Genomic DNA, 64,430 nt, shown 5'->3' on the forward strand with positions numbered 1-64,430 from the left:
TTGGGAAGGAAATTTTTCTTTGGTATCAGAAGTGCAGCTATCTGAAATGGGATGTCAGAAGCAGCACTAGCAGAGATGAAGCAGAGGGCAGATGAGACGGCAAAACAAATAGAACTTATCTCATGGCTGCAGAAATATCGTACAAGCATTTGTCCCATAAATATCATTATCACGCCAGTGACATAAAACACACACACACATCCCCTTTTACCTACCTACCTCTGAATTCAGCCTTGAGTAAATTTAATCATCTAATTTTATCAAACAGCCAGGAAGCAAATCATTTGAACTAACAGTCACACCACTTCCACTCTTCACATCGATCACTCTTGAACAGCATTGTTGGATCACTCAGTTACTACCAGGCGTTTCACTACTCAGGGGCCAATAGAACGAAGAAAAGATAAGCAGGGAGCTTCATGTTAGTAAAAACCCCACCTGTGCACTGGGCTATTCACACGGTTAGTAGTAGTCTTGTCTGCTATGAAGTTGTGCTCTGCATCCTAGTGGATAAAAAGAGCAGCTGCTTATTTCAATGAAGACAGGAATAGGTGAATCTGAGAGAGACGCACAGTACTATCTGTTCAGGGAAGCCCCCCACAGAACAGGAAACATGCAGTAATAAAGAGATTATTTATTAGTTCAGAGAAGCAGCTCCGCTCTGCTGTGGATATACAGCTAGATTGTGTCAAGGGTTTCTGGGGATAAATGGATCTTAAGGCCAGAAGGGACCATTCCAATCATCTCATGCGGCCAATGACAGAAAACAGATCAGAGAATTCACCCGGTGATTCCTGCATCCAGCCCACAACTTCTGGGGGAGCTAGAGTGCATCTTTCAGAAAGTCATCCAGCTCTGGATTTAAAGATGCCACATGATGGAGAATCCACCATATACCCTAGAAAAGTTGTTCCAATGACTAATTACCCTCAGGGTTAAAAATAGGCTCCTTTTACAGGCCCCAATGTGGTAAGAGGCTCTGTGTGGCATAGGAGTCCATCAGCGTAATGGCCCTTTCAAGATTGGGTCCATACTTGTAGGCGGCCTGGTGAGGTCATCAGAGCCTTGGAAATGTTTGGGGGGCAAAGGGAAGGTGATCTTTGGGGCTCCCTAGCCTTACTCATCTTTGGAGCTCTCCAGTCCTCTTTCTGATCTGCTGCTGTAATCACAAGCGTGGTGACTTTAGGAGAGCCAGCAAAGTGAGTACAAAGGAGAAAGGACGAGAGAAGCTCACATACTTTCATAGCATTAAATCTCATTAGCAAAGGGGTTTGCAAACTGAAGCAACAAACAAATTCTTCTGTTGCAATTGGACTTTTATTAAAACACTTTATTTAACATTTGAAATGCCAACAGAACGAGAGAAGGTCAAGCTTTTCCTTGGTTCTTTTGGAAACAGCAAAGCTATCCCGCACATGGGAACACAGGATTTATAGGCTGCATTCAAGAGCCAAGGGAGAGACAAATAAAAATCCTTTGGTCAAGATGAGAAAATATAAAATCAACATCCTGGGAAGTTTAAATCCCAGGATTGCATCTGTACATGGCCTGGGGGTGCTCTCCAGTGTAGGGGGAGATAAACGTCCATTCTTATAACAACGAAAGAGACCTGCCAACAATGACAGGCCAAAATTAACTGCAGCTTTGACCCTTTTGAAACAAAAGCTCAGCTGCACTATGTACAATCACGCTGCTTGATCTGACAGCATGCAGTCATTTCACCTCCAGCTCACCAGCTCCCAGTGCAAGGCAGGCTCAGGTCACAAGGGAACTAACTTTTGGCAGTCTTGGATCTAGGCCCTAGTGAAATTTTGCTCACATTGCACCATGGAACCGTCAGACAATTTGACACAGGGTTGTCCCTGTTTCTCAGCTGAGACCTCAGGACTAGATAGCAGGGGGTGCGGCAGATCAGGACTGAAATCCATTCATAAAGCTGGTGGGGGAGAGGGCTTCATTTTAGGGATGAGGTGCATTGGTAGGGGAGCCCCACCCAAACTGGCAGATCAGGGGAGGGCTGCCGTTCAGGATGGCGGTATGCTAAGAGAGCTGTGTGAGAGCCCAGATTTGACCAGCAGGGGGTGCTACTGGTCACAGGAGAGGTAAAGCCGAGCCATGGCCCAGGACTGGAAGCTGTAGGCCTGCGCTGACATATGCTAGCAGACCTCTGCAGACCAAGCTTGCTCAGTTCCTGGCTCAGGCCTGAGAGAAGCAAATGCCTCTGCTTTCATTAGCCTTATACACAAACTTCCTTGGAAACCACCCCCAGAACATGGAATCCAGGGAGGGTTGGTCAGCGGACCACTTTCCCAGCAACGCCAGAGCCTCATTAGTCCTCAACAGAGCGCATTTGTAAGGGGCAACCCTCACGCCGGCCCTCTCTCCCGTTGGGACCCAACTCCCCCCCCCCCCCCAACCGCCCGAATCTGGTGAATGCAGAGAGCCAAAACGCAGCCAAGCAGCAATTATTCTGAACAGCAGGTGCCAGGCAGAGCAAACCCTGCTCCTCTGGGCCCTGCTGAGCTCTGACTGCACCTCTCTAATTTTATGAGGTGTTTGGCTACTTAAACGCCTCTTGCCCACGTCTTGGCAGTAAACGGTTGAAAGGTGTGTGAGGAGCTAGGAAAACACCCGGATTTATTCCCCGCAGCTGTGGGAGGCCGGGCCCTTCACCACTCACAAAGGCACTGTTCTAATGCTGCCATGCCATAATGGTTGGCTAGCTCCTTGCCCTGCTGTAAGACGATCACCTCTCTGCATTGCTGGTTGGCTCTGGCCAGCTCCAGCAACACGCCCTGCAATGCCGTAACGAGTTCAAAGTCCACTGAGACTGGGGTAACTTGGCCCAATAACCGCAAGAGGTCGTCTAGCCAACGTGACCGGAGAACTGTTTGGGGCAGCCAGGGAAAGAGCGGCACACAGCTGGCAAAGGCCTGCATCCCCAGGAACCACAGCTCACTGAGGTCCGCCCAGGCTGCCTCATAGGCTGGTGACACAGCCATGACCAGGCACTGGCTGGCGGGATCCACCCGGGCAGTGTGGGCCTGAGAAAGGAAACAGATAGCAGCTTCGAAGAAGTTCTTGGTTGGTGGCGTTCCCTGGAGACCTGAAAAAATGGGAAATGAATTAATTCACCAGGCCGGCCTTGGCAGGCTCCCAGGAGTCAGCTTGCTGCAGGGCTTTCTTCAGCAGGTGCAGAATAGGTGACAGGGGAGTTCCTTAATCCACGTCTTTCCAGCACCCCACAAGCGTACCCCATGTTCTTTGCTCCACGAGGTTTTGGTTTGTTCACTCAACACACCTTTCCAGTAACAGGGCTCCTGACCCCAAACTGGGCAGGTCACCCCTGCTGTGCAATCTCCCCCAAACCCAGTCCCATCCTATTGACAACAAAAATGCTCAGCTTCGTCACCAGGATCGCTTCTTACCTGGAGAAGTGTCAAGGATCCTGGCCATCATCAAGCCCAGCGTGGTAACGTTGGCTGCTAGAACAAGGCGATCTCTCCGGGGCAGCAGAGCAGGGAGAGACTTCAGCAGCGCATCCATCAGGGAGGAAAAGCATCGGTCTCGCCTAGAGAGAAAACCAACCCAGAGAGACGTGCGCTGAGTAGGGCCAGAAGTACCCAGAGGTGCCAGGCTTAACCCCGAGGCAGGGAAGTAACACTGTCATAGTGGGAAAGTCCCCATCCTAAACCCTGGAGTCGTGGGCAAACTGGATGCATGTTTTACAGCAAAGCTGGTGTCAGAAAGTGGCTGCAATCAGGACTCCGGAGGGCGGTGACAACTCTTTCTCTCAATGATATCCCAAACGATCACACTCCTGTTACAGGTCAAAAGGCAATTTCTCTCCATCCTGGCACCACAAACTGCACCTGGGACCCGAAGTGCCATCCGAGCTCTTTCTACCTCAGAAATACCCTGATCCTTGTCAATGATGTGTAAGGAAGAACAGACTCTGGCTTGCTCCCAGTGGCTGGGCCTGGTCTGCAGGGCTAACACGAGCCCACGCCTGTTGATGGCTGTTCTGATTCACACATGCAGAATGTAGAAACCTGAGTAATGAGGCACCCTTCTAAAAAATCCCTTTTGGACCAGATCTGCATTTTGAGGACCCAACTCCTGCCCAGAAGGGCTGGATTCAGCTTTCTCTAATGCAGCTCAAAGCACTGGGCGGTGTAAGGGAAATCCTAGCTCTACCACCATGCCTCCAGCCCGATCTGAGAGGGCAATTCAGTGCCATGGCACATGCAGTTCTGGCCTCTCTTCTGAGCCTGCCAGCGGGGAGCCAATTAGTGACATGTTGGCAACTAGCCTGAAACCCACCAAACTCCTCTCTCCTGGCACCTTCGTTCTTCTTACTAAAGATCTTAAAGCAAGCGGATTCCTGCAGTTCCGGGTTTGTTACCTGACCAAGTCTGGAGCAGTCACCACAAGGTTAAGGAAAACTCCACAGGTGGTTTGCAAACTGATTTCTATGCTGTCTGGAGGAGCAGAGATCTGGGGGTCAGAGGCCAACAACACCCACTGGTGCAGGAAATATTGACACAGCAATGCTGGAGCCCCCTCTGAGATAAGGATTTCCCGAGGTCGGTCCTCTGCCGTCAAATGGCACAAACCAGGTAGCAGAAATCTGGAGAGGGGATGGGGCGGGAAATACGGCAAAGGAGATGTAGTTAGCTGGTTACAGGCTGACATTTCAATCTGGTAAAAAGGAGTGCATGGGAGAATGGAACATAGGAATTATCAGACTGGATCAACCCACAGGCTATCTATTCCAGTGTCCTGTCTCCAATAGGATGCTTCAGAGTAACATGCAAGAAACCTCACAGCAGGCAGATGTGGGAAATCTGCTCCTAGGAAGGTCTTACCCTAACGTCTAACAGCTAAGCTCTGGTGCAGGAGGTTCTGTAAGCCTTCCAGAACTCTTTGCTGTATTAACCATTACCACTCTGGCTAGTCTCATTATCAGCATAATCAATCAATCTGTCCTGGAATCTTACAAAGGGAGTTCCAACTGCCTCTTGAACAGCAAACGAGGAATCCATGTATACCGCTGAACTACAGTCAAGCTGTGAAACACAAGGCTAGAAGCCTGGTGTGTGCACTGCGCTGCCATCCAGGAGACCACGGTTCAACTCCCTGTCCTGGCCCCTAGCAATCACAGATTGGCTAGAAGTACTGTCGAATTTACGGCATTCTGCCAGAACACAGCAGAAGGTCCCCCTCCCCGTGTGCGAGCTGAGCTCCGAGTGCTAGGATCACACTGGTAGAATTATTCAGCTCAGAAAGAAAAGGTGCTTTGAGGCTACAGTGGCATGCTCTGTACAAACCCTACGACTGAAGGAGTGAGGTTAACAAGAGTGAAAAATACAAAATTTGATCAGGCCCCTATGCTGTGAACAAGGGGACACTTGATATGAATGGCTGGTAAGTTTAGAACGGAATGCTAGTTCCCACTGAATGTAGTCAACTCGGGGAACACTATGTTGCAGGAGGGGATGAAATCAAATATTGTGGCAGGACTCCTAAAAACACATGAATGATGATCTACTGCAGTTCTGCTAAGACAAGAAGTGTCAGCTCTCATGCTCCAAGACACTGGCTGTTACCATGGGGCTCAAGAAGGGATTTCTCTAGCCACCTCATGCAGAGTTGCACAAGTATGTAGATGTATTATGGGTTTTTTCCTTCCTCAGGAAGGCTGTGGGCTGCTGCTGGAAGCAAGATACAGACTTGATGGCCCCCCGGTCTGATGTAATATATGTTTCTGTGCCAAGATGTAGGAGTAACTCAGGCAGTAGCATAACTGTGTCTATCCTGTGCTTGAGATACTCACCTTAGAGCGTCTCTGGGCCACACAGAGCCCTGAGGGCTGTCCAGTCCAGCTAGCTCCGCCGCATGCTGGGATGGGCTCCTGGCTTTGTCCCCCTCTTGGAAAAGCGTCTTTGCGTAATGAATGAGGAAAGGCAGGAGGTCGCAGATTTCCTGCTTGAGGGAGGAGGTCTCTTCAGCCAGCCAGGCGCCGAGGATTCGAACAGAGGCAAATATGAAAGGATCCTTCAACTTCTCCTCTCCCACCTGCCCAGAGAAGAAAACAGGCATGAGATGACGCAGCAGAGGAGAGGTCTCAGAGCAGAGGCTTTTCCCCATTTCAGCCTCCCCTATGAAGTGGGGTCAAAGGCAGGAAACTCTGGATGGCCCTTCCCCTCAGCACTGAGCAGTTTGTAAAGGCAGGAAAACACTGCAGGAAAAGCTGGGCTCTGCAGCTCACTCCAGTGAGGTAAACTGATAAACGCACTCCAGTGGGACATACGTCCTTTCAGTGTTAAGTCTTGACACTCCCCCGAAAGCTAGTGAACTGGGTCACCTTGCCCTTCAGCTACACAGGGAATGAAAATTACACTGGTCCCAGGTCCAGGACTTGCTGTATTCAGTCCTGGACCACAGCTGAGCCAGCACTGCTTGACCAATGGACCAGGGACAGGTTTCCAACCTCCTGGGATTTCTGATGCTAGAAAGCATTGATTCCTGATTCTGGCTGGTCTCTAGAGAGCATCTGACAAATATCTTTTTTCCTTTGCAGGGAAAATGGTGTCACCAACATGAGGATAATCACAGTGTTCATGATTCTGAACGTCTTGTGACCAGTCAGATCTGAAAACATCTTGAGAAGACCAGTACAGATGTTTCTGGAATCAGTGAGAACTGTTCCAAGCATCTGGGTGATGGGAACAGGGAGCAGAAAGGAGCACCTGGGGAGGGGATTGTGTCAGTCTGTGGATACAGCTGTTAAAACTACACAGAAGAAGACAGAAACGCATAGAGGCCAATGCAACCTCTCCCTGACTTCCATGGAAACAGGCATGGGCCGGTGTGCATTTGGGATCTCCCAAAACCCAGCAACTGCGAGATCTCCCAGTGACTGACCCCACAAGGCAGGCATCATGCCAGGGTGGGGGGCTATTTCCACTCATAGCTTTACCTGTCTCAGGTAGTGTATTACAGCCCCAAACGCCTCCTCCATGATCCTCACTAGTTGCATTTTCTGCGTCTCCCTCAGCCGTGGTTTCTCTTCTTTCATGCACTCCAGGATCCCCAGCTCAATAAGGGTGTAGCAGCCTGTTACCACCTCCTGCTTCCCATCCACGTCTGCCGGGTCCAGCTCCTCCAGGGACAGACGGACCTCCACACAAGCCAGGTTCACCAGCAGGGCCAGGAACTTGCTCCCGGCCCTCTCCGTTGGGATCCATTCTGAGCCACAGGCCTGTGTGAGGCAGGCAGCAAGCTTCAGTGCAGGGTCTCGCTGGGACTGGCTCAGTTTGCTGCTCAGGATGCTAACCAGGCCTCTGTAAAGGTTGCAGAGGCACTCGGAACCCTGTCGGTCCCGGGTGAGCAGCAGCATTGGAGATACAAAGTGAGGCAGAACATCACACAGCTGGAATTTGGTCATGTCTTCAGCCTGGTGGAATTCCTCACTGAGCTTGCTCAGCACAGCCATGAGGTCAGGGGCGGCTCTCTGCCAGCACTTAGTCTCTGCTGTGGCTAGAAGCCCCAGGAGCAGCTCAAGAGCGTGGTCACAGCCGTAACTGTGATTCACGTAAGCCTGGCACAGAGCTGACACGGTTCCCTGGGACACCAACTCTTTGGGGCCCCTGGGAGTGCCCATGACAGCGCCCAGACACTGGTAGACATCATCGATCATGGAACTCACGGACATATCGTCTGGATCAGATGGGGAAGCCAGGATGTTGTTGAAGGTCGGGATTTTGTTAAGGATCTGGGAATGGCTGGCTAACTCCGGATCAGTGCAGAAACATGCCAGCAGGGTGAGGCCAAGTCCTTGGAACATGTGCTCTGGACAGCCAGCTGGGGGCTCCCTGGATGCAAGAAGCCGGTTTGGGAACGTGAATCCAACTGCATCAAAGATCCGGCGACGGGTTCTGGAGTCGATGTCTCCCGCTCTGACCGCTTTGGTCACCTGCCAGACAAACCAGGGATCTGTGAGCAGCACAAGCGCCTGGGCAGAGGTCTTGCTAGGAGCTCTTTTTACAGGGCGGAGTAGTTCACAAGAGGCCCGAGGAACCCATTCATTTATACAGTGAAGTGGACCCCCAACCATCCAGCTGCCCCCAGATCTGCACAGCAGCCTGGGCACCTGGACAAAGGTACAGCTGTGAACACTCACAGCATCTTGCAGCTGAGCATCTCAGAGTGCTCTGCTAACACCAATTAACTCTCACAACTACCCCATGGGGACATGTTTTACCTCCATTTTACTAACAGGAAGGTCAAGGCATAGAGATTTGGAGGAACTTGCCCAAAGTCTCATTGCATGTCAGTGGCAGAACTGGAAATAGAACCCAGGAATTCTGACTCCCAGTCCCCTGCACTAACAATTCTCCCTGCAGGGACACCTAACCGATGGTGGCTGTTCCTACGTTTATTTCGGAAGTGGTTGCACTCTATTGTGCCAGCCGGAAATGGACTCTTACCAAGAGCAGGGCTGCAAACTGCTCACTGTCATGTTTTGCGTCTCTGAGCACACACAGGCACCGCTCCAGCGTTACATTCCTTGTGCTTTCACTGGCCTCGGAAGCAGCTCCTGAATGGGAAGTCATGATGCCAAGTCCACCTGTGAACACAGAAAGGCAGCGTTTACCAGACCAGAAAGCACTGGGATGGGACGGGGCTGCCAGTCCCAATGGAGAAATCCGGTATGATGGAGAGACGCTCTAAGTAAGAAGAACAGTCAGAAGGGAACGTGACAGAGATGTTTAAGATCACTGAGAACTAATCAGAGCCCCGTCATCACCCTGCCCCATAATCAGAGAACAAGAATTAAATTAATAACCAAAAAGATCTAAAAGAAAAAGAAAATGTTCCTGCCCATGAGCTCAGCCTGTAGAATTCCCCACCGCAGATGGTCAGCATCTCAAATACAGTGGCTGGATTTTAAAAGGAGCTGGATTATTTTATGGCCCATAATAAAATCTGTAGTTATGTAAGCTACCATAAGGGTAATCAAACATCAGGCTTCAGGGCATAAGCTGATGAATGTAGGAATCAGGAAGGAATCTGCATCATGGTAAAATTGGCCAGGTGTCATGGTTGTTACTTTGTGCATTTATTTGAAGAATCAAATATTAATCACTGCCAGATCAATGGACTGATTTGGACTACACGGTCTAGTCTTATTTAAATAAAGAGAGACGAAATTATTAAAAACCATTTCAAACTAAGGGATGCCAACTCTTGATCATTTCGAGTCAAATTTATTTCTAGTTTAAATTGCAGGGTAGCGCCTTTCTCAAATGCGTATTCCACGCAGGCTGCTGGCAGCTTTCTTTTGTTTGGATAATTACATACCAGCAAGCTTCCTTAATTCTAGCACGTATTCATGTGGCTGGGCTCAAGAATCTATCATCAGTATTTCCATTACAAACCACAGTTTCAGAGAAGTTTATTATTCGGCTATAAACATTTGTTCCAGCGTCAAACATGGTACAGTGCGTACAAATCCACCCATGAAAAAAGCTTTTAAACCAACTTTGGTTTAAAGTGTTGAGGCTATTTTAAAATTACAGAAGCACTAGACAAATAGAAAACAAGAGTGTGGACATTTTGTATGCGTGCTTCCACTGCTCAACAACAAAGTTTGTTTTTTCACAAGGATATTTTGCAGAGTTGGATTCTTTTTAGCATTTCACATCAAAACAGCCACGATATTTGGGGGATGAATTCTGTAATTGTACCCTAGTCACTCTGCATAAAGCTTTTTAAATAGCCATTTGGTATTATGGTGCCACAATAGGTAAAAACAGCACATACTAACATGAATGTGTATTTGCATATTACAGATATGCTTCCTGAGTCATAAATCTGCCTATTAGACTAAATGAAGGAGTCCTGAAACTACAAATTACTGGAAGCCCGACTATATTACAGTGTGGGGATGGGTGAGAGAGGGCTAGTTTTAGCTGTTACATTTCCAGAGCTCCTCTCTTTCTGGAACAATGCACATCACTTTATGAACTATTATATAGACAAGGATCACTCCATGCACCACAGAAATGCAACCACCTCTGGGATGGCAGGCAGCCAGCATTTCACAGCGCACAGCAATGCTATAGAACGGTGTCATAATAGTAGAAGAATCCAAACCAAGGGGGTGACATTGTGAGAAACCATAAAACAATAGCTTGTATTGAAATTAGACCAGCTCTACGGATCTTAATAAGCACAAGCAGCCAGGGCCTCCGCTTAGTGTCCTCCCAGAACAGTGGCACTCCCAGCTGCACAGAATCCCTTGGCTGATCCAGCAGAGATTCAGAGGGGAAGGCAGTGCAATGACACACCAACACCACGTCTGCAGCCCCCGGATCTCCTGCACCCTGTAAGTTTGGGCATCATGACCAAGGGCTTTATGCATTGCCATGTGGTGGCATTTCCCAGGGCACTATTAGTGGGCTTCTGGGAGTCAGTCGCCCTGTCAAAAGACTGGGGCACGATCCCCAAAGAAACAGTGACCAAGGTTGACTGCCTGGTGAGATGGGCTCCTGTCCTCCCTGGGGGTATCCTGCCTGCCCTCCCCGCCAAACACATCCCCCCATCCAGATGTGCCTGTCAACTCGCTTACATCCATGCCCCCCATTCACCCCACAGGCCCTGGCCAACCCCCCCCCCCTCCCAACAAGGAACCCTGGCCAGCCCCCAGGATCTGGTCTCAGAGGGGCTGACTCAGAGGCTCCCCCCAAAGTTCCCCTCATTCACAGCTATGACAGCTTGACCATGCTGCCCTCACATCAGCCGCCTGCGTCCGGGCCCTCACCTCACCACCTTCAGCCTCTCCCTCCAGCCAATCAGGGAGTCCCACGCCCCCGCTCTAGCCAATCGCGTGCTGGATTGTTAGGCGGCGGGTGTAGCAGCCGCCGCCATGCCGAATATGGGCAGAGTCCGGCGGTAGGTCACGCCCGCCACTCTCCGGAGGCAAGATGATCCCGCGAGGCCCTTCTCAAACCGGGAGGCTCCTACGGGGCAGAGGCGGCCAGGCCACGCTAGATACGCAGAAACCACCGCTCTCTGGCGTAGCCGCGCCTGTTTCCGCTTCCGGGTACCTGGGGGTTGCCTTTCCGGGTCAGAGGTGAACGAGTGCCCGCCCCCCGTCTGCTGCTGAGTGAAGCCGAGAGAAGGCGCCTCCGACCCCGCGCACGCCCAGTTCCTCGGGGCTCTCCCCTGACTACGGGGGCAGCCCCGGCCCCCATGGAAGCGGGGGTGGAGGCTGCGCGGCCCCCCGGCGAGAGGCGCTGGAGGCCTGAGCCCCCCCTGAGGTGAGGTCGCGGGGGCCGCGTCTGGGGCGCTTGGCCCCGCTGTCGGCGTCCCGCGCGCAGCCCCGGGCCCAGCGAGAGAGCCGCCCGTGGAGCTCCCCGGTCATGTGCCCGTGGTAGGTACCTGCTCGTTAGGAGAGCCGCGGTCCGCGTGCTCGGCGCTGCGCAGAGCCAGTGGCCGGGAGTTCCGCAGGCAGCAGCTGGCGGGTTGGGCTGGGGGCCGTTTCAGTTGGAGCTTGGCGGTGGGAGACAGACCAGACCGCGTGGCTGCGTTAGCCACCTCAGGGCGGCTTGGGCGCTTCTTGTAATCCGAGCGGAGCCCGAGCCGCCTCTGGGCCGCCTGGGTGCTAGCTGCGGGGAATCGTTGCCAGTCTGGACGCTGAATTTTGTATTTTTTTTTTTAGTCCGTGCCTGAAATTAACTCTTTCCAGGACAGACGACTAGTGTCAGTGTCAACTGATCAGCTCCCCAGAACTCTCATCTGGCTCCCCATTTTTTTCAGGAAACGACTTTCTCCTGTACAAATCCAAACTGGCTTTCGCATTGCTAAGAGTTAGCTGTGCTATCTAGAGCTGCATGCAGGCAAGAGGGGAAAAGAGCAAACCTTTGTTTTGTTTCCCTTCTCAGTTTGAGGTGGGGGAGAAAGCACTGCAAGTGAGATAAATTCAGGCTTATTTGAAGAAGTGTTGTATTTTATTCTGTGTGTGTGTCTGTGTTACTTTATTTTGTACAACAACTTTAGGATATACTGTTCCTAAATGTTATACGATGGCATAGTGGAAGGAAGAAAAGAAATCAAGAGACATAATAATGGGATAAAGACTTTGTCAGATAAAAGTAGACATAGTAGGTATTTTCATTGTTGAACTCGGTGTCTTTGTGACTGCCCAGACAAAGCTCACATTACAATGTTTTGTAAAGGGGTTTGTTTTATTTTATGCTCTTTCATCGGTTAAGAATAAGTTGCAGTTACAAACTCCCCCTGAAACATAACATTTTAAATATATATGCAAGTGAAATGTATACTTTTAAAGGTCATCTAGTCAGTAGGTTTATTAGGTTGTCTGAGTTTTAACTTAAAAAAAAAAAAAAGTCCTGATTACTGAGACTGTGTCTCATTTCACTGCTGTTACTGGATGCTGATCAAACACACCTTATCGCTGTGTACACGAACAAACTGCTACGTAGCTTGCAGACCGGATTATGATACATCTTCATCGATCTAAAGACATTTCAAGTTAACTTTGTCCCGTGATCCATGCAGAAAGCTGCAGCAGCAGAAATGGAATGTTTGGTTTTGGGTGTGCTTGGAACATGCAGGACAGAAGTGTTGCAAACTTTCTTAGCTTCCTTATGGTTAAATTCCCTCCCTCCAACTCCCTTTTCCCGTTAGTTACCTTATGAAATTTTTTTGTTGTCATAGACTATATTGGCATCAACAAGAATTATCTACTGTCCATATTTTTGTCTGTTGCTACTGGCCAAAATTCTCTCCCTAATTCTATGAATTTCCTTAAGAATATACTTATACTGAACTCTCTGATGATGATAATACTACTGAATCTCATCTGAGGAACTTGAGGTGGCTTGCAGACATAAACTACATGACCGTCACAATGCCCACGTTCTGCCTTGTAAGGTGGATATTTGGTATAAGATCATTAACTTTTCATGTCATTCACATTTCTGAGCAGTACATCTGATAGCTCCTTCCATCAATTTGGACTTTGATAACATATGATGTTGTGAAAGGACTTGAGTGACAGATCTCTTCAGAGCTAGGTAATGTTACATCTGGACTCTTATTCTCATTCTGATGCCACCCTCATTCTTGGCACAGATGAGACCTGGAAATTCAAAAAGATTAAACTTCTTGTTTGACCGTTAGTGCCACCATCTGTGTCCTTAGAAGCAAAATTATCTTTTAACGGCTGTTTTATCAGTGCTGCTGAACTTTTGTCTGTTTCTGGCTGGTACCAGCCAGCACAAACAGCCAAATGATGACATTTTGTGCCGCCTGCCTAGCAGATGTTCTGGGCTTACTGGTGTTTGTCTTATCCAAGCAGCTCTGGCTGGGTGTCAGCAGCATGTTGCAGATTTGAAAGGGAAGTTTCCAGAATGTGCGCACAGAATCAAATGGATTATAACGACACTATTGGGGATTTTGCTTTTCATGCTTCAAAGATGTAAGTGATGGTGTCTAAAGGGATTGTGAAGGAAACCAAATTTCCTGACTTACTGCAGTACAAACACAAGAAATGAACTTTTCTGCTACTGTTGGTTTCATTTTAGATCTCATAATACTGGCAGTTACTTCTCTGCAGTTAGTCTGAGTCATGATAGATAAGACTGAACACTCCTTTTTCCCCCTAGCTTCTTTAGTCCTTTCACGTTATCAGCTTCCTGAAGAACCACCTATACATTGTTTGGTGCGTGATTTCTCTTTCTTGTGTGTGTATAGAGCCCTGGTTCTGCCCACGAAGGCCATGGAGAAGAGGTTGGAAGCCAAGTTCAGCATTAGCTTCTGGATTTTATCAAGACATTGGCTGGGAAGTTTTCACTTGTTCTACATGTGTGCCTGCCTCTGTGCCCTCTCTTCATCTACAGGTGACTATTCAATTCTCTCTCTGAGCTATGTCTGTGCCTCAGTCTAGATTTAGCCCCTCGATTCATTTTAAATGTTTGAAGGGTGGGGTGTGTGAAATCTGTTAATTACTAGCCAGACATCCTAGCTAGTGAAATAGCCAAAAAAACAACAGCAGCAAAACAGCCGACACACAGGTACCTGTGATGAAGCAGGGTTAACCATGGGTCTTCCTAGCAAAAGTATGTCTCTAAGCTGTTAGAAAGGTAGGCTGACCAACACATTTTATAGTAAAATGGTGATTTTATTAACCCTTTCTGCAGCACTGTTTTACTACCCTAAGGGCTTGTCTGCAATTAAAACGCTACAGCAACACAGCTGATCCACTGCAGCACTTCAGTGTAGACGCTATCTGTACCAACTGGAAGGGTTTTCCCTTTTGGCATAGGTAATCCAAAGACAGTAAATCAGTTCACTGACCTGAATTTGCTTACAGAATCAAAGCAATGTAAGTTTGGAAGGGACCTCCAAAGGGCATCAGGTCCAACCCCCTGTATTAAGGCAGAACCAAAGATACCAAGATCATCTCTGACAGTTGTTTGTCCAGCCTATTCTTAAAAACCTCCAGTGGCGGGTGTTCTACAACTTCTATGGAAGCCTATTCCAGTACTTAACTATCCTTGTAGTTAGAAAGTTTTCCCTATAATCTAACCAAAGGCTCCCTTTCTGCAGATGAAGCCCATTACTATTTGTCCTACCTTCAGTGAACAGGGAGAACAAGATTGCTCTCCTCTTTATAACAGCCCTTAACTTATCTGAAGACTGTGATCAGCTCCCCCATCAGTCTTCTTTTCTCTAGAGTAAACATGCCCAGTTTCTTTAACCTTTCCTCAAAGGTCAGGTTTTCTAAACCTTTTATCATTTTTGTTTCTCTCCTGTGGACTTTCTTCAGTTTGTCCACATCTTTCCTGAAGCGTGGCACCCATATTGGACACAGTACTCCAGTTGAGGTCTCATCACGTGCCAAGCAGAATAGGACATTTACCTTCCTTGTCCTACATATAACACTACTGATAATACACCCCAGAATTATATTAGCTTTTTTTGCACCTGCATCACATTGTTGGCTCATGTTCAATTTGTGAACCACTGTAACATCCAGAACCTTTTCTGCAGCTCTAACACCTGTTTTGTAGTTGTGCATTTGATTTTTTTCCTTCCTAAGTGAAGTATTTTGCACTTAACCTTTATTAAATTTTATTTTGTTGATTTCAGACCAGTTTTTCTAATTTGTCAGTCATTTTAAATACTAATCCTGTCCTCCAAAGTACTTGCAGCTGCTCCCAGCTTGGTGTCATCTGTGAGTTGTATAGGCATACTCTCCACTCCATTATCCAAGTTATTAATAAAAATATTGAACAGTACCTGACCTAGGACTGATCCTTGAGGGACCCCATTACATATGCCCTCTCAGTTTGATAGTAAACCATTGATAACTACTCTTTGAGTATGGTATTTCAATCAGTTGTGCACCAATCTTATAGTAATTTTATCTAGATCATATTTCACTATTCTGCTTATGAGAATGTCATGTGGGACTGTGTCAAAAGCCTTGCTGAAATCAAGATACATCACGTCTACAGTTTACCCCCTATCAGCTAGGCCAGTAACCCTGTCAAAGAAGAAAATTAGATTGGTTTGACAGTATTTGCCCTTAACAATACCATGCTGGCTATTCCTTATAACCCTATTATCCTTTAGATGTTTACAAATTGATTGTTTAATAGTTTGTTCTAATATCTTTCCAGCTGTGGTTAAAGGGTTTTTGTTCTTATTTCCTGTGCAGACTTCAGCCTCCCAAAACCCTGAAAATGAAAACTAAATTAGTTACTTGTGCAGGAGGCAGGCAAGGCCAGGGAACACATGTTGTGTTTTCACTCACCCTTAAAAGCCAGGTAAGAGCCCAGTTTAGCCTGACTCCTTCCACCATCCACACAGAAAACTCTAAACTAGGTTTGCAGGTAAGTTCCACTATTCCCAACTGGGGAGGAGGGGGCTAGAGCCTGACTTCACTTTAATTCAGGCTGGAACCTGCCCATTTTGCAGTGAGCAGGCCAAGTCACGCATGTGTTGGTAGTCTTCCAGGGCCCCTTCCACAATTCCCCTGAAGGCCAGACACATTCTCCCACAACTGACTTGGAAAGAGTCCTAGGAAGTCTAAGCACAAAGGACCCTGGGATATGCCTCCAGACACCACAGCAAGTGCAGAAACAGTGAAGACACAGTGACATGTGTAGGGTTGTGCTGGGGGAACACTTTTACCTGGGCTAGGGTAACCTGGGTGCCAATCACCTAAGTTAACTGCAATGAGGACACACCCACAGAGACAGCGAGAGCCCCTGCTGCGAGCACGACAGTCTTTCCCAGTCAGAGATGAGATTAGCTGGGCTGAGGGGAGTTTAAAAAATTTGTTGAGGAAAGATCAAGGTGTAAGGAAGACCCTGTGTTATTGGCCTTTTATTGTTTTTATCCTTTGCTCTACAAGCTTTATACCTTTGTACAATGCTTTGTTTTGTTGGCACTGTTTTTGAATCATTTTAATCAACTCCCTGGTCACAGGTCCCTGGAGTGAAAGGGCTGACCGATACCAAATGCAGTTGGGCAGGTGACATTAACACAGTTAGGAAACGGGTTGTTGCCTAGAGACCCAGTCCCAGAGTGGGTGGACTGCGTAGGTCTGCCAGAGTGAGGTGCAGGAAGCCCTAATCTGTGACCTAAGAGGTGCACTTCAGAGGGGCTAAAAGTGATCTAAGGTACAGGTTATCTTGTAACCATGACAGATGTAATTTCTTATGCTAAGGCTATAAATCAACCTCCAACTAGTGGGGGAATGGAGAAAAACTGCAGGGTTTCTTGTCTCTTTCTCTGAAGCAGCTAGTGCTGGCCACTGTCAGAGATAAGATACTGGGCAGATGCACCCCCAGTCTGATCCAATCTGGCACTTCCTATGTTCCAGTATTCCTCTACTGGTGCCCAGTCTTGCATGGCAATCAGCATAAGAAAACGCAGGAGAGCGTTACCGGTAACACTTTTGCCTGAAAACAGTGGGTAAAGTAAACATTTCCTATCGTTTCCTTCGCTTTTCCAAATTTGGCAATAATGTTATCACCTGCTGAGTGATGCTATAATGAGGCTTTACTCATTTGCATAACAAAATGGTCACAGAACTCTGTCAATATCAAACTCCAGTAACGGTTCAAAACTTGTTATGCCACAATTTAAATTGGCTGTGTAGGTATAATATGTGCAAGAGACTCTGTCTGAAGAAATCACTAAGATCTTTTGAAATGAGCCATAAAAGCTGGCCATCAGCCCTCTCCGTTCAAGACGTATGTTGTCTGTTTAAGTGCACTTCAGGAAAAGCTTCAGCTATTAAGTCTTTATTGTAGTTACCATAAAAACACTAAAATTCCATTTTCAGCAGAAATACCAGAGCTTGCTCAAAGATGCCGGTACACTTGTGTGTCATACAGAGATGTCATGACAACTTTGTGCTATGAGTAATGAGTCTAATTTCATTTAAAGCTTGCTTTAAATTACCAGCACCTCCGTTTCTTTCCAGGAGCTCCCACAAAAAAGAAAATGAGATAATGAGAGAGCCTTTTAATAGTACAATTTTCTTCATTGGATAATGCGTTTTATATTTTAAAGGACTGCGTGACCTTTTTGGGGAGATACCCAGAAAATATTCTGCAGGACATAATCCTGCATTTGCCACATAAAGCTGGACTAGACAGGATCTAATAGATCACTTCTTTGATTCTATAAACCCCGTCTTATAACATGACACGTTGCTTGTGTGCATGAGTTTTGTGAGTCCCATCAAAGATCATGAGAACAGTATAGTTAAAAACCCAGTATATTTCTGTATGCCCATTATGCTGCGTAGAGTACTGTAAATGCCCTGCTTCATACATACAAGCTCTTTCCATGAGCTGAGTAAATTGGGTTTTTAGTTATCCATGTGCAATAGTTGGGAAGATGGGTTGGGTAACCTGATGCTGATGTCAGGTAAAATATGGTGCAGGTGAATATTAGTAGCGCTCTGAAAATTAAACCTCGACCAAATGGAGTTTTAATCTCTGCTTTGTATTTCTGCACCTTCCATGTGCCAGCCAATTAAAAGGAGAAAGGAAGTGCTCTATATGCAGTGCCCTGGGGTCATCATTGCTGACGTGATTGCACTAGTGTATCTAAGAGACGTTTATTAGGATTCAGACATGAGTTCTTAGAGGAACGTAAATTTTTTTTTTTAGGGTGATTTGCCAGGAGAGATGTTTTCTCAGGAACTGTTTTTATTATGTTTGTTTGTTTTTTTTAAACACCTACTATTCATTCAGCTTTGGATCAGGCACATACAGGGGACTATGGACAGATACCCATGGATTTTTTCAGTGGGCTTTGGTTAAAGCCTTAAATTCCTAAGCACAAATTTTCCCCTGCAGAAGTCACAGTGAGCTGGGGATAAGATCATCCCAGGATGGGGACAGGTGAGCAATGTAAAAAGGGGATGTGGTGGAGGGGTATAGTCTTCCAGAGGCAGGGAAAATCCATTGCTGCCCTGCTCTCAATTCACTTTATAGTTCTTTGGCTTCATTAGAGAGCATTCTTGGCTTCCAACAGCAAGTGTATTTTGCACAGTCAAATAAACAAAACCTCAAGACAGGCAAAATTCCTCTTGATATTCACAGTGATGGTGTTAGTCTTTAATCTCTGTAGTACAAATCAAAGGACTGAAAGCTTTGCGCTTGCAATAAACTTGGCGAGCACTGAAAATTGTCAATTTCAGATTTTAATGTGCATCTGATCACCACCCTCTTTTCCCTCCCCCCCATTTAAAAAATATGTATTTTTGTGCTCCCACCCTTATAACATGACGAACACTTCAGGTTACAGCAGGGTCATTTCCTCTGCTAGACTCGCATGATGCCCTGTCACTGTGATCACAATCCAAACACTTCAAAGTGTAATGAGGTCATATGTTTCCCCCAGGCAGGCGGCTGGTCTGCTTGCTCTTTGAGAAGGGGCTTTATGATGATAAAGTGTGACAACAATGATGCTGGTTTAAAAGGTACTGTTGTCAACTTAGCCTTCTGTTGCATTTATTCAGTGTTTTATTTAAAAATAGCAATTGGACTCTGCTTTGTTAGAAGAGGGGAGGTGAAGGTTTCTATCTTCTAAATGGAGGGTTACCCCGGAGTTGCTGCCAAAACAGATTTAGAGCAAATTCTGTTGTCTGACGTTTTCCTTCACTAGTCGTGCTGCCCATTTATTTTCAATTTACATTTGCCGGGTAGACATTAAAAATAAGTTGGAAATAAAACAGCCTCTTCGTTCCTCCCTACCTTTGGAGAACAAAATCACCTTTCAGTTGGGTTGTTTTTAGATTAAAGTTACTATTTTGGGGGAATGGACTATTTGTTTGGAGTAACACATCCTTTGAATAAAACATTAACATCTTTAGAGCAGAATTTAACTTCGCTTGGTTTGCCTGTAAGTCCCTGTTTAGATTGTGTGGAAGTCATTGTGACCAGATGCTTTCGATGACTGATATTATAACTGCAGAGTTGCTGCATCATTGCAAAACTGCACACATCCAATTAACTGGGACAGTTGAGAAAAATATAATATCCTTTATCATTGGAATAAGGCCTGCCAAGGAGACTCTGTGCCTAGCTGCTAGATTTTCGTGTAAAAGCAGCAAAGAACCCTGTGGCACCTTATAGACTGACAGACGTTTTGGAGCACTATAAGGTGCCACAGGATTCTTTGCTGCTTTTACAGATCCAGACTAACACGGCTACCCCTCTGATACTAGATTTTCATGGTGATTTTGCAAGGCTGGGTTACTAGCCCTCTCAGTTAAACTGTAGTTCAGGACAGAGGTACATTTCAAATTTTAGCACCAAAAAAAAAAAAAAAATCCCCTTCTCACACACTTGAGTAACTTTGGTGGCTGTCCAGTATGTGGAATATAGGTTTCCCTATACTTGTGGCTTTGAACATGACCCAGGTCAGCAGAAGGCATCAAAGAATTATAGTTAGAACAAAGAAACACATGACACTTGATGTTTGTTTGCCTCTTTCATGCAAGGATCATAGAGCATTTTACAAAAGCAGATAGGAATTATTTTCATTTAATAGCTAGGGAAACAGAGGCACTGAAACTTGAACTCTCCTTCTCCCTTGCCTCAACACACACACATTCTACCTGAAAAATCTTTGCCAAATGTAGAATCCTTGTTTTCTTTGGAGTGGAGAAGGAAGGAGAATGAACGTTTTACATGGGGGAGAGGGAGAAAATTTTTCTAACCATTCCACTTTAGGGAAGTCGAAAGCAATGTGAAGGATAGAGTAGTAGCCTTCTGCTTGTCGCAACTAAGTTGGAACTATAATAAGCATCACTGAGTTTAATGCAGTACGACCCTTTCACATTTGCAAAGTGTCCGTCCCTGTAGTAGCTACACACTGTGCAGAATCATTTGACTATTAATATGTAACTCACACTCTTGTGTTCATATTTTAGGGAAAAATACAGAATTTGTCATCCATTAAAAGAAACAAGTTATAAAGTTTCCAGCAGTCAAGAGGACCTTGCCAGAGAGGCAGGGAGCCTGCTTTTTGGGGTGTGTCAGTCTGTGCACAGTGACATGGTTTGTAAGGTAATCTCCCAGTGACCTATTATCTCTGGGGCATTATAACAATCCCTTAGGCCATTAGTCTATTTTAGGGACTCCTGAATCTGCAGAGCTCTAGGTATAGGGAGCCTTTAATCCATTGATCTATGCATGCACTCTTAAATTTTTCATGCAAAAGAAATCCTTAGGCAAGGTAGTTTGTGTGAGCTGTGTGTACCTGATCTAAGTATGAAATAACTTGTCTTTTTAAAAACACTTGAAAGAACTACAGTAGTTTACAACGTGGAATAATCACCTGTACAATCCAAGTCACATAACTGCAATAAATAAACCCTGAAACTAGAAAACAGATTTTTTTTTCTCTGCTCAGACTAAAAATTGGTCAAACTGACTTTTTTTTCCCCTCCAAAATTTGATAATAAAGTTTTGCTCCTGTGGTTTAAACGTCAAAAGTCAGGTCTCAGCATAAGGCAGATTTTTTTTATGACACAGAACAGTCTGAAATGACAGGTTTATAATGGATAAGCTGACATAACCTTTACTATAGTGACTCTGGCTGCTGGAATCACACTTCATGTTACCCTCTGAGTTATTTTCTGTATATTCCAATTTACTGCCACTTCATTTAATCCAAAAGTCCTATAAATGGGCCCATTAAATAAATAGTTTTCAAACAAGAAGTCTTACAGCCATTCATTCTCAAACTTTTTGGTTGTAATGTGCAATTATAATATACACCTATGGCTTTTATCTGCCCTTTATAACGGGGAGATTAACCACCTGTTTTGGCTAGTGGGTAACTCCTAATAAAAGCTAGAGATGACAGATGATAGTTTATTAGGATTTAAATCATCCTTGTATTTCCTTCTCTGCAAGATTTAGGGTTGGTTTGTTTGTTTTTTAAACAACAATTCAACACTTTCTTAATTTGAAAGTTGATATTTATTTATTTTTTTGGCACATTACCAATGCCACGTCTTCACCATTCAGTTTTCATTGCAAGTAGGTCATTGAAAAAACTTTTGTTCATAATTGGTTTCTAGTCTTTCTTTTTGTGGTTCACAGTGCTTCAGTGGTTAGGTTTCTGGTTGCTGTTTGAGAGAGATTAACATCCAAGAAAGCTGTATTCATTGAATTAAAAAATGTAATGCAAAACCTACTAGTAATATCTGCAGAATATATTGTTTAAATCTAAATTTTAGCAGTAAATTTGTGTCCTTTTATTCTCATAGTTGTCGTCATGTAGGTTATTTTTTAAAAAGTGCTCTTACTAGAAGCCATCATATTGCGTAATACCTAGTACCCTCTCACTTTAGAATTCATCCGTTTTTTTGTTTTTTGGCAAAATCTTGTGTTTGAAATCTCTGTGGTTTAGATTCTTTAACAAATGACATTTTAATCATGCTTATTACAGCAGTGTCTAAGGGACAACCAAGAAAGGGGCCCCATAGTGCTGAGTGGCGTACAAATTAGAGTCCTAAGTGGTCCTTGCCCTGAGGAACTTGCAGTCTAATCAGACAAGGCAGACGCGGGTTGCAGGAAGGACTAGAACACGCAAGCAGGATCAACTATGTGATAGTAGCAAACCTCATGTTAGTTTTGGATGTGGCTTGAACTAATGGAGTTGTATGTGAAATAGAGATGAAAACCATGATGGACTGTCCCCCTCAGGGCATAGCCTCAAGAAAATCCCACCTGCTTTAATCATTGCCCTCTGAAGCTGCTTTAAACGTTGTAGAGTCCTCAAGGTTTAAACAGGCAGCTTTCTTAAAACATAGCTGATACAAGTCATTTCCATTCAAAAACCTCTAGTTATAAGTTAGTCATTTAAAAAAAAACATGCTTCAGACTGAAATGTGAAAAACAAGGTCTCAGGCAGATGCATTCTTTGTATTAATTTTTTCACCTTACCAGAATAAATATTTGTTGTTTTTAAAATTGCATGAAGGGGAAGAGGGACAGCCTCAGAGACCTGTTGGTGGCAGGGAAGCTTTACAGTTTGTGATCACCAAGTTATGAAGTTCTCTGGGCACACTGCTGGAGAGGGATGTTGCCCCAAGTGGTGAGTGGACCAGTCACAGAGAGACAATGAGGACTTGTTCCTAAGGCTAGTTTGAGTGATGGTGTGGGGTCAAAGCTTGAGTCTAAATCTTCTGTTTCCCATAGAGATGGCGAGTATGCAGAAGGCAGTGCCTTGTCCCAGCTGAGAAGAGGAGTGTTTCATGTTGCTAGTGTGGTGACAGGCATGCTGTCCAGTTAGGGGAAGAATCAGACTCCCAAGGGTCCTCCGCATAGACATCGTGTTACGAATAGCCTGATACAAAGTGGGACAACAGTGCTGATGCTGTTCCAGGTCAGGAAGGAGTAGTATGTTAGGAAGGGGGAAGACGGAACGTATAGCCCATTAAAAGCTGATCCCTTGCAGCCTAAATGATATGTTGTCCAAACAGGAGGACATAGAGAAGTGGAAATCAGTTTGGGAAGGCCTTGTCTCCCAAAAAAGTGAAAATTCCAGATCTCAGACATTTTCCCCACTCTGCTCATTTGTTTCCCTAGCATTGACCTGAATTTGATGGGTTACTTGTTATGGCTCGCCACTGATCACATCCAACCAAAAGATTTATAGGTTCTTGTCCAATTCAGACTACTGGGTCCAAGAACTCAGAGTTCTATATTGGGAGAGGACTCTCAGGGTGCTTGGTAAAAACACCTACACTGAGGACAATACCAAACTGATAAAAACTTTATTGAGATTAACTAAAGAATAATGCTATGAAACTTATGACTGCAAAGCAGTAAAAGAATTCCAGACTCCTGTTTGGTAACATTCCTATTCTAAGTACCTTAACCTGACAAACTCTCACCCTTCCTTGAGGAGGAGAAGGACCAGCCTCGCTCATGGCAAGCCCGATAACACGATGGTGCTGGCTTCCCCAATGGTTAGGAATGTTGAGTAGTTCTACTATGCTGCACAAGCTGAGCTGATAGCTTGATAGAAGATAGAATGATAGTTAGATAAAAATATGGTCTATAGAATATAGGAGAAGAAAAAGCCCCTTAAGATATCCTTACATGGTATTTTACAGGATTCTGACACTATATAATTCAGGCACAACCTACTATACCCAAATGTTATTTCCGTACCCTAAGAAGTTTATGGGTGCACCTACCCTATAGGTTAGTGGATTATGACACTTACTTTCTACATATTAATAAGGATTATTTTATTCTAAAAACTGCCGACTTCCAGGTTTGTGGTATACCCTGCGGTTACCAACTGGTTGCAGACACTGGATAAACCTGTTCAGTATTGTGTGTAGTTCCTCTCTTTGGTTCCCCGAAGTTCAGGGGCCATTTCTATCTGTGCCAAAGATTGCCAGACTTACTCTTAACTGATTAAACTTTTAGCTATTTAGCAGATCTTACCGGATACAGGCTGGTAGGCTTCTTGCCTTTCAGCAAAACATATTCTGTGTGTAATTATTAGAAAACACATCATATGCCTCAACACATCCTAAGTTCATAGGCATTACTACTGATAAAATACAAGAATCATGTAAGAAATGGATTAATTCAGAAAGAGAAACGTATTACATGATACAGCCGGCTGGATTAGTAGGATAGAATAGCTAGCAGAATAATCCTATAGGCTATACTAGTTAAAGCCAAAGTGGTTTTAATCAGCTTCCATGAGGCAATCTTGCCTCTTTTTTTTTTTCAGGGAAGCACAGTTGGGTGACTGTGCTAAAAATACTCAGTCCGACTCAAACCACACATATCCGAGCAATTCCAAGTATCGATTCACACGCTACTCATGTTCTTTATTTTATTACTTTGCATCAAGGAGGGGTCTGAGTCTTTGCTTAGGATTTTTTCCAAATCAGGCATTCTGAATACAGGTTTCTCACATTGAAGTTCTGCTTACAAGTCTTCTGTTCTCCCTATAAAAGTCTTAGTAAAAGTATCCACCTGCAGCTGTAGTCTGTTGGAAATATTCCAACATGGCTTAGATGTGAATTGATATATACTGGTGTGTCTGCAGCAACTTTTTTTTTTAACTTTGCATAGTATGTTTGTTTCAAGGGAAGTGAAAGTCTGCGAGGACTTGGATAAATGGATTGAAATGGATTATTTTTGTTGTGCCTGCTGCAGCTCCTTTGTATCAAATCAGAATCTTAGTTATCTTCAGTACTAAGTTCTGCCACAACACCTGAGGGACTAGCGTAGGGTTGTTCCCTATCCTATATTTTCTAGTAGATTATCCATTTTAGTATTAAGAAAGAAAAGAAAGGTGTATCTCAGAGAGCTGGAAAGGAAGGTCATCGAGTCCAGCCCCCTACCTTCACTAGCAGGACCAAGTACCGATTTGCCCCAGATCCCTATGTGGCCCCCTCAAGGATTGAACTCACAACTCTGGGTTTAGCAGCCAATGCTCAAACCACTGAGCTATCCCAACAAGAGGTCTGGGCCTTCCCTTGTGCGGAACTGTTCTGGATGTACTTGATTTTCCCCTTTCTCAGTTTCATTCCATTACTGTTTGTTATGCTCCCTTGTATCACCCTATATAATTCCTCTCCATTCTCTTCAAATATATTCAGCTGGCTGTCGGCTCTCCCTTTGCATGCCTTAACTATGCTGTTGCTAATTGACATGCACATTGAGTCCCTGAGATGTATTTTTGTAAGAAGCTAGGTCCCCTTACCATTTTTTAGCACTATTATATGATGTAAATGGTACACTAGAGGAAGCTATTTCCTCTTCGGTGAGGGAAGCATGTTGGTGTTCCAAGACCGTGACAAGTTTCTGGCCCTCAGGTTGACGACATGTACAATGTTGGAGATCTAGTTCAGCAAAGAATGTTGCCTGGCAGTCTTTACCCTGATCCCCAAACCTGGAAATCCATACACATTACCAGCAAACAATGCACTCTCTAAACTTTTCAGCTGCTGGTGGCTTTCTGAAAGTATTTGGTCCTTTCCCCGTAGCAGCAAACTGTGTATGATCCTCCGTCATAAGTGAATAGCTGGCATATGGGGGTCCATGTATAAATTTCTCTGTATGTGTAGACTGCAGAGCCTGCTCATTTAAATCTAATAGACTATTGTCTTACAGAAAGTGCCTTCTAGGCAGGCTAGTATATTGTGTTTGAGTCCTACCATGATCTTTTAATCTTCAGTTTTAATCATTGTTCTGCATGAAGAGATGCAGACTTCAAGCTGTTGACTCAACTGTTGTCACCGCCCTCCCATAGAGGAAACCGTGACCATCCTTTGATAACAATTGATACACAACCATACCACATCCTTCTGGGATTACCAAGCGACTTTGTTTAGACAATGGAACCTGCGCTTGCTCATGAGGAGCAGTGATTGTTTCACATGACTTTGTAGCTGGGATTCCTGTGGTTTTATTTAATTGAAATTTCACATAAATGTGCATGCAATAAAGCGGCAACCACTTACTACAAGAGAATACACATCCTAGAAGAAGACGACAGCATGAATGCCTAGCTACTTTGTGTGTGGGGAAGAGGAGGTGAGGGAGGAGGTGTAGAAGTAATATTCACCACAAATGCATCTGCTCCAGTAATCATCCAGAAACTGCTTCCAAAATTAAATCATAACTGTCTGTTTTATCGCCTTTCCTAAAAGGGATTTTTCTCACCATCTTGGCCTTGTCTAATGGATCATTAATCAGCACCTCTATACAACATGTCTTCTCTACCTCCTTCATCAGAATAGACCTTGACGCTCTAAATTAAAACGTTTGCTTCTGTGAAAGCGTAAATCTTTGCAACATTTCTGCAAGTAATAGCTCCCCTGTGGGGAACCTGAGCCACAGATAAATGAAGCGATTTCCCACAGACCACAGAAAGAGTCATGGCACAGCCAGAATTAGGACTTTGAGAATCTGACTTCCAGTCCCATTCTGAGTCCACTAAAGCACATGACCTCTCCTGGATAAATTTTTATGCGTCATGTAAAGCTAAACCTATTTCTCATGTTAGCTGTAACTTTTTTCTTTCTTTCTTTTTTTTTTTTTTAAGAAGCTATATAGTAAAGCTTATTTTGATTAGAAAAATTTAGCAAGTGTCTCCTTGTGTTACTTATGGTTGATGATGTCACCGTACTGCAAAGTGGTATAGTGGATGGACTGAATATTTTGCACCTATTGTACTTGTCAAGTGGACTCAGTGGGACTGACAACGGGGAAAGGACTCAGTGGCCCAAGGTGCATTGCACAGCTGATAACCTAAACTTAAAATATTTAGTCTCTTCAGTACAAGGTTAGAACATCTCATTAGCCAAGGCTTGTGCTGCCGTCAGCCAAGCTAAACATTCTTTATGCAAAGTTTCTGCAGCAGGAAAGCAACTGTGCATTGACTTGGGCTTCAGAGTCCTAGTACACTGAGCTACCATAGATAAGCATGCAGGCAAATCTGGATACAGAAGAGCCTCCATGTGTTTAAAATGTTTACAGTGCTATTGCCAGAACTGAATCTGTTTGCAACAGGTCATGCACGTCAGAAGGTGAGGGACATGAGTGTGTTAGTCTTCATTTCAAGATGCAGAAAAGAGTATTAATCTATGTGATGCTTTACAAACATTATTATAGCCTTAATGCACCTGTGACCTCGGTAAACTCTAATGCTGTTTTGCAGAAGCATATATTGAGGCACCGAGATTGAGCAGTGAATCCAAGGTTATGCAGCAAGTTAATAGCAGATACAGGAATGGAACCCAAGATTCCTGACTTTAGTCTAACCACTAGACAACACTGCTTCTCATAACTCAACTGTCCACATTTTTACTCAGAGCAGGTCTCAACTGGGTTGAGAATGGAAGGTCATTTCAATTTTCTACCCCATGCTATGCTGAAGTCTCACAACTCAGTGCTTGTTACTGTGGTTGAAGTACCCTCCTTCTGACAAGAATCTCTAGAACATGGCTGCATCCTCCACGGAGTGGTGGCTTGGCCAGGTTATGCCCCCAGCTTCATTTGCCACCATGTTGCCTGACATGACGATTTATAAAATCCCCTTCTGAGTTCTAACTTTAAGTAAAATGGTCTTTTAGAAAATTAAATGGACAGGGGTTAAAAACCCAGGGATGCTTAAAATAGAAGCTGCTTTTATACTTCAGCTGTCAAAAGTGATGTACTCAGATTTGCTCAATCTACTGGTTTTGCTGTTACGTTGGTGCAGCCCATAGCTGATGGTGGAAAACTTGATTCTGTGCCTTTGGTGACAAATAACATTTGTATCTCTGTGCTGTGGGAGTTTTTTAATCCAAAAGGGGCCTTGGTGTAGAGAGATGGACTTACCAGCCCAAAGTGAGCACTGAGGCAACTCCAGCCTCTATCAGAAACTAGTCGTGCTGCCTAGTATTACTTTGCTCTTCTGTGATATCTTCCAGAGAGTTACAAGCAAGGGAATTTAACCTCATGATGACCCTATGAATTGGGTAAGTTGCCGTTTTGATTTAGAGAGGGAAACTGAGGCACAGAGATGAAGTCACTTGCCTAAGGTCATATGCAGTCAGTGGAGAAGGTTCTAGAACCCAGGAGTCCTGCCTTCTGGTTCCTTGCTCTGACCCGACTCCTGTACTCTGAATACTCCTTGGCAGTGCTAAGGATTAACTGTTCACAGCATTTTGAATTGTCTTTTCTTTTCCACTCTGCCTCCTTCCCAGATGCAAACTGGAATCGAGCCGTGTGCCAGCCAGAGAAGATCCTGCTTGGTGGCCATTTGAGATCATGGGGAGATCGCCAGCTACAGCTTGTGGAGGGATTTCACTCTGCCCAGTCATGTCAGGCTGCTTGCTGCCAGAGCCCCAGCTGTGATGCCTTTTGGCTGTTGGAAAAGATGTGTATCCAGGTGAACTGCATGGTTCCCCACCAGTGTCAGACAAGCAGGACTGACTCCTCAGATTCCATTTTGGTGTTTCTAAAGAAATCGAAAACTACAGAGCGCTCCTTAAGCTCTCAATGTGAAGGTGAGGTGGAGACTTTGCTTCACAAGTTGTTGGATTGGTGCACGCCAGTCCAAGCCAAAAAGAGACTGCGAAGGTCCTTCTGGGAGCTGTTGACCCAAAAACAGAATTTGGCAAATGACAAGAGGGGCTTGCTGAAAAGGGATACAAGAGATCTCCCCACCAGGGGGAATGCTGAAAATCTGTCAGCCAGTACCTTGGACAGCGCATCTAAGAGCGGCTTGAGTAATATTGGTCTAAAGGATAACCCAGAACCTGGGCCTTCATTGGGGGAGGGGTATGTTCCCAGTGACCATGCAACTCAAGAGAAAACTTCACTGCAAAATGGAACGGACTCAAGAGAAGAGAAAAACAGAAGCCCTGCCTCTCCTGAGAGCCACAGTGTGAGTGGACTGAGTGATCCAGCTGGTAGCGGCTCTCTAGGGGTAAGTGTATGGTACGAAATGGGGACGTGAATGGACTGTCTGTTGCTAGTATCAGTCTTAACTTTCATCAGTTGGACATCCTTCTGGTTGTCATTTATTATGCAGGCTTTATATTAAGAACACTTAGAAGGCACTTCAGAAATGTGCTCTCAGTCTCCTTGCAGGGAGATGAGGCAGTAGTTTGACTCTGAATTGGGGTAGGATTTGATTTGATTTCATTAGCCCTTTGGCTCTTGGGAAAAAAGATGACAGGCAGACTGCTTCCTGTCCCATATAATACGCACCATAAAAGTGAGAGATAAGGAGAGATGTCTGGTGGGTGTGAAGTAACCAGCAAAAGGTAGGGGAGTGCATGGGTGTTGGAGTCAGTTACCTATAATATATCTGGTTGACCCACAAAATAAAATAAGTAGCTTTCTGTAAGAAGATTGTTGAATTCTGGAGCAATTCAGCATGTTATTCTACAGATCTATACTATTTTGTCATGTATCTTCAGATCAGCTTTGCTCTGTAACTGATATGAAATTGTAATTTTTATTTTTAAGACTCATTCTTTCATACTCTGAAGTCCATAACGGTTTGCATTAGCAGTGGATAAATGAGGATCATTTGGGCTTCTGTTCCCAAAAAAATAGGAAGTCAGTACAGTATTTCCAGTTGTCAGATCTAAACAGAAATAGACATGTTTGAAATATTAGGTGCACTTCGTCATATATGCAAAGAGTCTGATCATAGGCATTGAAGAGTCCCTAAAAGGAGTGGTGTTGCAGAGTGAATCATGCATTAGGAAGCTACGTTGCTTGAAGATCTCCTGTCATATTGCAAGGATGTGGGATTATTCCAGTGGGCTCCCTTCTCCTGTAGTAACATTCTGGCTTTGGAAAATTAAGAGGATCTGTTCCTCTCCAGCTGTGCAAATCTTATGGTGCTAGGTAGTGCTGTGATTGATATCAGCCACCAGCTTGCAGAACAGGATGTGGAGTGGAGCCAAAGGACACCACTGAGAATTCCAGAGCCAGGTGCGTGTGGAACAACATTGTGGTTTAACTTAGCATGTGCAAATGTTTGATCTTCCAGAACCTCATGCTACTTAAGAATGACTCATGAGTTTCTTTGTTTTCTCTCTCTCCTGCAATATTGCAGTATTTCTGGTCTGCCTGAAATCTTTCCTTCATCTAGCATTTCATAAGAGATTGAGATTTAAACAGTGATCTCATTCTAACACTCCATATGCACCTGACTTCTGGGGAGACTTCACTATAGCTGACCTTAAACTCTTCTTACCTCTCTCAAGCCTTGTCTACAATGACAAGTTTCTGTACGCACTGCCAAGCCACTTAGTGCGCAGAAACTGCGCAGTTGCAACACAGTAAAACACCCCTATGAGACGCGTACAGCTTTCTGCGCCTGGGCTACAGTGCCGTGGTGCCAATGTAGACACCCTTGTCGATTACAGCACTGCAGTTGTCCTCCGGCAGGTGTCCCACAATGCCTGTTCTCACCTCCCTGGTCATCGGTTTGAACTCTACTGCCCTGCCCTCAGGTGACCAACCAGGAGCTCCATGCTGTAAATTCCTTGAGAATTTTGAAAGTCTCCTTCCTGTTTGCTCGGTGACACATACAGTTCTCTCAGCCCATCTTTCCAGGTGACCATGCCTGGTCCACCCACCAGGCGATCTCCCGCTTGGAGCAATGCTGAGCTGCTAGACCTCATCAGCATTTGGGGAGAGGAGGCTATCCAGTCCCAGCTGCGCTCCAGTCATAGGAATTATACCTACAGACATGTTATGATGCATGACAGAAAGGGGCCATGACCAGGACACACTGCAGTGCAAGGTCAAAGTGAAGAAGCTGTGGAACGTCTACCACAAGGCCCAGGAGGCAAACCACTGCGCCAGTGCTACGCCCATGAGCTGCCGGTTCTATGAAGAGCTGGACGTGATACTTGGTGGCAACCCCACCTCCACTGCGAAGGCCACTGTGGATACTTCGGTGGCTCACGTGCCAGTTGAGAGGAACCGAACCAGGAGAGGAAATCTTGGACAAGGAAGGGGAGTGGAGGCCAGAGGCAGAGGATGACTCGGAGGTCAGAGATGCATGTAGCCAGGAGCTCTTCTCTACCCCCGAGGATGCTAGCCAGTGTCGGAGCTTGGCAAAGTGCAAACATGAGAGGAGGCCCTGGTAAGTGGCTTTGGTTTTTGGGAATCACTGAAGTGAGTTGTTGGGGGCAGGAGGGTTGCAGAAAGTAGGCTTGTGTCTATATGATGCGCGTACCTCCACATACCTAGTCTGAGCAGTGGAACAGGGTGTTGATTGACTCCCTCACTTCATGGGAATCTGCCAAATATTTCCACAAAACTCTTGGAGATACTGGGCAATCCACTGCCGCGGGTTCTTTGGCAGAGCTGCTTTGTTTCTTGTCCCATTAAGGGTAACTTTCACACCCTATTGTACCATCACTGGGAGGGGGACCATTGCGGCACACAGGCGAGTTGCATAAGGGCCAGGGCGGAAGCCGCAGTCTTGGAGAAGACTCTCCTTTGATTCCTTGCTCACTCTCAGCAGCAAGCTATCTTCCATAATGAACACAGCCTGTGGAAAATGTGGGGACAGTAATGATTATAAGGAACCCCTACAGTGCTGGCTCTCCCCAAGAGCCATGTGCCCAGTGTATAGTACAGTCCTGGAACACTGATTTCCCCTGCCCCTGCAGTTACTCACCGTTTTGGGGGTCTTGTGGCTCATGTGTGCATGTCTGGGGTAAGCCAGTTAGTGACAGGTATGGGAATAGTGGCTGTGTTTTAAATCACTGAGTCAGTGGTCTGTGTGTTGCAAACAATACTGCTTCTGTAAAATTGTTGCATTTTGGCTTCACAGGTATGACCTTGGAAGCCCAGCCTCCCACTTTATCACTGGCTGAACGGCTGCACAGAATTAGAAAGCGGCCACGAAGAACTAAAGAAGACTTTCTGCATGATGTCATGATGCGCTCCACGGATGAAAAACAAGAATTGAAGGAGTGGCAGGACAGAGAGAAGGGGGACCAAAAGGAGAATGTGGCGCACCAGAACGAAGCCACGGAGCGGCTCTTAAAGATTTTGGAGCGCCAAGCGAACACATTCCAGGCACCACTAGCATTGCAAACTGAGCTGCTCCGTGCCCGCTGTCCCCTAAAACTGCTGTCACAAAACTCTCCCGTGCATCCCCCAAACACCACCAGCACACTCTTATCAGCCTCCTGACTCGGGTCTATACCCACTTCATTCCACTCCTGCCCCATCACAGTCCAGCCCTGTGGACTCCCAGTAGCCATTGCACTCAACACCCATCCCTCTGCAGGTTAGCCCTGCTGAAGTACAGTACCCGCTGCACTGTACTCCAGAGGACAAGGTTGCATATGATACGTGGACATGCACAAATCTTCCAGGGACCCCACCTCCTACTGGGACCCTCCCTTCCTCCTGTCCCCCACAGTGCTGATGTGCTTTTGTTTGTCTCTCTCCTCCGGTGGTTGTTTTTTTAATAAAATAATTGTTTTGGTTTGAAAGCAATCTTTATGCCATTAATTGAAAGAAAACAGAGCCCTGCAAAGCAAAAGGCAATTTTCTTTAAACCTTCACAGTGCATTGTTTGCACCAATCACAGTTACCCCCTAGCATTACAAGCACTGCACTCCCAAGCATAGCAAAAAATATTAGTGGCTTTCAGCTTCAAATTGCTGCCTCGAGGCATCCTTGATCCTCATGGCCCCCCACTGCGCCCCTCTAAAAGCCCTGGTCTCTGGCTGTTCAAATTCAGCCTCCAGGCACTGAGCCTCAGTGGTCCAGTCCTGAGTGAACTTTCACCCTTCCCTTCACAAATATTATGGAGCATACAGCATGTGGCCATATGCATAGGTATGTTGTCATTGGCCTGGTCCAGCCTCCCATAGAGGCAGCGCCAGCATGCCTTTAAATGGCCAAAAGCACGCTCAATGATCATTCTGCATTTGCTCAGCCTGTTGAACCACTCCTTGCTGCTGTCAAGGTTCTCCGTGTATGGCTTCATAAGCCACAGCATTAAGGGGTGGGCAGGGTCTTCCAGGATCACAATGGGCATTTCGACTTCCTCTACGGTCCGGGAAGAACAGCTTCCTGAAGAGGCCAGTGTTCTGAAAGATGTGTGCGTCATGCACCTTTCCAGACCAGCCTGTGTTAATGTCTGTGAAATTCCCACAGTGATCCACAAGTGCCTGGAGAACCATCAGAAATACCCCTTCCGATTAATGTACTAGGTGGTCTGGTGCCAGAATTGGAATATGCGTGCCATCTGTCACACCACATGCACACACGCACGCAGTTAGGGAAGCCTATCTGAGCATGTTAACAGAAGCTCCTGCTCGTTATGTTCAGACTGTTAATGAGGACTGCTACTGAGTAGCATGTCCCAAGATTTGCCTGCTTCTTTAGTGCAAAGAGTCTATAGCTTCACCAAAGGATGAGAGCCCATTATCTGATAAAGTGGAGAGAATCCTCCTATGCGCATAATAGTGCTTTAGCCTTGTATCTTCTGTCAGTGGAGCTGAAAGTACTTTAAACACATGAACAAATATAGTTCTTCACCCTTGCATTGAGGGAGAAAACACTGAGACAGAGCAGGTACAAGTGACCTACTCAACTCTGCAAGGAGAGAGCGTTTTGCAGGAAAGCCTGAACCCCAAGGCCCAGCTTCCCCCCTGGTATTAGCATTGGCTGGCTGTTTCTGTGTGTATGTTCAAGGGCTTTGATTTTACCAGTGGTGTTAAAACATGCTCTATAGTCTAATCGAGCTACTAGGACATGTGGCAATGCAGCATCCATTGCCTAGACTGAATGCCAGTAGCATGGTATTAAAGTCATGAATGCCTTTCTTTGGTTTGACCTTTTGACCCAACTCTACCAGTAGAGTCAGTGATAGGGTAATTCAGTTACAAAACCGGCTCCAAATCAAAGATGGAGAAGTGCAACATTTTAAGTGTTCAGCAGATATTATTGAAACAGGATTTGCTCAACAAAATACGCAATGCAGATGTACTCTACAGATAAACCCAGTTAAAGCTGAAATGTCCGGGCTACTAACCAGAGTGGAGCTAGGTGCTATAGAAGGAATTTCTGATGAAAGAAAGGAAATTATTTTTGTCTGCTTTGATTATTTGTAATAAACTGACTCATGCTGCATGATATGCAGAGGGGGGATGTGTACAAGCTTTCTAATCCCTTTCCCAAATAGTTTGTGCTGTGACATACACTCATAGAGCTGTTTGACTGCCATTCAAGGCCTGGATTGTCTCTCTTAGGGGCAATCTAAAATCAATAACTCCCTGCTGCAGTGAGGGATTCTCAAATCAAAAAGATGCCGGTAGAATCCTCCTCCTTCATACCTGCCCATGTCACAGCTTCAGAAATAGGAATAAGTGACTGACAAATTACCAGTGGGAAATCTGGTTCCCTGCTTTACTGTCTTTGGCATACTCTACTGTCACTCTGCCCATTTAAGTGTTGCAAGCACCCCAGCATCTTCTATGGAGCCTGCTATAGTACCTGATATGCCACAATAGCTGATGTATTTAGATCTAAGGGGACTGAGCTGTATGCAGCTGAGCTGTTCTGGAGAAAGAGCCAGAGGGAGAGGGGGGGCGCGGAAGTGCAGGGGAAGCTAAAAAAGGTAGTAGTCATGTTGGAAGAAAGGAGAGGGAGCTGCAAAGCTTCCTATCAATAGGAGAGTAGGTATAGGGGGCTTCGTTCCTCCCTAATTTTAGGAGGAATGTGTGAATATCTTGTAGACATTTGATGCAGTGCAGAACTGAGGGGAATTTGGGGTCAGTTTGAGTTTAAAAAGTAAATCAGCATCCAGTTTCAGACTGAGACATTCTCTTCTTTCCAGGCTCATGCAGGAACATCCACGTCAGAACTCCCAGTGCTGGCTACGTTCTCCAGCCCCATAGCACAGGGTTTGACTGCCACTGGCAAAGCTGAGAAACTCAAGCAGTCAAACAACACTTCCGTCCAGCCTCTTTCCTTAGAGGAGATTCTCCCTACGATCAGTGCTCTGCAGGGGAAAAACACGATGAAGATGCAGACCATTACCGCTATGCCCACTGGTGTTCCCACCAATGACAGCGGTACCACAGTCCAGACTATCCCTGCCAGGTCATCAAGCACCTCTACACCAGTGCCAGGTGAGTGTGTACTCTACAGCACCTTCCAGAACCAGACTATCCCACTGAGAGACATTAAAGCATAGTAAACCCACCACCGTGGGACAGTACCTAAATACAGTTTCTCCAGGAGAGTATTGAGGGGGCCTCTTCCAACATGTATGTCGGTTGGGGCCTTTGGCCCATCCTGAGGGTCATGACATGTGGGCTGGGATGGGTCCTATACCATAAACCAGGGGTCAGCAGCCTTTCAGAGGTGGTGTGCCAAGTCTTCATTTATTCACTCTAATTTAAGGTTTTGTGTGCCAGTAATACATTTTAATGTTTTTAGAAGGTCTCTTTCTATAAGGCTATAATATATAACTAAACTATTGTATGTAAAGTAAATAACATTTTTTAAAATGTTTGAAAATCTTCATTTAAAATTAAATTAAAATTCAGAGCCCCCCGGACCAGTGGCCAGGACCTGGGCAATGTAAGTGCCACTGAAGATCAGGTCACGTGCCACAGGCTGCCTGTCTCTGCCATAAACCACCCCGAGGGCTTCTGGTATAGGCCCATGACAGTCCCTGGCAGAGACCTTGAGGCTGTGGGATGGGATCCTGTATTTGAAATTGCAAATCTCTATATGTCTAGTGAATTTGTTCTCCAAGTACAACTCAGAAGGAGTGATAATGTCTCCAGTACTGTGATGGGATTAGAGATCTGGCACAAGATGTAGTGGCATGAAACCTTGTTTCAGCAACTATCTACAGTACATTGCCCTCCACCAAGCTGAGTGAAAATCCCTCATTTTATTTTGTAAGGTGGTTGCCCATAATGGGGTATGACTCTTCCCCTCCCCCCTTCCCGGAAATGTCAATGTATAGTTCAGTCACACAGAAGCAGTACACTTGGCCATTAGCCATGTCTCACTCTGCAGCAGAGTGTCATGTTTCTGTTCACACAGGTGTTCCTAATAGTGATCATTACAGAATGTGTAAAATAACGAAATAACCACAAACAACACTAGGATAAACCAAACTTCACTCACTAGCTTCCTCTATGAGAATCTGTGCATATACACAAGGCATTGTGTGTTGCTCGCCTGATATGACTAGCTGCAGTATAACACAATTCACTAAATTCAGTTCTTGGAAAGACCCAAACTGAATTCTTGTAAATTTAGGATATATTTTGCCCCTGAAAATGGAACAGATGGCTCAGTGGAAAGGAAATGATTATGTACTTCGACACTTGGCAGAAAGCCAATTGACTATCTGAACTAACCAGTTTGCTAGTCTTTTTTTAATAAATTCCTCCCCCCGCTAATGTTGGAATTTATATATTATTAAATGTCTTAAAAGTGACTTTCATAGGCAAACATTTGGCTAGTGTCTCACTGCTCCTTTATGAAGTATAAAAAAGACCTGAAAAGTTATTTTCAAAAAAGGATTGGAGGTTTTATCTACTTGTTTTTTTTCTGTTAGAAATCCAGATCTCCTTTTCCTTTGGGACACCCTCTGTGTGCTTGGAACACTAGTGGAATTATGATATTGCAAGAGGTTGAGTAATTGAGAGGGGAAGGAAGTTTTAATCACTCTTTTTTAGAACTTTTGTTCTGATTTTCTTTGGTTAACTATTTAACTAATAAACAGATGGGAGTTTAAATATTCAGCTTTCCTAACTTTTTAAAGTAGCTCACAGTATACCTCTCTGAGATCCCAGTAAGGTCTCGGGGAAGAACAGACTTCTTCTTTTTCTTAATGTTTTTTCTCACCCCCCCTGCCCCTCCAGTTTAAAAAAAAAAAAGGTGGGGAAAGCAAAAAATACTCTGAGAAAAGTAATTGCCTTTCAGGTCTTTGTACATAGTAAAGAACCAGAAAAGGCCCCAAATCCCATTTTTCCCCTACCTTTATCAAGTCACCTTTAAGAACAAAATTACTCATCTCTTTTCATCTCTCTATACATATAAAATGATAGGGTCTAAATTAGATGTTACCACTCAAGGAAGAGATCTTGGAGTCATTGTGGATAGTTCTCTGAAAACATCCACTCAATGTGCAGCAGCAGTCAAAAAAGCAGACAGAATGTTGGGAATCATTATCTATCCCTTTTTTAAAAAGATAGAAAATATCATATTGCCTCTATATAAATCCATGGTACGCCCACATCTTGAATTCTGCATGCAAATATGGTCGCCCCATCTCAAAAAAGATATATTGAGATTGGAAAAGGTTTAGAAAAGGGAAACAAATATTATTAGGGGTATGGAATGGTTACCATATGAGGAGTGATTAATACGACTCTGACCTTTCAGCTTGGAAGAGAGACAACTAAGGGGGGATATGATAGAGGTCTATAAAATCATTACTGGTGTGGAGAAAGTATTTGTTCCTCATAACACTCAGGATCACCAAATGAAATTAATAGGCAGCAGGTTTAAAACAAACAAAAGGAAGTATTTTTTCACACAATGCACAGTCAACTTGTGGAAATCCTTGCCAGAGGATGTTGTGAAGACCAAGGCTATAACAGGGTTCAAAAAAGAACTAGACCAGTTCATGGAGGATAGGCCCATCAATAGCTACTAGCCAGGATGGGCAGGAATGGTGTCTCTAGCCTCTGTTTGCCAGAAGGTGAGAATGGGCAACGGGATGAATCACTTGATGTTTACCTGTTCTGTTCATTCCCTCTGGGGCACCTGGCGTTGGCCACCGTCGGAGACAGAATACTGAGATAGATGGACCTTTGGTCTGATTCAGTAAGGCCATTCTTATGAGTCAGCATTAGAAAGAAATGGATGATAAATGCTACTGATCTTTTCTTCCTGATTAGGAAATAAGAGGAAAAATCAAAGTAAGTAGAACACCCTTCTATTTAGGATTAGAACAGCGTGAAAGCAGAAGGTGTGCAGCTTGTTTTAGAAAATCTGTTAGCCTCCAAGAAGCTTTTATTTTTCAGCTAAGAATACGTTGAATTCTTCATATATTTGTAAAGATCTGAAATTGCAGTTTAGTAAATAGCAGCCCTTGTCTTCCCCCTTCCATACAAGAGCAGCTAGGTTTTCAGGAAAGAATCCATCTGCTGCGTCTTTCTCATCCCTGCCAGACCGGGTTGATAGAGGCCTGTGTACAGGGCAAGAGGGTTCCATTTCAGCTCTTCAGAGACGCAGAAGAAGTTACACAGCCTCTCCAAAGAGAGGGAGGTAACTGAATAATTCTAGGCTTTCCTCACAATTGTGAAATCCTGTTAGTGTTTTTACATTCAGTACTAGACAGAAACCCAAAACGGCACTGACTGATGGGATGTTAGCAAAATACAACCATTTTGTAGCTGGCTTTTATTCCATAAGCTCAGCAGCCAAAGTTCTCTTTATGTATGTAATTTTTTCGCTGTTCCTTTTAACGCTGTAACTCTCCCTCCCTCACAGTTATGAAGGAGCTGGTAGTTTCTGCAGGAAACAATGTCCAAGTGACCCTGCCAAAAAATGAAGTTCAGTTAAATGCATTTGTCCTTCCTGAACCACCAACAGGTAAGACTTCATTGGAAGCTCTAAATGTGCGGGATGAAGAAGTGACAAACAAGAGATAAGTCCCTTGTTATATAGGGAAAATCTTGAAAGTCTCTCGCATCCAAATGTAGTCCTTCTCTCCAGTTCACATGGCAGCGTGCTCTGGGTCAGAAATGAGGAGCTGAATGCAGTATGTTCTGCTGAGACTTGTTTTTGCTCAGCAAAAATGAGGACATTCTTCTTTCTCATGAATGCGTGACAACCTCTCAGAGAAGACCATTGTTTTAAAGAACTGTTGTGCAGGCTAGGAAAACCGGGTTTCAGATTAATATTTTTCCCCTTCGAAGGACAACATAGTTGTAAACTTTTGCTGTTTGACACACAGATATGGCTGTCACAATTTTCTCTTGTATCCATACAGACTTAGGCACAAGAAGGAGCAAATAGCTGAGCTGAGCCTTAGGAGTAATTCAGTGGCATGACAGAGTTTGTTATTTACAAGAAAGAGAAGGCAAGAGGCCACGTCTCATTTTCAGCTTAAGATCTGATGTACTGGTCAGGAATTTTTAATACAGGTCAGCAGTTTACCCCGTGGGCAGTGAAGATATTTTACTTGTCTGGACTGAATTTATGTTGTCCTGGTCTGCGAAACTGTAGGCCTTCCCCTAGCTGACTGCTGACATATTACAGAAAACTCTGGAAAACCATTAATCCAGAAAGTATTTTGCTGTTCACTGAGATGGAAGTTTTGCACGGAAATGGAATCTTGCTTTCTTCAGAACTCATTCTCCACTATACTGAATTCCTAAGTCTCCGAGGACATAACTTTTACAGAACTCTGCTGTGACACTGCATTACAGTGTTTGCGAACAGATAAGAGACTTGCTCCTTGAACTCAGCTGTTCTTGTTTATTTTCCCCACCTGAAATACAAACATCTTTTGTCCTAATAATAATAATGCTTTGCGCAGACATATTGTGCTTCAGCTGAGTGTCTGAAAGTTCTAATGAAAGGTGATGAAGTTTCATCTCCATTTTATAGGGGAGTTAGCTGAGGCACAGAAAAATACAATTTGACCATGGTCTCCCGGTGAGTCCCTTGTCCTAACCATTAGACCTTGCTGCCTCCTATAATAGCAAGGGGCAGAAATACAGACACTACAAGTGTATAGTCCCCAGAGAGATCAGGTTTGGGAGCGGTTGTAACTTTAAAGTTTTCCATGAGTTAGTGGGTCTTCAATGCTAGTTGATGACATGTGCAGTTAGGAATTGTACCAGCTTGTAGCAACTGACTACTGATTTGCTGGACAAGGCTTTGACTTTTAGGGATTGCTACACTGAGAAGGGGGAAACAGAGAAACCAAAAAGCTGGAGAGTTTGTTCAGTTGTGTGTTGGATCTAAGAAATGCAAATTCTTCAGAGCTTGCTTGTGATATGCTCATGTCTAGCCCTACCCACAATGACCAAAGGGAACCTTGAAGCAGAAATAGAGGGGGACTTTGTGTGACATGTGAAATGGAAAATGTTTCTTGTTTGATGCAGAGGGTCAACTTTTCAGACAGGTGCCTACAAGATTTGAGAGCAATAAGTCTTTCTCCTTCCCTAGTACTCTGGAGCTGTGATTGTTCCAAACCGCTTTAACCCCTTAAAAAGGTGTGAGGTATCGATGGCTCCCAGAATGAGTGTGGTGGTGAAGTGCAGACCAGCACTTCCCCATAGTGCAGCTGCAGCAGGGGCTGATGGGAATCTGAGCACCTGCTCGTCTCTATTTTTTTAAATGCTCCTTTAATTGTGTGGCCTCTGAAATTCTCCTTTCTTTAGGAACCAGCTACACCTATGACTGGGGGCTGATTACTCACCCAAAAGACTACAGTGGAGAGATGGAAGGCAAACACTCCCAGACCCTCAAGTTATCTAAGGTGAAGCTCTAACTGCTTAGCATCCTGCTGTGTGTCATGCAGGGTGACTCTCTAGCAGAGAAGGCAGAGACCTTGTCTGCCACCAAGGACTTGCATGCTATTTCAGAATAAATAGGAAATTGCATGACAGGCAGGCTGTGGGTGTTTCGGCCAAAAACTTTTAGATAAATGTTTTATAAAGAGCTGAATGTAGTGCAGTAAAACCTGTGATAAAGAATGGACAGACTTACGAGCCTCAGTGCTGTCTACAAGCAGCATATAAAACCCTAAAATGGCAGCTAACAATAAAATTCAGGAGAACGCCTTGATTGCTTTTCCCCTGAAGCTGGTCTGTGGTTAGATTATTTTTAAAGCTCCCTTTTACACACTCCCTCATCTTGCCAGGATTTGGGGTGCTGCACAGTTGTTATTAATGACACTAGCTCCCTGGCCTTTGCTTTTAAGGTGTTTTTATAGCAGATTGAGAAGATGGTTCTTTTCCACAGAGATGTGGGGAATTTTTAACAAGAGGGTGAAAATGTAACACTACTTTTACTGCTCCAACACTGCGCTCAGAAAGACCAGAGCTTTAACCATACAGCATGCAGGGTCCCCCCCCTCCCCTCAGCCCCATGGTTCCATCCAGCATATAGCCTCAGCATTCAGCCATCTCTTCTCCACACGCACATGCAATTCCAGACTTCTGGGGGGTTAGAGAAGTGAAGGGACCCTTGGCTGAGCCGTATTATGGGCAAAATCCATTTGTCCATGAAGGCTAAGTGGAGGAGATCCTCTATGTGAACTTTTTTCTCTCCTCTTAAACAGACCCTGGGTTATGGCCAGGAGACCTGAACTGAGCTCTGTAATGCCTCTTCTGTTGGCCATCAGGTATTGCTAGAAAATCTAGCCTGTCTGACAGCCCTGTATCATCTGTAGCAATGGGAAATATCAGTCTTTTAATTTATGATGGAGTTGCTGAGACAAAAGATGCCTCAGGTTGCCTTGGAGTAGAAACCCTCTGCCTCACATGTGTGGACCAGAACAGAGTTTCCTCTGCTAAAAGTGTATCAGGATCCAAGGTGATAGTCTGACCTCTTAATGGCTCCTGACAGATTGTCACTGCCTTGAAATTGTGTAACTTCTTCCATTTCCTTTCCAGCTCACCGTTGGTCTGTATGAATTTAAAGTGATAGTTGATGGAGGAAAAGCACATGGGGAAGGTTATGTGAATGTGACAGTTAACCCAAGTAAGTTCAGCGGCTGGATTGTGTCCCTGCAGGTTTAATTCAGCAGCTGTATCATGGTATTTTGTTTGCTGGTCTTTGTGTGTGTGTGTGTGTGTGTGAGAAATTACTTTCTGAAATGAAAAATGACCTTCTGTATACTTAGCTGTGCTATACTGAGTGCAAACCTATTGAAAACACAACACTGTCTGAATGCCTGATGCTCTAGAGGTGACACTGACAAGACAGTGTCATCATCCCTGTGTGAGCACTGGCTTGGTGTTATAATCTGCTTGTTCCCTTCTTTACTTTAAAACCCTTCACCTGTAGCACCACACCTCAGGTTGATGTGTAACTAATTGGACAGAGCAGTGTCCAATCCCAAGGAAGATCAGGGTTGGGAGCTGTAATCATTGCAGGATTATCATCAGCAATCTAGGGGAGTGACCATGTCTCACAACTGTACTTTGGACCTCTCTTCTCTTGGTCTTTCTGAGGCTGGACCATAGAGGCAATTCTGTTCGCAAACTGAGTGGATTGTGCATGGGGTTGCAAAGAGTGGAAGGAATGTGCTGCATACATTACTTTAGCAACCTCTAGTGGACAATCTGAACAGTTTTGCGGAGTTCCTTATCTTATGTATGTACCATTGATCTGCCTGTAAACGTTGTCACAGCGCTGTTGTTGTTGTTGTTGTTGTTGTTGCAGAGCCTCGTGTGAATCAGCCTCCTGTGGCTATTGTGTCACCACAATCCCAAGAGATTTCTCTGCCAACCACCTCTACTGTCATTGATGGCAGCCGTGAGTACCCTAATCACATGTAATCCAGCGAGCTGAGGCTGCCTGTCCACCCTGGCAATGATCAGACTCTGTGTCACATTAAGATGGAATAGATGTGACCCTTTGTGCCACATTTCTGTGGAAAACAACAGTTCATAACCTGGGGACTTGGATAACTCATCCCATTTATTTTTTAGGCTTTCCCTATAATTCCTGTTAGCTTGTGGCAAGGACAGCACAGCTACTGGTCTTTATTGCCAATTTCTCTCTCCATTCTGCACACACCAACTTAAATACAAGGTCCCCCTCCTGAGGGCACGTGCCCTGATATGTCCCCAGAAACAGGAAGACCCAGAAGAGTTACAGCCCAACTAGATTTGTTGGTTTTGACTAAAGTACAAAGAATCAAATGAGTCTATTCAAAATTGGTGGCCCTGTGTGCTAAGCTGCAAGCATATCAATTAACCAGCATAAGATCTATTGATTTTTGTTGTTGTTGTCGTTGTTGAAGCTCTGCCAAGCTTTTTTTTTAAACTTGTTGAGTTTTGTCTCATTGTCTGCCCAAAACCAGTATCTTTTTCCTGGGAAAGGTGGGATATGTGTGTCTGGAAAAACAGTGTACGGCAGGGGTGGGCAAACTTTTTGGGCTGAGGCCCACATCTGGATGGGGAAATTGTATGCAGGTCGAGGGCAGGGGGTTGGGGTGCGGGAGGGAGTACGGAGTGTGGGAGGGGGTCCAGTGTGCAGGAATGGGCTTAGGGTAAGGGATTGTGGCAGAGGAGGGGAGCGGGGTGTATGAGGGGACTCAGGGAAGGGGGTTGGGGTGCAGGTGCAGGAGGGGCTCAGGGCAGGGGTGCAGGAGGGTTGTGAACTGCAGGAGAGAACTCAAGGCAGGGGGTTGGGGTGCAGGAGGGGTGTGGGGTGTATGAGAGGGCTCAGAGCAGGGAGTTGGGGTGCAGGCAGCAGGCTTAGGGCAGGGAGTTGGGAAACAGGGCGCAGGCAGGATTCGGGCACTGGCCTGGAGCCGCTTACCTAAAGCGGCTCTGGGGTGTCAATGGCGCACACCAGGGCCAGGAAAGGCTGCTTGCATGCCTGCCTGGCCCCGGCCCTGCGCCCCTCGAGGAAGTGCTGCAGCCCCTGGGGGAGGGCGTGGCAGAGGGCTCCGCATGGGCTGCCCTTGCTGAGCCTCCTGGTACCTCCCCTGAAGCTCCCATTGGCCGCAGTTCCCTGTTCCCAGTCAATGGGAGCTGCGGGGGGGGGGGGGAGGGGCGGTGCCTGGAGTAAAGGGCAAGGCACGGAGCCCTCTGTGTCCTCCCCACCACCACCACCCAGGAGCCACAGGGAAATGGTGCCAGCCACTTCTGAGAGCGTCTTGGGGCCTATGGCTCCACGGGGGGCAATCCCACGGGCCAGATCCGGCCCCTCAGGGTTTGGGCCGTAGTTTGCCCATTTCTGGTGTACGTCATACACAATTTGACCAAACCAGCATAACAGAGAGAGATCTGCAGCTAGGGACTGGGATAAGAAGCTCCACTCTCCAAACTTATGTGTAAAGAACAAATTAAAGCTCTTTATTTGAAATGTGGCTTCATAAAACCAGATTCCTAACGCATATTTTTTTTAATTGAATTAGAAAGCACTGATGATTATAAAATTGTCAGTTTCCATTGGGAAGAATTGAAGGGGCCACTACGGGAAGAGAAGGTATCGACTGACACTGCCATATTGAAACTGACCAACTTAGTACCCGGGAATTACACATTCAGGTAAATTTTGCATATAGTAGTTCATTCGTCTATGTTCCATGTGAATCTCTTTACTTTATACCTGATTACATCAGTCTGGGGTGCAAAAGATAGCAGAACAAATCCTATTTTGTGGTCTCTTGCTCCAGGAACTTTCTGGTCAGTTACTAATAGAGGTTTATACTATGTTTCACTTGAGTAAAGTTTAAAAAAAAAAAAAAGTCAGCCAGTTATTTTTTTAAACTTTGTAGAATCAATATAAGACAATGGCAGAAAAAGGATAATTTAGTATAACAGAGCTACTAAAATGTCTTTTAAAATACCAAAAATAGATTATTCTACATTCAGGAGGAAATTGAGTGTTTAAATATTCTACTCTCTATATGCAATGTGTTCACCACCGGTGAAATTGTTTTTATAATTAAGTATTTATACAAATCTCTGGATAGCTGCATAGCATTTGAGTTTATTTTGACATCTGCTTGGAAAAAGGAGGGTATATTTATTTCCTTTGATCTGTAATTTGCTGTGGGGTCCGTGCTAAACACAGCAGTGGATCAGATTAATTAAATGACATATGCTATAACTCATGCACACATGATCAGAACAATACCTTTTATATACAGCGGTGTAATGTGTTACCTGGTACAAACTGGGATTGGAGGTTTAGTAGAAGACTGTCCCACTTTGTGCCTTTTTTTCTGCTTAAGAAGGAATGCTGTCACCACAGGATTAATGAGGGGGTGTAATGACAGATACCTGAAATGAACTTTCTGTCAGGAGCTCTGGATTTTCGGTATAATGGGTATGACTTTAACAGGGAGTTGGAAAAATCTTGTTTCATGGGGATTTCTTTGCATTTGTAACTACCTGATAGATGTTAGGAAGGGGGTGGATTTGGTTGTGGAATGCCTTCCTCTGCCCTTAGAACTACACGCTTTTTTGATGCACATTTTGCAAGTGCACAGTTGACTTAAACTGTGTTTACTTCCCCTACCCCTCCCCCCAAGGGCAAACACTTCAATCCCATACCAAGGTAATTCTAGATTTCTAGCCCCTCAGTTAAATCCAGACTGTTTCATTCCTTTGCATTTGAGCTCTTCGCTCATAGCCCTAACCTTTCTGTTTTTCCTTTTTGGTCTTTAGCCTAACAGTTGTGGATTCAGATGGTGCCAGCAACTCTACCACTGCCAGCTTGACTGTGAATAAAGAAGTGGATTATCCTCCAGTGGCAAATGCAGGCCCAAACCAAGTGATCACGCTTCCCCAAAACTCTATCACCTTGTACGGGAACCAGAGCACTGATGATCATAGCATTGTCAGCTACGAATGGTTACTCAGCCCCAGTAGCAAAGGAAAGGTGATGGAGATGCAGGTAAGTGGAGGTTTCCCACTAATACCCTACATGATGCTTATCCATTGTGCTGTGATGTTTGCTATAGCCATTTAAAGGGCTGGTTTGTATGCAGAAATGTCTCTCATAATCTGCGTAAGCCTGTGTGTTGATTAAATATTAATAGATGTTTAAACCTGCATACCCATTTTAAGATCACGTCAGGTTCGGTGATTGAACAAACAGCCAAGTTTAGCCTTAATCAAGTCTTCCCTGTTTCCTCTTGGTATGTCGCTCCACTACTCTCCCATCGTGCTCCAATGTTCACTTATAAGTTGGACACTACATATCCTTGGACACTACATCTGTGTTTGATGCCATGCATACCTATGGTCCCATATATGTGATTAATGATAATAAGCAACCAGTTTCTACCCAGGATCACTAGTACTGGTTCTGGCCCTTCATATCTCTGATCCCTTCAGTGTAAGGAGTCGTCATAATGCATTAACTTGTTTTCTCAAAGGGTGTGAGGACACCAATATTACAGCTCTCTGCAATGCAAGAAGGTGATTACACCTATCAGCTAACAGTGACTGATTCTGCAGGCCAGCAGTCCACCGCTGAGGTCACGGTGATAGTGCAGCCTGGTAAGTTCCCTTTATTACTAAGCAGTGCTGTTGCAAGGCATGGCAGACAAGATTGTTGTTGCTAACTCTCACCTCTACCGACATACTTGTGATTTGACTGTGCTGCACTTTCTCCTTTGTCAGATGGGGATAATACTATCTATCTGGCTAGCTTGTCTGAGGCTTCTATTCAACTGGGTATTTATGGGGAAACAATCCTAAACGTTGCCTCACAGAACAAGCCACATGTTTAATTCCATCTCCTCTTCTTTTGTTGTTCACAATCCTTTTCCAGAGAATAATAAGCCCCCCAAAGCAGATGCTGGCCCAGATAAAGAACTCACCCTCCCTGTGGACAGCACCACTCTAGATGGCAGCAAGAGCTCAGACGACCAGAAAATAGTCTCCTTCCTGTGGGAGAAAACACGGTCGGTATCACATCCCAGATCCTTCTGTTGGTAGTAGCTGTGCCTTTAAACTTTAGTTTAAAAAAAAATAGCGGGGTCAAAATCTTGGTCCCATTGAATTCAGTGGGAGTTTTGCCAGTAACTACAATGGGAACCAGGATTTGGCTATTAATTGGAGGAGAACCCCAATATAGGCCTTGCTGGAGCCCTAAGCCTAAGTAATATACGAACCAAAGGACTCCAGCAAGGCCTGCGCCCAGTTTTATTTAAGCATTGGAAATATCCTGGCCTGAGCATTAAACTCTTTAGGGCCGATTCTCATTTATACTACGATTCTGGTATTGCAAAGGGACCTCACCCACTTCGAAAAGCCCCTTTACACCGACAGCTGGGATAACAAGCTCCTTTTTATTTTAAAGGGGGTCTTCTTGCAACACAGGCGTGAGCGGAGATAACACTTCTTCTCCTGCGGCCCTCTGAATTCTGATCATTGTGTCAGGCTTCCCTTCAGAGGCGTTGCAATTCAGGGCAGAGCCTATGGACAACTTTTAAATGTAACTTTTGGTTTTGCATTAGCCCAACAATGCAAGCTGTGTGCTACTGTAAAAAGTTTCTACTGTAAAGAGCTGTAATTGCTATAATATTTTCATTGTTTACTCATTGTGAAATTACCATGAAGCTGTTTTTTTTTCTAGCAGTCATCTGCATTCAGTAAATAGTAATAAAGCACTTTTGGCCTAGGGGGTGTTTGGTGCAACTTTTAATTTGCGCTAGACCCCCAGAGACTGTGCACAATATACTGTATGTAGGATTTACCCATTTTAGTGTCTTATTGCCTGAGTTTGGAAGAAATACATTTTCTTTATATGCTTGGGTATCTTGTCTCCTTCTGAGGAGCAGGGATATAACCTGCTGACTTCTCTTACTGTTATTAGTTTAACTCCCCTGTTCATTGGTAGGAGACCCCATCCCAGGTCCATGGGCACAAACTAATGCTCTTTTGTTTTGGCTAGGGGCCCGGATGGTGTAAAACTGGAGAATGCCAACAGCAGCATTGCCACTGTAACTGGGCTTCAGGTTGGAATGTACGAATTCACGCTGACTGTCAAAGATGAAAGGAGCTTGCAAAGCCAGAGCTCAGTTAATGTCATTGTCAAAGAAGGTGTGTCCAGTTATACTCAAAAGTGAACTGTAACATCAGAAGAAAGACCTATGCAATCATGGAGAGCAGTCAGTGCAGACCACTGCCCAGTGTGCAGCTGTGCTAAAAAAAGAAAAGGCAAAGAAAGTGCCTAAGGAACAGGATGGAGAATAATACAGGAAGTGTTCTAATGTCATTATACAAAGCAGTGGTTTGCCCTCACCTGGCATACTGTAGGCAGCACTAGTTACCCCATGTCAGAAAGGATATTGGAGTTGGAGAGGATTCAGAGAAGGGCAAAAACTTTTTTTGTTCTGTTTGTACAGCACCTAGCACAGTGGAGTCCTGGTCCCTCTTAGTCATTATGATAATACAAATAAATAAAAATAGTGAGGAGAAGAAAAGCTAGGGGGCTTGGAAAACTCTCATTTGAAGAGAGATTGAAAAACATGGGAGTGTTTAGTTTAGAGAGGACTATAAGGGGAGCCTATAAAATAACGAATGGCGTTGAGAAAGGGAGAGCAGGAACTTCCTGTTCTCCCTGTCTCCAATGCAAGAATGAGGGGACTTCAACTGAAATGAAAAGGACTCAAATTCAAGCTTGTTAGAATGTTTTTTTCACACAAGGCATAATGAGACCGGAATTCATTGGCATGGGATGTCATTGAGGCCAAAAACTTAGTAAGAGCCAAAGAAGGATTTATACAGATAACAAGAATATCCCATTAAAATAGTTAATGCTATAATGAGAGGTTTGGAAGGGTAATGAAATCTCATGCTTGGTCTTAAGCCAGTCTCTACCTGTTAGGGGTTAGGATGAGATCTTTATGGGGCAGATTGTCATCTGCCTACTGGGGGGTTTCCAGCATCTTCCTCGTAAGCATCTGGTGCTGGCACCTGTCTGAGACAGGATACTGCTCTAGATGAACCATTGGTCTGATCCAGTATGGTAATTCCTGTTCCTGTAAATCAGTATCAGTTTCTCTTGCTACTACTTAACAGAATTCACTTTCACAAGACATAATATCTGGTTCAGAATTTGGCCAGGACCTTGAGGTTAACACTTGTTCTTACAAAAATTGCCATGGGATCATTAATATGAGCATAGTCGGAAACTCCTGTGTGTCATGTGAGCAGCACAGCGCCCCCTCCCAGCACCATACTGGGGTACAGATTCAAATGTGACTGAAGGAAGAACAAACTGCACTGAATCCTGTAGTATCTGGGTGGACCCCCATTTAAGCCTGTGTCCCGCCAGACCCTGCAAGATAATGGATGCCTGGATTACAGCACAGTTCCCGGTGCTATATTTAAGTTATAACAAATTCTTGTAACAATTTTTCATCTACTTGTTTAGAGATGAACAAACCACCAGTGGCAAAGATTGCTGGGAATGTTGTCGTCACCCTGCCTACAGACACAGCAGCCTTGGATGGGTCCAAATCCTGGGATGATAAGGGAATTGTCAGCTACCTGTGGACCCGAGACGAGGGGAGTCCTGCGGCTGGGGTGAGTGCTGCAAACATGGTCTCTGTAATGGGAATATGCAGCATTGCACAGATATGGAAGATGCAGTGAGGTTTAGCTAGACTCTTTGGCAAATACCTCCTGGGAGAGTATAACATTGGTTCCTGCACACTGATTGCTGTGTGGCGTGATGCAGCTCAGTATGTTGTATAGGAGTCAAATCTGCAGCGACCTTGTTTGTTTCTTAATATTAGTTTTGTTCAAATTTCCAGGAGGTGTTAAATAATTCAGACCACCACCCTCTGCTTTTCCTCTCCAACCTGGTGGAGGGGACATACACGTTCCATCTGAAAGTGACAGATGCCAAAGGAGAGAGTGATGCAGATAGGACCACTGTGGAAGTCAAAGCTGGTGAGTCCTCTTGTTCTCTGCACCATGGAGATTCTTTCTAAACTGGAGTATCCTGCCATGAATGCACCTTTCCTGGCAATGGCAAAAGCAGGTTGCAATACCCAGGATCTTAGTAACAATGAAGAATTCTCTTTGTAAATTGTGTTTAGTGACTTTGTACTCTGATGCATGCTCTGAAATGACAGAATTGGCTGCAGGAAAGTTGTGTGTCTGTGTTTGGAATGTGCCGAAATCCATCAAGAGCAGGAAAAGTCTTAACGTAAAGTTAGAGGGAGCTGATTAAATTATGTAGAACATTATGCCTGATGAACAGTAGGCTCTGGACAAGCGATTTCAACTCAGTCTCTAGTCTGTTGATCTGTAAAGTGTAACATGTAAAGTGTAGCTTTCGGGCGTAGATAATGTGCTACTGCTTTGAGGGGCTTTCAGATGAAAAGTGATATAGCAGTGCAAACTGTACTGATGCCATATACCCAGTTGAATGACATGGGTTGTCTTTTTTAAAAATAAACTCGTATATCCTGGTGAGCTGAGAAGTTGTATTCAATTACTTTCTGTAACATACTGGACATCTGATGGAAAATTCACTGGTGGTCTATGCTCAGGGAAAGTACAAGTGTCATAAATTATGGGAGGGAAACAATTATGGTTTCCTATAGTCTTTAAAGATGTTGGTCCATTCTCCATGTGGAGAGCCCCACTGCAAAGAGCCTTACTACCTGCCATTGTGTCTAAAGATCATGTCATCTCTATGATCTCCTTGCTATTAGACGCTGCACTTTGTATCCCAAATAAGTGTTCTAGGGAGGTACTGAAAATTAAGATTTTTTCACCCACGCTGTCATTTGGAAGCCCGTAAGGATCTGCATGTGCTTGTTCTGTGTTCTGCCTAGATCCAAGGAAAAACAATCTTGTGGAGATGATACTGGATGTTAATGTCAGCCAGCTGACGGAACGGCAGAAGGGTATGTTAATCCGTCAGATAGGCGTTCTGCTGGGCGTCCTGGACTCGGACATTACTGTACAAAAGATCCAGCCTTACACAGAGCAGAGGTAGGTGCGATGAAGGGGGCTGGCCGAGGGGTACTAAAGCAACATCCATTTTCCAGTGGGAATCAGAATGGATAACGATGGCATGCTGAGATGCTGCTTCAATGTCTGTTTACTCTCTCTTTCTGGAATGTAGTGATGACCAGTTGACATGTAATTGTGGTCAGATTCTCTTGGTAACATTTTCTCGTGTTTGATTTGCAGCACAAAGATGGTGTTCTTTGTGCAGAACCAACCACCCGATCAGATCTTCAAAGGGCACGATGTAGCATGGACGCTCAAAAGTGAACTCCGGAAACAGCAGTCAGACTTCCTCATCTTCCGAGCACTAGAAATTAATACAGTCAGTAAGTAGGAGTAATGGTGGAAGGAGCTAATACCTGTTCCTTTGCCTTTACAGATGCTTGTGGCGCCAGGGGGCCTGACATGGGTTGTTACCCCTTCTATCACCTCTCCCCCAAGAAAATATTCTAGGTCTAGTGCCAATAGTAAATCAAAGTGTACCCACTGGGCAATGAGGGTAATGTCCCGCCCCCACACACACACCTGTGTCTGCTCCACAAAGCCTATTACAGTTCTCAGCTTGAGAGCCTGGCTCTTTAGCTGAAATTTGTAGACACTTGTGCTTTTAGATCTGGAGCTGCCAGGTTCAGTCCCCAGTGTTGGCCAAGAGCGTGATCATCACAAATGTATCCCCATTCCTACTCCAGGTAAGCTGTGCTGGGAACCTGCCACTTTCCTTTTGTCCTGTTTATGGGAGAGCACTGCAGCACCACAGGGCAGCTTTGTTCTCTGCTTAACGTGCTTGAAAAAGAAGACATGCTTGGCATCCATCTCCGCTAAAGCCACCTAGGGGGAGGGTTAATTATCCTTAACTTTATCAGTGGGCCTGGAGCAGCTCAGACACAGCTGATCTGTTTGCAGCTCTAGCTGTCTGATCTAGAGAGAAATTTAGCTCAGTTTTCTTAAGAAATGAAAACCAGAAATGAGAAATCAGGTTGGTTTCACAGGCTGGTGAGAAAAGGAAAAGATACTTATTGGGTGAATGGATTCAAGTTTGATCCCCATGGGGGCTGGGCAGCTCAGGAACTTCGTTATATTCACCGTTTTTCCCCTTTTGTGCTATTCCAGTTCTAAATCATGTGCTGTCTGTTGCTTAAGTCTCACTCTAACCTGACTCTCAGCCATTCCTGTCCACAGCATGCCAGCTGAATTGCTCCGAGCATGGGCGCTGCGACTCCTTCACGAAGCGCTGCATCTGTGACCCGTTCTGGATGGAGAACTTCATCAAAGTGCAGATGGGGGAGGGCGAGAGTAACTGCGGTATGTGCAGTCTGGAGTGGGGGGTGATCTCCTTTCTTGCAGTGTGGAAGGAGTGGAGGGCTCCTTGTTAACAGATGCATGAAGCCCCTGGCCGTACTGAAGAGCAGTTGTCTGCCAGCATTAATTCAGCTGTTTTTTTCTTAACATCCAGTTACTTGGATTTGAGGCCCAGTGCTGTTAATGGCAAAACTCTCATTGATTTTAAGGGGAGCAGGAGCAGAGTCCTTATCCGGGTCAGTGAATGTTTGGTAGGGAAACTGATCTCCAGAGCCCTCAGATGATAAACTCTGACGAGAAGAGTTGAGTCAATTTCAGCATACGGCTAGCACCCCAGTCCTTTCCCTGGCTCACACAGCAAAGCGGACTCCCTGCCCATGCTTCTGCCTCCATTAAAGGAAGTCTAATGCTCACCTTTTGTGTGATGATGCTACAGAAGCAGAATTCAGTGTTAAACCAAACTGATGTGTCCCTGCCGCAGAGGAGTAACTTTTTACATAGTGTTAGAAGTGTCTTGCAAGTGGCATGGGCAACAGACACACGAGCAAAGAGAGGGACTGGAAAATCAGTTCTGAAATTGTAGGCTCCCTAGAGAAGGGAGCACTAGAGCTGGCAATAGGATGCTGGTCTCCTGAATGCTATTAAGTGATGAGGCTCCTTTTTGTTATGATTGACCTGCTGCAGGAGGGTCACCTGAAGTCCCAGCCAGGAACTGTGTGAGATGCTAAGTTGTGTATCTCTTGGGTTTTTTTGGTCACAGAATGGAGTGTGCTGTATGTGATCATTGCGTCTTTTGTCATTGTGGTTGCCTTTGGAATCTTATCCTGGACTGTGGTCTGCTGTTGTAAGAGGTAATAACCTGAGCCCTTCAACCAGGGGTCTCAAACTCAGTTTACCTTAGGGCCAGTGCCAGTCCTCATATCCTCCCAGCCAGCCAATAATGTCTCTCCACCCCCCAAAAACTCTGCCCCCCCCCACCTGCCTAAGGCTCTGGGAGGGAGTTTGACTAGGGGAGGAGGTCTTGGGTAGGGGATTGGGGTGCAGGCTCTGGGAGGGAGTTTGGGTGCAGAAGGGGTGAGAGGTTGGGCTCTGAGAGGGAGTTTGGGTAGGAGAAGGGGTGGGGTTGCAGGATCTGGGAGGAATGAGGGGGGAGGGGTGCAGGCTCTGGGAGGGAGTTGGGTGTGGTGCTTACCTGGGGCTCCAAGGCGGGACAGGACGGGGGACCTCCTCGTGCTGCTGCCCCCAGGCACTGCCCCTACAGCTTCCCATTGGCCGCAGCACGCAGAGGCACAGCCTCGCCCCACCCCGGGGCCGCAGGCAGACACATGGAGCTCTGCTGTGCTACTGGGGCCCCTAGCCATTTTAAATCACCTGTGGGGGAGTGCCCAGGGGCAGCAGGTGGGGCCAAGGGAGAGACATGGCCCCAAAACTTCTAGAGCCATTGGGGAGGTTCGCTGGCCACAGATGGCCAGTGGGCCGTGAGTTTGAGACCCCTGCCTTAAACCCTTGTCTCTAATACTTTAATACATGTAGCTGCCTCCTGAAACCGAGGTCATGCAAACAGATAGTCTAAGCAGGTCACTTTACATAGGCTCTGTTATTCCCGTATCTAAAAGTGTGTCATTTGTTGCCAATTTAGAAAGAATGGAGTATGAACAATGGTGTAATGAGGGGAAAGTAGGGTGGAGGGGTACAGGTGAAACATAAAGGTCCTAGAACTCTAAGTTCAATTTGGATGCAAGATTTTGATTTATAATAAAAGTGTGTGCCCAAAGTAACTTTTTTAATATAGTGTCCTTTCCTATGGATAAAACTGGAAACAAGTTACACAGCTCTTACGTTTAGATCTTTTCCTGTCTGGGTTTGTCTAAATATGCATTTCAGACTAACTTTTTTCCTCTTCCTCATCCCCCTCCAGACGAAAAGGAAAACCCAAAAAGAAAAGCAAATACAAGATTTTGGATGCCACAGATCAGGAGAGTCTGGAGTTAAAACCAAACCTCAAAGCAGGTAAAACATGAGAGAAGATGTTAACGCTTGCAGAATTCTGACACAGGAAATCCCGCTCCTGCAGCTGTAAAATTGCAGTGTGAATCTAGCATGGTATTGAATGATGATGACAAGGCTAAGAAGGTCTGGGCTCTTGCTTCATATCTAAAACCTGGTCACTTAGTTAAAGCATCGAAACCTCTTTGGTCTAGAAGGGAGGCTGGAGACTGCCTAAGAATAGTCTCTGTCCTGGTATTTCCAGCTTCTGTCACATTAGAAAAAGCACATGTACAGCCACTCCTGGTATTGTGGTACTTCCGGTTCTGAACCCAGCCAGATCCAAGCAGTGAAGAGATGGGCAAAACCATAACCAAAAGCTATTTCTGTAAAGAGTTTGGGGCTCATTTCTTGGGCCTTTGTTGAACATGTTTACTCATATCTAGCAGGATAAAAACCCATTGCCCTCATTAAACCTCTCAGCTGGATTCCAGAGCTGAGACCCTGACATATATGCGTTGCAGCTGAGAAATGGAGCAGCATACTGGGTTGGACTGGCCAATGGACAGCAGGACGTAGTTTGACTTCTCAAAAGGCACTGGGGACCGTGCTCTTGCGCAGCCTGGTCTGTTCTTCTGACGATAGGCTCTGTGATTTTTTTCTCTCCCCCTGCCTAAAATGTCCATCTAAAAATATCCCAAGAGTCTATGTGAGAGTTAATTGTTCCCTCTTGTCGCTGCCATAGGACAACTAGGCAATGGGCTGTGTGCAGAGAGGTTCTTGTAATTGTAGTGTGAGTTTGAACTGAGATGGGTGGGAAGAGGCCTAAGCAAAGTGTTTGTAAATGTCTAGATTCCTTGGGATCACAGGTTTGAACGCCTGCCATGCTGGCTAGGAAGACTTGATATCCCCCATGAGAGCAAGAGCTTTTAAAAACCTAGGTTGTGCATGCTCTGTGTAAACACGGAATCCATTGGCCTTTTCCACCAGGACAGGGTTTGTCCCTGTGTCCCGGGCTAGTATTTCCCTCCCCTCTCTCATCTGGTGTATCCTGCTGGTTGTCACCCTCCACCCCAGAGATGGCTGCATTTGTTATGCAGGATGTAGGTAATCTAGAAATGGTGTGTTTGTATCTGTAGAACACCTGCACCAAATCATTGCTGGTGGAGAATATGACTGAGGGTAGGAGGAAGAGGTTGCAAAGCATGTGTAGAACTTACACACACACTCCAAAGAGTGAGAGAGATTTAGCTCTTAAAATAATTCTTGCTAATGAGACTCTTCACCTACTGTTCGTGTGAAAGGGAGAGGTTGTTTTAATGGTGCATGGAAAATAGTCCTTAATTTTTATTTGCTAGCTGAAAATAATTGCTCATCCTAGTATTATCCTACTTAATGATGTTCCAGCAAAGTGAACAGTACCTAATGACGCAGTGGAGAGCATTGCCATGACTGTGCTGATCAGATAATTCCTTTGGGAGCAACGCATCCTGAAAGCCCAAGTCTGAATGCCATTGAAGAAAGGGGGTTCTTCCCCCTCCCATAATGTGCCTATACCCTAGTTAAGTCTGACCATCTGGCAACTAGCACCGAAGAGCCTGACCACCAAACAAAGGGCTTTTTGTGCCACCATCAGTCTGTGGCAAATGTACCTCAAACTCTCACTTTTCACTGGTAACTAAATTCCCTCCTTGATGCTTCAGATAGTGTCTGCTAAGCAGAGTGTCCCTTTGCCCAGTTACACATGGGAACATTCCTACTTCCAGAGCAAATGTTGCATTTCACGATAAAATAAAAGCTGAAATCTAAATTACTTCCTCTGTTGACAGTATCAGTAAACATGTCTCTCCTCCGCCCTTGTGAATTTAATCTTAATTCAGCCCGTTAATTTACCTTCCTTCCCTTGCAGGCCAGAGGAGAAGCAGTGATGCTAGAGAAGGTGAATAGTAAGAGTGTGCAGTGATATTCTGTCACACCCCTGCCTACTCTTTACTACCGCCTCTAACCCCAATAGAACTAAATGTAGGGCAGTGAGGTGTGACAGCCCCAAACACCTCTCATCCACCCTGACAACCACACCAGATTCTCTGCAGGTTGTTCTGGAGATCAACATGAATGTGTGACCCTGATTGTGTCACAATGCCTGAAACACATTCAGGGGTGGTTTGTTGTCTCGCAGGCTCGGTGGCTCTTGGAGGGAGTTGGGGGATAGCTCCAGGAGACTCAGCTGAGTTCTGGACGGATGACATGTGCCTAATAGCAGCACCGAGTGAGCCTGCGGTCCCTTCTCCTGTTCGCTCTAGTGTATGTTACTGAGAACGTTGAAAGTGTTTCTAATGTGGGATTCTCTTTGGCTTCCTTCAAAGGCAGCAGACAGAAAGCTCAGGTCCTTAACACCAGCCTGATGCATTCCGAATCTGAACTGGACAGCGACGAAGCCATCTTCACATGGCCAGACCGAGAGAAAGGGAGACTACTGCGGAGTCAGAATGGCTCCCTGCGCAATGGGCAGGTGCTGCCCAAACCGAAGAACCAGAGGGAAGAGATCTTGTAGCCAAGCGCTAAGTTGCCTTTAGCTAAGGGACCGAGTGAAAAGGGAGGCGACTCCATTCCCCTGTCCCAGGGGGCCCTTGGAGACCAGCTGGATCGTGTTAGGACAAAGCTGCTAACTTATTTCATGGAAACTACCTTTGTTTTTGTGGGTTTCTTTTCGTTCGACTAGAACTGGCTGTACTTGAATCCTGACTTAAAGGGAAATCAAAGGGAGGAAAAGGACCTGTGAAATACAGACTACCTGGCATCTGGAATGCCACAGGACAGAACCACTTACCACAGCTGTGAAAGCACAGACCCACCCACCTCCTACTGCAATGGAGGCAAAATTCCCATGGACCTTCAGTCTACTCCCTCCTGGAGGATTCTTCTCTCTGAAGGAGGGTCAGGGTCGGGCTTGTGAGAGCCGTGCTTTGGGCTCCCATCAGACCACCACAGCCTCCAACAGTGATGGCACACTGACTGACTGACTTTTTAAAAAAGAAAAACAAACCTAGCTCACATGCTACTTCAGCTGCAGAAAAAGCTTTCCCCCCCCCGCGCTCTACCCCACCCCGCTCCACTGATTAAGCACCATTTTCTAAGAAATTAACCTTGTCCTTTCACACCAGCTAACCGCGTGGGGTGGGGGACATTCAAAATACTGTGCTCACCCAGAATGGCCTGCATCAGTTCACAGCTATGAAGGGGTTGTAATTGTTTTAAATTGTTAGTCTTATCACTGGGAATGGAGATAAAATGGCACCTAATCAGATGCCAAAAACTAAGCTGGAGTGAACAGCCCAGCTCCAGAGTCTGTGCTAGCCAGCTGAATGGGGCGCCCCCATCCCTGCACCCAGCTCTTCCGGGTTTGTACCAGACCCAGGGGATCATTTGCCAGTGCGAAGGAGAGTGCCTGCCTTTCTGGTATCTGTGACTAATAGTTTAATTCCAAAGCCCTGGGAAGCTTGTTCAGCTCCACGGCACACTGTCGATTCTGAAACACTTCAGTGTGTGCTCTGTGACACTGTAGAATATCAGTACTGCCCTCCCTACTGTACGATGCCATGATGCTGTCCTTTCTTCAAACACTTACACACGTCAAAGACAAACATGGGTGGATACCTTCACTCCCCGATGGCTGGACGTCCCCCTCCAGCTGGCACTTCAGTAGCCTTTTGTTGCGCTGTCATTGAGTAGCCCTGTGTATGCTCCTAGCATGGAATTGTTTTGACTGATGGCTGACATGCACACGTCAAATTTATTAACTGACTGAAACAGGGACCATTCAGATCCTCTTTGCCCAAATACCTGCAGGTGGCTCCCAGAGGCACATCCCCATAGGGAGTGTGTCCTCGCTGGGCAGCGTGGTTCTGAACTACATGCCCCTTTCAGTCGATGACAACGGGGAGTCGAGTGATTGTGTGTGACGCTCCCTCCCCATTGCCATGTCTGTCTCAGCATGCTGCTTTCTTGAGCCAAACCTCCATCCTTGGCAAGTGTTTGCCCTTTTCAATGAGGTGTCAGATGCCTCAGCCCCTCTAGGGTGAGTACTTAGTTTTTGGCCTTCCTTTGTGTTTAATTAAACTGGTAACTTGTTTCATTGGCTTCCTTTTTTGGATACTGAAAGACAAAAGGCTTTAAACTCCGAAGTTGTATTTATGTTGCTGCACTACTGATTTGTGTTGAACCAGATGAAGATTAAATTAAAATCTATTTAATTTGAGGGAGTGTTCCCCTCTGAATGTAGTCATGGCTGCTGCTAATTTAATGTTTCCGTGCAATGAGATGTCTTCCTTAGGCACAAGTGTTGGATTCTGTGTTTATTTCTACTTGGCTAATAAGACATGAGGATTTTCCCAGTTGACTTAGGCCAGCTGTAGTTCTTGACCTCATGTGATAGTGCCTGTTCCTCTCTCCAGACTCCTGTGGTGGGCTCAGCCTGGCTGGTCTCCCCCTAGGTGATGGGACCACCAACATGTTGCCATAATCCCACATGCACTCCTGCCTTCCCCCCGCCCCCCATGCAGGGTGAAGGTAACACCAGACTTCTCCATTTAAAGGGACACAGTCAAGTTAAAAATCACACTTCGGTCTGAAATTTACTGTTGTAAGTAGCACTGAAACCTGTGGGCAGGGTGTCATCCATGAAACTCTTTTAAACTGATGGTAGGTAACCCTTTAATCTTCTCCTCCCTTAGGCACATACTTTAAGCTGGTCACTCCCCTTCTGTCCTGGGGAGGTTCTCCCTGCAAGGAACTCTCAGCCTGTTTGCAGCAGTGAGGCTTTTAGGAATTCTTTTCCTGCAGAGATCAGTACCTCTCACAGGAGATGCACGCTGTGCCTTTACACTGGCGCTCTGCCTTCCTGTTACAGAAGGGGGAAGCATTAAAACCTGTCCAGCTATTACTCGACAGAACCTTTGTTTAGCTGAGGGGTTGTTTTTTTCCTTCCTCCTGTTTCACTGTGGGAACTGGTCACTTACACCGAAGTGCTTTAGTTGGCTGACTGCACCGCTGTCGATAGAATAGTTGTTTCCTGCCTGGCATGGAGACGACTTGCATTTTGCAGAAGGCGATAGGCCTTCTACAGACTCCTTGCTAACCAGTTTTGGTAGGAGAGCTTCCTGTCCTTAGTCATTTGTCATCTCAAAATGCAGGCTTATAACCGCAGATCACAAGTCCCGAAAGTTAGATTTCCTGCTTGCCATTAGTATTCTTTTATTGTGCAACATTCCGCCTCTGCATGAAACACCCCCTCAGCTACCTCCCAAAAAAACCCTGTTCTGCACTTCAGATATTAACCCTTTGTGCCTCTAAATTGTTTCACCCTAACAGAGGTTATGAAGAAGTATGTCCAGTAATACACCTGCCCTCACTGTGCCCTGATAATTGTGAGAAGCTTTTCATAAATGAATTTGGAATCTAGGAGACTCTAATGTCAATCAAGGGACAAGAGGTCAGTGAAAAACCCTGACAAGCAGAAGGTGAAAGCATTAGTTGCCTTGATGTGAAAATCTCCATTAGGGTGGAAGAGGGTGTGGGCAGATTGTCTGCTTGGAAAAAGACAACAGCCCATGTTAGAGACGATCCTCCTCTGATGTAGGCGTGTGTACAATGAAAGCATTAGTTTAAAATCCTGTAACTCCCTTTCCTCCTCCTCCCCCCAGGGTATTATTAATATCATTGCTCATTTGTTACCTAAGTACCCTGATCCTGGTTTGACCTTGCAATAAGATGTTTTCTGCATGGGTATGCATTATGATTTCACAGTTAGAGACTCTATGGCTACAAGTTACCCATGTGTGGAAGTTAAAAGCTGAGACATCTGTTAGATGAACCATCAGCCGAATTTGATTTTGTTTTCCTCACTCTTCAGTGTAAATGTATTTCAGACACACACTTGTGTTTAGTAAAGATGTTTGAGTCAGAGGCCAGAATCTCTTGCTATGCTGAGATCCAGTTTTAAATAGTTTTTGTTAATTTTTCCTTGTTCTGTACATTGGGGTGGCCCAACCTGTCTGACCTTTAATTTCATGATGTTTGTTTGATTGCAGTGTTACTTGGATCAAGACTGGAAAATGATTTTTTTAAAAACCACATTTCTTGCAAATAAAAGGGGAAGTTGTTTTGCTGCTGCTTATCTTACTTCTGGCTCCTGTTTCTCTCTAGATATACTTTGGTGGGGTGTCTAAACCAGGCATCCCAAATGTGGGGCTCTTCCACTTGGAAAATACGCTGCCTACAGTCAGTCAAATATCCTTTTGTTCCCTTTTCCCTATCCTCAGTGTCTGCAAACCACTTTGGAACCATTGACTTGCCCAGCTGAGTGTTGCATTTGCAACTTGTCAGGAGCTGGGTCCAATATTCTAAATGTGTAGATGGTTGAAACATGCTTCACCTAGAACTCAGAGGCTGCTCGAGACTGGCTGGAGCATCCTGTGCTGGATCTTGTCAATCTTGCCTAGACATGGTTCTCTGTGTTAGCCAGGGATGGCCCAGGGTCCGCAGTATAAAACTTCATGGGTTTTATGAGACCTACCAAAGATGCTTTGAGTGGGTGCCCCTGCTTTAGTGCCAGTAGCTGTCTGTGCATGAGCTTGACAGAGCTGTTGAGAATGATCTCTTCGGCTCCCACCTCCTGTGCTAACTGTCCAGCCGTTTCATGGCAATTACCTTGTGAGACAACCCCACTAACTGCTCTTGACCTGACTTCTTGCTTTTCAGGCTAGGACCGAAGAGGAAGTTCAAGAAAGACAAATGCAAGGTACTGCTTCACTTGGGAAGGAAAAATCAAATGCACAACTACAAAATGGGGAATAACCGTCTAAGTGGTAGAACTGCTGGCAGAGAGCTGGAGGGTTATAATGGATCACAAACCGAGTATGAGTCGTCAGTGTGATGCAGCTGCAAAAACAAAAAGTGAATATGATTCTGGGGTGTATTAACGGGAATGTTGTGTGTAAGATATAGGAGGTAATGGTCCCGCTCTACTCAGCACTGGTGAGGCCCTAGCTGGAGTAGTGTGTCCAATTCTAGTGCCACTCTTTAGGAAGGATGTGGACACTTTGGAAAGAGTTCAGAGGACAGCAACAACCGTGATAAAAGGCTTATAAAACCTGACCTATGAGGAGAATGTTTAGAAAAAGGTTGGGCTTGAGAAAAGTCACCCCTCCATCTTAAAGGCTGTTATAAGAGGACCGTGATTCATCGTTCTCCCTGTCCATGGGAGGTAGGACAAGAAGTATTGGGCTTAAGCTGCAGCCAGGGAGATTTAGGTTAGATGTTAGGACAAACTTTCTAACTCTAGGGGTAGTTTGGCTCTGGAACAGGCTTCCAGTGGGGTTGTGGAATCCCCATCATTGGAGGGTTCTAAGAACAGGTTGGAGAAACACGTATCAGGGCCAGTCTGGGTTTACTTGGTGCTGCCCCTGTGCAGGGGGCTGGACTTGCTGACTTCTTGAGGTCCCTCCCAGCCCCACGATTCTGAGTCTCTGATTGCTCAGTCCTCTGCTGTGTGCCTTGTCTGTTGGAGGACACTGCCGAGCTACCCCAAAGGCAGCCTCTGTGCTGGTGAGCAATACAGTGGGAGTTGGTGCTGGGGGCACACAGGACCCCGCACACACACACATATACCCCATCTCTGACATCCGGCCACGTGCTTTAGCCGCAGAACCAGCCCTAAGTGCAAAGGCTGCTGCAGTCCCTGGCAAAAAAGCTCTGACAACTAAGATTTCCGAGGCTGGGCGTGGAGGGAGAGAGCTTCATGTGCATCCGCTGAGGGCTGCTCTAAGGAAGCAGGAGATGCAAATGTGGACTATTGATTTCACTGGAAAGCAAAATTGCTGAAGCTTCAGGGATCGAGCTTCAGCAAAGTGCCCCAGCTCACGGGCTGTCTGTACCTCCTAATGAAGCTGAGGAACGTTTATTAATTAGTGCAGTCCTTGAAAGATTCACAGGGGCTGCCCTGCTGTCAGTTAAAGGAGTTGCTAGAGCGATTGCACATTAGCACTGCAGCTGCCAGAAGGAGCCTGTGTAACATTAGGGGGCTGGTTTGTTTCAACAAGTGGAGGGAACTCATCTCTCCCCCCCGCCAGTCCAGTTACTGTACAATTTATAAACCGTGCACTGGCGTATAGGCACCTGCTGCTGCTAGCAGTCACTCCAGGAGATGACCCGGCCGTGCACTGTGCTACCTGCGCATAGCCCCTGCTGCTCAGGGCAGCCTCTTCCCTCCCTTTGCTGGCTTACGCTCAATTTCTAGTTGGCTCAAAAAAAACAACAACCTTAAATTTCTCTGATTGTCTAATGGCTCCAAATGGCACCATCTGCCCCAGGCCCCCTTTGCTATCCCCATCTCTTAGCCCCTTGTGCCTGCTGCTTTTGGGCAGGATCTGGCCTCCTGAGAGCCAGATTCTTACAATGTGCCAACAGCCCTACCGCTTTTTAATCGTTTTTAAGTTACAGCTTCCTAAAATGGCCACGTCTCAACTTTTTCTAGTCCAGGATCCTCCCTGCCCATCTAGCCAGGATCCCCCACCCACTTAGGGATGGCCGTGACCCCGAGGCTCCGAGTTCATGTTCTTACTCAACCCCCACCTGGGAGCCTGGCTTTTTATCTTAGGTGGGGAAAAAGCCACCCCTTAGCTCTGGGGCTAAAGGTTTGTAGCCAGCACTGCCCCTAGTGGAGATTCATCAGCATTGCACCCAGTGAGATCACAGGTGGGGTCCAGTGGTTGCCTGCTGGATGAATCCCAATCCTGTCCTCTGTGCATTAGGCCATGTGGCCTCTCCCTAATCTAAGTGTCCAATGAGGCAGCAGGTGGCTCCTGCTGATGAAAAGAGCTAGGTATTAGTATCGTTAGCTTGTGGTGTGCTTTGGGGCAGGTACTGACACTCTGTTCTGTGTTTGTACAGGGCCTAGTGCAATGGAGCATGGATCTCTGACGGGGTCCCTATGAGCAACCTCAACACAAAGGAAGAATGATTAACCCTGAGGCTCTGACGCCTTCTCTGCTGGACTGTTCATTGCACCAGTGCGGCCCCATTGATAGAGCTGCACCCTGTGCGAACCCTCGGTACGGGGGTAAGCTGCAAATTGCAGGTTATCTTTTGCCCCAAGGCAGCAGCGCTGCACAAGGGGTCTGCACTGGCCTCAGCCCTCCTCCTCTCGGGACCTTCAACTCAGCATCTGCTCTCTCCTCTTTCGAGAGGCAGCTGCAGCTCATATGAGGGTCCAGGGGCTGCCCTTAGCCAAGTCCTCCAGAGACCCTGCCATGGTCTTGAAGCACCAAGCCTGCCTCTTCTGATGTACCAGGCAAAAGGAGAAGCTACACAAGGCCCAAACTGACACTATCCCTGAGGGGGTTGCACCATGGTTCTGTCACCAAAACAAAAACCACCCCTGAGCCTGTCCCTCAGGGGCCGGTCCAGGGTCCTCCTCTGCAGCATGTTTGCTGGGCTCCCTTGCTCTGCTTCTAGGGCTGTGCACGGTGCTGAGAGCCCTGCGTTTAGGGTAAGGTCTGCCACCAGCCCCTTCCAGTTTTGCAGGGAGGCCAGGCCAGGAGAAAGCCAAAGGCCTGGCAGTGAAGCAGGTTCAAAGACTTTTCTTTCCCTGAGGGAAAGTTTTAGACAAAAATTGAAACATCTTTGTACCTACAAGAACTGCAGTGATCACCTTGTTAGCAAGGTTCAATGTACCATCCCCCCTGCCCAGTTTGGGGGTGTCCAGCTGCATTTCAGACTCCCCCTGGTTTCCGCAGTCCACGATTGCCTTGCTATTCCCTTGGACACTAGGTGGTGATTTAGCTGCACTTGCTAATGAATACGCACTGATGCCATTAAGGTTAACGACCTGCTCGTTAACAAGAGAAGATGGCTTTGAAGGGGAAATTGTTCTAATAATTCTTGTAGTCAACACCTATGAATGACACCAGCCCGGACTGCACCGGCTCCCACCCGCATGTTACATTAACAGCAGGGTAACACCTGCACTGCCACCTGCTTTTGGAGCTCATCAGATCCAGGGGCTGGTTGCTGTCATGTCTGTTCTGCAGGGGCCACAGGCTGCATGGGACACAGCCGCGCTCAGGAATGGCTCTGCAAGCTGGGGCAGAGTGGGACGCTGGCCTGATATGGGGGGAGCAGCCTGCGAGGGTGGGGCCAGCTGAGGTGCTGAGTAGGGGGGTGTTGAAGCTGCTCCACAGATCTGGCTGCCCTGAGCCCATCTGCGCTGGGCAGCACATCTAGGCAGGTGGTTACTCAGCATGGATAAAGGCCAGGCTTTATGCTGCTTGCTGTCGAATCTCAGGGCCTTGAT

At 45.6% G+C, this 64,430-nt stretch overlaps 2 protein-coding genes across 5 annotated transcripts; one reads left to right on the forward strand and one right to left on the reverse strand.

Annotated features, from left to right (window-relative positions):
- Positions 1 to 1,300: 1,300 nt before the first annotated feature.
- Positions 1,301 to 11,097, reverse strand: NCDN (neurochondrin). Its single transcript, XM_030538917.1, has 7 exons — positions 10,829 to 11,097; positions 8,493 to 8,632; positions 6,983 to 7,978; positions 5,837 to 6,078; positions 4,406 to 4,630; positions 3,429 to 3,571; positions 1,301 to 3,106 (listed from the first exon to the last, which is right to left on the reverse strand). The coding sequence occupies exons 2-7, from the start codon at positions 8,616 to 8,618 to the stop codon at positions 2,670 to 2,672; spliced, it is 2,169 nt and encodes a 722-aa protein (XP_030394777.1). The 5' UTR covers positions 8,619 to 8,632; positions 10,829 to 11,097; the 3' UTR covers positions 1,301 to 2,669.
- A 67-nt stretch (positions 11,098 to 11,164) lies between these two features.
- On the forward strand, positions 11,165 to 60,259 carry KIAA0319L (KIAA0319 like). Of its 4 annotated transcripts, none has more exons than XM_030538912.1 (22): positions 11,165 to 11,327; positions 13,786 to 13,931; positions 28,298 to 29,022; positions 34,924 to 35,218; positions 38,610 to 38,711; positions 40,511 to 40,608; positions 41,747 to 41,834; positions 42,519 to 42,611; positions 44,224 to 44,356; positions 45,482 to 45,710; positions 46,195 to 46,318; positions 46,593 to 46,725; positions 47,718 to 47,866; positions 49,203 to 49,354; positions 49,585 to 49,723; positions 50,617 to 50,776; positions 50,978 to 51,120; positions 51,974 to 52,096; positions 52,854 to 52,944; positions 54,012 to 54,103; positions 55,989 to 56,018; positions 56,446 to 60,259. In XM_030538912.1, exons 1-22 carry the CDS (start codon positions 11,260 to 11,262, stop codon positions 56,631 to 56,633), a joined length of 3,501 nt encoding a protein of 1,166 aa, XP_030394772.1. In that variant the 5' UTR covers positions 11,165 to 11,259; the 3' UTR covers positions 56,634 to 60,259. The 4 variants fall into 4 exon arrangements, with proteins under 4 accessions (XP_030394772.1, XP_030394773.1, XP_030394774.1 ...); XM_030538914.1 differs by lacking the exon at positions 11,165 to 11,327 and adding an exon at positions 11,351 to 11,440; XM_030538913.1 differs by lacking the exon at positions 55,989 to 56,018.
- Positions 60,260 to 64,430: the final 4,171 nt, after the last annotated feature.

The sequence above is a fragment of the Gopherus evgoodei genome, chromosome 20 (assembly GCF_007399415.2).
Source record: "Gopherus evgoodei ecotype Sinaloan lineage chromosome 20, rGopEvg1_v1.p, whole genome shotgun sequence".
In the NCBI taxonomy this organism is placed as follows: domain Eukaryota; kingdom Metazoa; phylum Chordata; order Testudines; family Testudinidae; genus Gopherus; species Gopherus evgoodei.

Excerpts from the sequence above, each read along its gene's own strand:
- KIAA0319L (XM_030538912.1), top strand. The coding sequence starts at position 11,260 with ATGGAAGCGGGGGTGGAGGCTGCGCGGCCCCCCGGCGAGAGGCGCTGG. Across the intron at positions 11,328-13,785 it reads AGGCCTGAGCCCCCCCTGAG|AGCCCTGGTTCTGCCCACGA; the intron begins GTGAGGTCGCGG and ends GTGTGTGTATAG. Across the intron at positions 54,104-55,988 it reads AAAACCAAACCTCAAAGCAG|GCCAGAGGAGAAGCAGTGAT; the intron begins GTAAAACATGAG and ends CTTCCCTTGCAG.
- NCDN (XM_030538917.1), bottom strand. The coding sequence starts at position 8,618 with ATGACTTCCCATTCAGGAGCTGCTTCCGAGGCCAGTGAAAGCACAAGG. Across the intron at positions 7,979-8,492 it reads AGTTTGCAGCCCTGCTCTTG|GTGACCAAAGCGGTCAGAGC; the intron begins GTAAGAGTCCAT and ends TTTGTCTGGCAG. Across the intron at positions 6,079-6,982 it reads TAATACACTACCTGAGACAG|GTGGGAGAGGAGAAGTTGAA; the intron begins GTAAAGCTATGA and ends TTCTCTGGGCAG.